The sequence below is a fragment of the Mus musculus genome, chromosome 6, assembly GCF_000001635.26.
Source record: "Mus musculus strain C57BL/6J chromosome 6, GRCm38.p6 C57BL/6J".
Lineage (NCBI taxonomy): Eukaryota > Metazoa > Chordata > Mammalia > Rodentia > Muridae > Mus > Mus musculus.
In genome coordinates this window covers 98,511,803-98,583,891 of record NC_000072.6, presented here as the reverse complement: position 1 = coordinate 98,583,891, position 72,089 = coordinate 98,511,803, and the positions used below count along the sequence as shown (strand labels likewise).

Genomic DNA, 72,089 nt, shown 5'->3' with positions numbered 1-72,089 from the left:
TGAAGAACAAAAACAGCGTGCTTTCAACCAGAGAAGAGGCAGCTGTTGTCACCTCTGCAAAGCTGTGGAAAATTAGGGCACTCTTTGTCAATCAGACTGGGTGAAACCTGGGGCTCAACGACCGCAGCTGAGATAACAATATTAGTTTTATCAAATCATTGGATAATATGCCATTTAGTCTTTAAACATTTTCACCTCTTTTCTAATTATTTTATTATCCAAGGATCACTTCAAATGCTCTATAACATGAGTATTTATGACAGAAAAAAAAAAAAAAAAAAAAAAGGAAAACTGGCCAAAGGGCCCAAATACGAGAATGGTATAGTTAAATTTTATGATGTTGACACATTGGATGTTCTCATAAATGAAGTGTTTAGGAATTTTCAGTGGCTCCACTACACTCTGCCAATCTTATACGTGTATGTGTATGCAAATGTATACACGCATGGTGTGTGTAAGACCCAATATTTATATGTGTCATGAGAAATAATGAGTGTGGATTCAGCACATCTATACATATACAGAAGTTGTTTCCTTTTCTATTTTGCTGTTTTTTTTCTTTTTGTTTGTTTGTTTTGTTTTGGATTTTCTCACTAATTGTGTATTTTCTTTTGCCATCAGAGCTTTAGACATGGTCACCAGGATAATGATATATAAGCAGGATAAGATAATGTCCCTGCATGTCTTATGTTTACATAAGAAAAGCAAAGAGAATTTGAGGACTGTACTGTGACACTTCCTTCCAATGATTGGCCTGCTTACAGTTGGCTCCGCCCACCATAGCCCACACAGCACTAAGTCTGGAAAAGTTCCTACCTGCTCCATCTTAGCATCTAATTTACATGACAGAGGGCACAGTCTCCCAGCAAGCTACTCTGAAGTCCTCCTACCTCCCCAAGGGAAGACTTTTACCTCAGAGACATGGGTGTGCTTCCCAGATAACAGTGCCGTGCTTCACTCCCTTAAGGAAAGTTGTCCTTTTCAGTTTCAGGGCATCATTCCTCAAGGGAACAACCTCTCTGTTGGCTACAACTGACAGGACTTTCTAGGTGAAGGTAAAAGAGAAAGACACGGAGAGAAAAGTGTCCCAGAGAAGGCCTTTTATCTAGTTGTGACATATGTAAACTAAGATTGCAGAGTAATTGTTTCCAGGTGTTCATTGTTTCTTAGTCACACCGTTTGAGACATTCAGTCCTCAGGATTTTACCTTTCTACCTCAAGCTTAAAGCAGAACAGAAATGGGTTATCACTTCTTCCAAAAAGATCACGTTAAAATTATTTTATACCCCATTTCACAGAAAAGACACATTAAAATTTTTTTCACACCCAAAATCTTTAAAATCTTGTGCCTATACCAAATTTCAATAGTGACATAATTTTAAGACATCTATTAAAAACTGCAATTTTGTGTTGGGTTTTTCTAGTCAGTTTTACAGAGATCAGCATACTGGGAATTGGTACAGTTGCAACTGGGACCACTAGAGTGTGTGCACGTGTGAACATGTGTGTATGTGATCATGTGTGTATGTGCATGTGTGAGCACGTGTGTGCTTATGTGAGTATGTGTGTGTGTATAAGTGTATATGTGTGTGCATATGTATGTGTGTGCTTTGAGATAGGGTGATGCTGTGTAGGACAGGCTTCAGCTCTGCCTCAGTTTCTTGAGTGAGTCCCAGGCGCCAACATTTCCACAGCACTTTTTGGCAGCATTAAGAAACTATGGTGCCGAAAGAAAAGCTTCAGGTCTTCTGTTCTAAGGGAGCGAGGGCTGAAAGAGAGGTCATTTAGTCTGCAGCAACAATGCTGCGGGGTGGCCCAAAGGCTCAGCTGAGTCTGGAGTGGACGATGGCAGACTGTTGGAAATGAGGCTCAAGGAAGAGATACTAACAGGAAAGCATAGAGAGCCACATGAGAAGTGAGACTGACAGAGCAGAGAAGAAAAACAATAAAAAGTGGGGACCCAGACTCAAGGATAATAACTCATCTGATTGAAGTCCTAATAAAATAGGACAGATAAGGATGGGTTGACTCTGAGATATCTAAACAATGGCTGAAATAAACACTCAATGGGAGGGGCCATAGGTAGTCAAAAATCATGGTCATTCTGTGAGGGAACTGAAAACAGAACAAAAAGTCTGCCAGGTACTGTCCTAAATTTTGTTCCAAATGTTTAAATGAGAGTCGCAGTGAGCTGGGAGCCAACACTTGGAACTTCTGACCTAAAGATGGAAAAAACATTATGAATCTCACTTAAGTCATTAGTAGTGAGATACCTGCTATCCAAGAGTAGGTAGGCCTCGTGCACAGCTGCATGATAAAAGCCAGCTGTGATACACAACCTGTAGAAGATTCTGTGTGGGAAAGCATTGTAAACATGCTCAGCTATGCGGTGTGCAAACAAATTATTCCCAGGGAGTTCCAAGAGGGCAGCTATTCTATCTGTATGTGTCTGCTTGATTTTTTTCCCCAAGCATGTATTATGTTACATCACCAAATTTTATTACTTCAGTGGCACCCTTTTCTTGCATTTTTTTGCTAGGATTCATCATAAAATTATAAATTTCCTGAGTCTTAAGCAATGGTGCATAGTGTAACCTACACGTCTTAGATAAAAGACTCTAATGTTATACAGTTAAAACAAATTTTAGGAAATCCACATAACTCCAATATTTTAGCAACTATTGTGTAACAACAACAATGATGATAACAACAACAAAACTCCAAAAACAATAACAGAAAAACATCCTGGCAGTTGGGAGTCTTTGACTTCATCTACTAATAAACAAAGTGTAGCCGAAGCCTCAGTTACCTGTTGGCTCACTGTGGATACCTACACCCAACTTCTGTATGTTGAGAAGCAGTTGAATTATTTTACTTTTATTTTAATGGCTGAGATCTCAAACATCACGAAAAAAATCTTGAGGAGATGGCTCATCAAATGAAAGGTACTTGCCCCAAAGCCAGATGACCTGCATTTGGTTCCTGGAACTCAGGCAGAAACCTTATGGTGACTTGCAAATGGAATCCCAACAGTTGGACAGAAAGATTGGGGAAGAGAAGAAGAGAGCATGTCAGGGCTTATGTGCTAGCTAGCCTGGAGTTCTTAGTGCAGCAGAAACAAGCAAGAGAAATCATGCCTTATCAATGGAGAGGGTGAGGACACCCAAAAGTTGTCCTCTGATCTCCACAGTGGAATGTGGGCACGTATACACACATGCACACTATTGCTTTAAATAAAATAAAATAAAATAAATCACTGGAGTTAGGCCTATAGAATTTCAGGAGCATAAAATGGGGCACTTAACAAATTCATATTTCTAACAATATCTCAGCCCAAATTATTAATGTCTAAATTCTCATGGCATAATATTGCTTTGAAAAGCAAAATAATTCTTTACTGCAGGCTGCAGAGCAGAGGCATAATGGCCTCCATATGGCTAACTGCCTCAGAGATCTGGATGGTTCCACTCAGTGTCAGATGAAGCATCTAGAAGGTCTAGGGTCTATAATATCATTAAGTGAAATTATGAATAATTTCTGGGAAATTATTAATGAATAATTTCTTTCACCCCACATATATGCCATTATAGCAAAAACCCTGAAGAAATTTCTAATAAACTATATGAATTCCCTTTTCTTCATCAGTAAAGACAAAAGGTATGTCATCCATATTAGGGGAGTGCAGGACAAACTTGCCGTCAGAGTTTCACAACAGCCAGTGTTAACATACCAAACACTAAGACCTAGCAATGTGATGTATTTTTTTATTCTATAGACCATGAAATTATAGAATCTCCCATAGTTCTGACATATCATCTCTCCTCTTAAATCATTATAATCACCAGACCCATCTCATGCCTCAATCTCTAAATGATAATGGAAGCAGAATCACCGCATAATCAAGGAAGCTCTCAAGATTCATCTTCAGAAAAATATGATGCTCACCCTCACTAAGTAGAATTCTTCATTAATTAACAGTGTCATTGATGGCAGTATGTTACCCACCACCAAGTTTCGGAAAATCTTACTTTATGGCACCATAAAAATCAGGATCTGTGGAAAGTACTCTATGAATAAATAGTCATATTATAGTCAAATAGGAACAATGGCCTGAAGAGACTTTTTTTTTTTCATTCTCCATCCTCCTGGTTCCCAGGAAATGTCTTGTACTCCTGTGAACTGAATGCAAAGATTGGATTTTATACTACCAGCCCTCCACTCAATGGAAGGCCTTTCAAGAAGAACCCTTCTTTTGGATGCCACAAGAATTATAAACACTGCCCACTGTTCTCCCTGCCTTCCTCAGATGCCCTCCACAATGCAGACTATCTGGTCAACTCATTGTCAAAATAGAGCTTCAATGTATCCTAACAATGTCTTATGTGGTTTGTGGGTCTCCATTGACTTACGTGGTAAGGATGAGGCTTACATTGGTAGAAGAGTAGTATATGGTCACATAACATATGTTTGATTAATTTTTAATATTTCAAATATTATATGTGTGAGTGTGTGTATGGTGTCTTCATATACACTCATACATCAAGTACAAGTCCTGTTATCAGTCTTTTACCCTATGACATAATTTGTTCTTTGTAGGTACCATTCTTAACTACTTATACAAGTCTGACTATCACACACACACACACACACACACACACACACACACACACACACTCACACACCATTCTGTATCTTCAATCCCATTCATAACAAAGTGCCATCTTTCAAAGTCAGTGTATAGAAACCTGCTTCCTGCATCATGATACGTTAAATGCTTTTTATACGACGTACCCAGCTGCCTACAGATGTTCATTCAAGTGCTTTGCAAGATGCTCTAATAGACAGAATAAACAAACCACACTGGTACTTTATACACACTACCTTCATTCACCTACATCTACATATATTTTCTTTATAAACTTATATATCTATCCCATATGACAAAGCTTCCTCCTGGCCGCTCAGGGACAGTAACATTTATGGTGGAAGAAATCTGAGTTTTGGCATCAAATTCATTTGTGTCCGTGTACTGAATTTGATAATAATACACATGGTCAAAGCTTCTTCAGTCATCACATACCAAGTTCTTTGCTGTAGGAGGAAGAATGGAGTGCATGTGACAACTTTAGTGCAGTATCTGGCATGCAAAAAGCTCTTCACTGAGAAGTTGGCATGGTTGATGTAACTTACCCTTCAAAAGGGCTAGTTAGGCAACCTAATGAAGCCATTGTAAGCCCAAACCCAGAAGACAACAACTCCTTAATCTAAAAGAAACCACCCTGCCTGGCAGCCAACAGTAGGAAGGGATATTATACAACCAAATGGGTTCACATGACTGTGTCCTGTGCTAAGCTGAGAATGAAATGGCTATTATTATAAAGGAGTATGTTTTATACGTTCTCAGCTACATTGATTTGCTTTTATCTTAATTTATAGCCCAGAAAATGATAGTCATTGAAGATTTGAATTCATGTCTGCCTGACATCAAAGCCACTGTTTTTAATTAAATTGTTACTTACCTGATTTCTAACTTGACAACCTTCAAAAGGAAAGCATGTTGTAGGGAGAAAAAGGTGGAAAAATTAACTCCGGAAAAAAAAATGTGAGGTGATTATGGAACAGTCTTCTGAACAGGTCCACGTAACACAATTTATTCTCTTGGTTATCACACAGTAAACAGCATTTCCTATTAAAGGGAGTGTTGCCTTTATAGTTACATTTATTCTTTAATGTGAATTTATAAACAGTGCACTACGTGGCAAGACTAATTTCGCATCTCAGAAGCAAAACCAAAGGCTACAGATTAGAACATGCAAATGTAAGCCCAAATGGAATTTTGGACAAGGGTGTTCTTTATTGTAAGGGGTCATCCTGTGCATACGGGATGTTGAAGAGTCCCCTTTGTATGAGATGGGACAGCCAACATTGTCTCCAGACATTTGCCAATATTCGCCCGAGGGTCAAAGACCATCCCTTGTGCAAACCACTGCTCTAAACCCTCTAGCTGAGCTCTGCATGTATGCAAAGGTCTGGCGATGACTCTACTTCCCAGACCACACTTTGAAGTAACTTTACAGAGAGATCATTGCATCCGGCCCATGACTATTTCTTGACTCAAATAGTATTTAGGTTTTATAGTCATTTCTTTCTTCTTGGGTCAAATTAGGGCTTGAATTGCAACCTCAAATGATATATGTTAGGTAATATAGCCAAAGCCCATGGGAATCTATGAAGTAAGAAAAAGGAAGTTTCTTAATCCACATTTTGTTCTTCAGCCCCTATCAGTGAGTTGCTTTACTTGCTCTTGTTTTAAATATGTACATGAGGCTGGGGCTGTGGAGTATCCCACACTGCACATTTGAACAAAACATAAAGAAAGAAACAAACTCAATAATTCAACAAATAAAAGCCACTTGGTTGGGATAAATTTTCTTTACCATATGCTGGAAGGCACTGTCTGGTGCCTGCCTGCTGGCACTATTTAGACAGCCTTAAATTTAAGGCCATTTTGTGGTCTCTGCAATGCCATTCTCAAATCTAAATCCCTGAAAGTTTGTCATTTTGCTTCCTCAGTTGGAGACCAGTGTTCAGAGCCCCTCACTTCTGTGACAGGTCACAATTAATACTCAACTATTTCTTGTTGTGATCTGATGAGAAGAATGTGACCAAAACAGATTAGCAGAAGCCAAGAAAACGCAACTCTTCCTTTACATTCTGATAAAGGAAAACTGCTGGAGAGGTGACTATATCCCTGGTAGTCTTTTATTCAACAATCAAACAGTCAGATGATAGCACACCCAGGGCACAGGATTCCCAGTCCACACACTTAGTTAGTGCTCCTACCTGGAAGTTATGCGAGCAATACACCGAGACACCATCATGTAACAGTGCCTTTCCTCTGTCATTGCATTAGTCAAGTGTCAATCAGGAAGTAAGGATTGATGAGATTCCAGGTCACTGGTGTTCATGCCGCCTTGTTCTTTAAATGGGCCACTTCATAGACTCCATAAGACAGCTTCAGCCACAAATACATTCCCTCTTTCCCTTTTGTGTTTTTTCTTTTAAGATCTTCCTAGTTGTCTTTCTAGGCTTTTGACATTTTGTTCTAGTAACGTGAGGGGGATAAGAGTTGTGATTACTGAAAGGTCAATTTTAGTCTACAGTTCTCTCCTGTCTTCAAACAGGAAAGGTGATGAGAAGAGAGTAGGAAGTAGCCTGGTAGGGTACTGGTAGGGAAGGGGTGCCAAAGCAGCTGATCTGAGACTTTCTGCTGGAGGCTTGGAATGCCAAGATAGCTCTAGCTCCTGGTTTGTGTTTTGCCAGTCTCCTAAATGAGCATCTCTACCTGGAAGCTCACAGTGACTATAAAAAGGAGTGACCAAGTGAAAAGGAGGTATCTGGAAGCTTGTGGTTGGGCACAGTAGGGGTTCCCTCTAGACACAAACCACACCCAAACACCTGTTCCACAGAGAGGTCCTTTATTGAATAGGGAAGAAAAGTTAGAAGTGGCCCCTTTCTGACTCAGCAAAAAGGAGGTCAATGTTGGAACAGGCTAGGATGAAGGATGTCCAGTGGGATGTTTTGATTGGATGTGTTAATTAGGTGGACCAAAGGGGGGGTTACTTGCCAGACTTAAATACTTTCATAGCTGGACCTTGGTAGTCAGCTTCAGGAGGAGGAAGTGGCCAGATAAAGGAATAGCCCATGGTGGCCAGCTTTAGAAATGTAGTCTAAAGGTTTTTAGCAAGGCAGAGGGAATTGGGGAGAGGGGGAAAGTCTGCCACAGCCATTCTGCCACACTTGAGCTGGTCAGAGTCCCTTCAGCAAAAGTGGTAAATATTTGTGAGGTGGTGTTGTGTCTATGGGTCTGGTCTGTTCCCTTTATAAAAATAGCCCCCCAAATGTTTATGAATATATTTATGAGTATGCATTTTGTAGATATGATAGTCAATAAAGATCCTGTATATCAAAGATATTTTAGGTAATAGGGACTAGTTTGCTCTCCTGAGTCATAGATGGATGAATATACAGAAGGTTGAAGAACCTGGATGAGGTTAAATGGAGAACCTTAATGTTGGTATATTTACCATAAACTTCTTATTATCAATGCCACTGTAGACATGAGAAGAGCCTAATTTTCTTCCTGTCTTCACTGTCCTTCCCTGGTCCTTGGTTATCCAGAGTCAAAGTCAAAGAGAAAGGTGAAAAGACTCACTAGTGACCTCCCTGATGGTGGTCCTTGTTTTCCTATCTGGTGAGAACAAGAAAAACAACAAACAACAAACAAACAAAACAAAACAAAACAAAACAACCTTGCTTGGCTATAGTATTGTGTAACAGCTTCCATCCTGTAGGAAGTTCCTTAAATAAGAATAGCAATTCAAATAGCTTCAAGAAGTTCCTGAAACTGACCAGATTCACTTCCCCCTCCATGCCAGAGTAAGCTAAGCAATAAAATCTGAGAGTCCCTCTTAGAGGAAGTGAAGCCCCACTGCAAATAAGACTCTTAGAGAAGGCAAGCTACAGAGAAGACTCGGAAACCAGAGGAGTTGCACAGGTGCCTGGAAGAAGATTAGACCAACTGAGCCATTAAGAAATGACATCCTTCCTCCCATTGAGCCACCTGAAAGCTGCACAGTGTGTTTCAGGTTCCTGGCTTTGTGGGCTGTTAACCCATACAGCAGTGGACTTTGGTGATGTAGCTCTTTGAGTCATTTCTGCTCCAGAAAGTAACCCCTCATCCATATTCTTCTAAGGAACTCCAATAAAACTCATGGGTCCACCAAGTTGGACTTTAGTGGTATTAGTACTTTGGTCAGACATGGGTTTCTTACCTAAGCAGAGTAGATGTGTGTTGGGCCTCCAGAGGAGAGACATTTGTCGCACTACAGCAAGTGACTTCATGGATAGCCAAATCGTAGGCAACTGTGTTTTCAGTTGGAAAATGATGTGTCAGATTACAGGAGTCGGTCCCTCTTGATCTGATCACATGGTGAGAAAATGACAGTTGAAGACCTGTCACAGATATGCTTGGGTGTCCTGGAGGATGGAGTGAGAGGCTAGCAACAGGGAAAGTGACAAAGAGGCCTCCAGATGACACTGAGAGGGATGAACAGGGAGGAGGAAGAGGAAACAGGCTGGTAATAATGATCATGGAGGAAGTAGCCACTGGCTGTTCTAATTAGAATCAGGATGACGCATCATCACAGGTAAAGGCCAGTGGTAACTGGTCTGATAAAATTTTTATAGTACAGTTGTTAGGGAAAAGTATCTGCTCAGGACACACAAGACCAAGTTCTCAGCAAATGTGATTATTTGCTCTAGAGGGGCACAGGGCAAGCAATAAGGGACAAAGACAGGAGTTAGAGGATGAGAGAGAGAAGTAGAAAGGGGAACGAGGGAGAGGGGGAAGGGATATTTGGCCCGGAGGACAAAACACTGCCTCTGAATAGAGAATAGACAGAATTAGCACATAAGAAAATGGCAGTTTACAAAGATACAAGGGTAATCCCTGTGGTTGGATGAGGTGTTTAATTTGAATTGGACATGCTAATTATGTGAGCTAAAGAGAACTTTTGATGGCTAGACTTCAATACTTTGATAGCTGGACCTCGGTAGTCAGCCTCAGGAGGAGGAAGGGGCCAAGTAAAGGACTAGACCTTGGTGGCTAGCTTTAGGAATGCAATCTAATGATTTTTAGCAAGGCAGGGGAACTGGGGGAGAAGGGTAAGGCTATCAGAGCCCTGCTCACTGTGCTTGAGCTGGCTAGAGTCCCTCCAGTGGTTGTGATGTGTTTGCCATCATGGGTTTTTGAAACACATATTTGGAGGGCTACCCTTCATGAGTCTTGTCTGAAGTAGACCCCGTGCATCTGAATGTATTTAATAAACTAGCTTAGATATGGCTCATGGATCATTGGTACACTGTGAACTCCTGGGCTAGTTATAGGGCTATCCGAAGCAAAATGCTAGCCATAGGTCTTACCACTTGCTGCAAGCCCTTGAGGTACAAAGGACAGGTGAGGAAAAGTGTGGCAGAGGGAGTTCATTCATTTCAAAAGCAGCCCTTTTGCAGGCTAAGTTTTAATATAGTTTTAAAATTGCTTTACAAATACAACTCTCATTAAAATATAAGAAAACTAAGGAAAAAGGGAAGAATAAAATGAACCCAGGCGAAACAAATTCATTCTTTAAATATATACTTACATGTGGATAAACACAATTTTTTAAACCCTCCCTCCAGGCCTTTTAAACAATTTTGGCATGATGGAATCCTGGAATTAATTGAAGAAATAACCTAAAATGAATGTTGATGTGTTTTAAGAGTTGGAAAAAAATGATACCGGCTGCAATGGATTGGGATTTTAAACCATGACATAATAAAATGCTTTCTTTATCTTGATTATCTTAATGATATACCCTTTCCCAAATATATGCCTATCAATTACATCATGGATATTTTAACCCAATTAGTAGATTATTGAAATTTTTACTTTGTCCTATATGATTTTCTTTAAAAAATAAAACCTTTCTAAATTTTAGTTTGCTTTGAAGATTCTGTCATTCATGACTAAAGTTAGTGATTCTGTAGCCTCACATTGGAGTTAGAGAAAGGTAGATCTTGGAGGTGCATAGGTCAGCCAGTCTCGCCACAAAGGAGAGCATCAAAGTCAGTTAGAGACTGTCATAAAAACTAAGAAAGCAATAGGAGAAAGATATCCCAGTGTCAAATTGTAACCTCCGTATCTGCCCAAGTAGAAGGGGAAACACCTTCACAGCCAAATGCAATATCACACAATCCAAAAAATGTATAGACATATAAATAAATCGAAGGAAGAAAAACTAAAATATTCCTGTGTATATGTGAATTTAGTAACTGAATTAAATGGATAGTCTAGCATTAATCTAAGTATTTTAATTTTAGAAGTCAGACAAGCTTAACAGAAAACTGGACACAAAGGAAGACAGAATTAGGAAGGTAAAGATGGGTCAAGAAAAGAGACATGAATGCAGCAGAAAAGAAAAATAATAGAAGAGTAGAGAAGAGCATAAGGGCGGTGCACAATGCTCTGGTGACCAGAGTTCTATGCTATGACAAAGAGGAATCTTGAAGGAAAAGGAGAAAAGTGATTCACAAAGAAGTTCCTCACTGAATACAATATAGTATCCGTTATGGTTTTGTTAATAAATATCCCCTGAAGGCCCACTTGTCAAAGTCCACCAGGTTGGGACCTAGGGGAGAGGACTTTAGGTTATTGGGGGAGTGCCTTATTATGCACTGTTCCTCTTTGCAGTGTTTGCAGAACCCTTTAGCATTTAAGAGAGGATTCATCTTCACCCATTCCATCTTCCTGCTCTTGTCAATGATGGGACCACTGATCAGACACACCCTCCTGCCATGCCATTCTACCATTGTGGTATCACCCAGGGCCAGGGGAATGGGGCTTACTTGATCTTAGGATATGAATTTCCTCAAGCATGAGCTAAAGACACGATTCTCTTTATTTGTGAAGGTATTTCATTGGAAAACTACAAGGCTGGCAAATATACTAAACCACATATTCTGGAAGTTTACAGAACTCTAGGACGAGTCCAGAAAAACAATATCCAATACAGCATGAGAATCAAGAGTATGAGAGGACAGTTAGGACTCTTGTGACATTGGGGGGTAGGATGGGGTACAAGTACTAAAGACAAAAAAAGCTTAATGAATCTTTGTTGAAACCACTACTTCCTGCATGGCCTCCCACGGCTGCCACTATGTTGGCAACTGTTTCTGCAGAAATTTCACAACATGATTAAACCTGTAAGTCAATTACCTCCTAGAGTTGTGGAATGTTCTTATGAAAAGGAGCCTTAGGAATCATCTTGTAAAATCGTTTTAAATTGAGCTTTGCCAGTTCCCAGGGCTTTGATTTTTTTCTCCATTGAAGACAACGATGATGAGAGAGAAAGGCAGTGTATGAGTGGGCTCGGGGCACGCGCCCCCACTCCACATAGAGTCACCGTGCTTTTGTGCATTTTTCTGTTTGCTCTGACATTTCATTTGAAAATAGTCTTCTTTGGATTAAAAGAAGAGTGACTGTGGAATTTTGAATCTCATTTCTGGACCCCATCCCCCTTATTAGACACAATATAATTGAGGCCTGAAGATACAATGTGACCCTCTCAAGGTTACCCAGCTAATTAATAACAGAACGGGGACCAGACTAAATGTCTTCCGAATTCAAGTTCATGGCCTCTCCTAATACATCATCCTGCTTGTCCTCGTAGGAGAATTTATGCAAAAAGAGCTACTTTTGCAACATAATCATTAAGAACGTGGACTTCCAACCATGCTATTTGAATATTTGTTTTGAACTCTTATGAACCCATTATCTTGCTCTCACTGCAAACTGGACATAATTGAACACCGCGATTCCGCCCACCCTTCTCTCTTTCTGTGATTTTTGCTTCTTCCCTCTGTCCACCTAGTACTTGCTTGAATGATGCAGCCACAACGTTCTCGCCCAGGCATGATTCTCGTCTTCCTAGTTTATGGTTTCAAGTGTAGCCTGGGATCTACTTATCCGTGACTGTTTCTGAAAACCTTCACAGCATGGTCATGGTTACTTACCAGTCTCAGATAGTTAACACACATTAGTGTTTATCCTTATATTGCCTTTACAATCAGCACCTGCTTTTAAAAATAATTAATTTATTTATATACTTTACATCTGGAGCTCCCCTCCCCCCCCCCAATATCCAGTCTTCCCTTTCTTCTCAGAAAAGGGTAGGCCTCCCATGGCTATCAATCTGCCTTGGTATATCAGTTGCAGTAACAGTAGGCACATCTTCTCCTATTTTGGCTAGACAAGGTAGCCCAGTTAGGGTAAAGGAGCCCAGAGACAGGCAGTATAGTCAGAGATAGCCTCTGCTCCTGTTGTTAGGAGTCCCACATGAAGACCAAGCCACACATCTGTTACATTTGTGCAGAGGACCTAGGTCTGTCCCGTGGATGCTCTCTGCTTACTGGTTCAGTCTCTGTGAGCCCCTATGAGCCCAGGTTAGTTGATTCTGTGGGTTTTCTTGCATTGTCCTTGACCTCTCTGGCTCCTTTGATTCTTCTTCCCCATCTTCCACAGGATTCCCTGAGCTCCACCTACTATTTGGCTGTAGGTCTCTGCATCTGTTTCCATCTGTTGTTGGTTGAAACCTCTGATATGACAGTTATAGCACCTGCTTTTTTGTTGTTGTTTTACAAATTAAAGAAGCTTAACAAATAGGTATTTGAGACTGAAATACACAAAGGGATGCAACTTATCACCCCAGCCTTACACTCTATAAAGTGCAAATGGCTATGCTTTGAGGTGATTCGTTTTCTTGGATCTGTATCAGTGATAGTATACACATACAACAGCATGTGAATATAAGTTTTTTTCCTTACATTTTTACAAAGATAGACATATACCTCAACACCTGCTTGCATTCTTCCATCTCCCATTATGTTGGGACTCAGTGATTAGCACCCTCCTTCCACCGGCAATGTAGAAATCCACAGTGGGAATGTTCTCAAATACTCAGAACTATTCTCTAACTAGTTGACATTTGACTTCTTTTTTATATTGCAAGAAGTGATGTAATGAGTGGTCTGCATTGTCCTGTTGATATCAAAATGATGTCGTAGAGCAGCAATGTTCATTTTTCAAAAGTGGTCAGTAATTGTTCTGTTAGTTAGGTTCGCTTATGTACTCTCTGCTCAGGTCTTCCTCACAGGGGTCCCTAGCCTTTCCATTTTCACCAACATCCTCACTTACATCAACATCTTCGGTATAAGTGTGACATGATTTGCATTTATAGCATCAAGATTAAAATGAGTATTCATCAAAACATGAAACTACAAATCACATCATCTTTAGGTTTTTTTGGTATACTTTCCCAATTATACTTCTGTATCTGTTTGTATGGATTTCACATCTATTAAAACAACACCTTCGTGTTATACCAATAGGAAGAGTCCTTCCCCATCACTTGTTTACATTTTGACATTCTATGGCTTCCTTTTGGTATGTGTCTTTTTCATGTTTAAGCGTTAGAACTTATAGTCCTTAAAACGACCTCTAAGTGTTGGGTCCCTTGTAGAAAGGTCTTCTAGTTTCTCTGATAATAGAAATATCCACGTTCTGAGTGAGTACATTAATAATTTCATCTCGGGCAACAAAATGGCCCAGTGGGTCTAAAGGTTCCTGCTCCAAAGCCTGATGGCCCGATTCTACTCTCGGGATTCACAGAGTGGAAGGAGAGGACTCACTCATCCAAGCTGTCCTCTGACATGAACGTTGGCATGTGTGACCCTTCATTTGTAAATACATTTAAAATAAGTTATCTTGTGAATTTCACTTTGATCAAGCTAGAATTTTTCTGTGCTATGAGGTACACTTTCCCATTTTTCTAGATATTACACTAAACTGTTAGAGAGCATTAAGTCTTTTTCTATATTTTTTGTGTAGTGTCACAGATGAAATAATAGGTCACCATGTTTAATGGGTTTGTGCTCTACCCACTGAGATACACAGCCTTTATATTCTAGTTCATTTTTTACTTCTGTATTTTATTGTAACTTAAGAATTTTCTATTTTTATTATTTAGTTGGTGTGATGTATGTGTATATATGTTTTGTGCATGTACAGGTATGTGTGTGCCTGTGTGTGTGTGTGTGTGTGTGTGCATGTGCATCTGCACACACATGTCTTTTGACACAGTCTCTTATCAAGACACAGTCTCTTATTGAACCTAGAACTTACCAATTTTGCAAAACTAACTGGCAAGAGACCCCAGAGATCCTCTCGTTCTCATGTTTCTAGTTCTGGGATTATAGGCATATCACTACCACAGCCTGGCTTTATAAGTGGGTGCTGGAGATTCAAACTAGAGTCTTTAAGCTTGTACAACACATACTTTACTGACTGAGACATCACTGTAGCCCCAATTACATCCTATATTTCTTTTTTTCCCAAACTCAGATGAATAATGTGATTCATTTTTTTTTTTTTTTTTTGGTCTACCTAGCCAGTGTTGGAACAGCTTTCATTTCAAACAGATTCCTCAGACACACTCAATAGATATTTCTAGTTACTTTTCCATTATTCGTAAATATTTTAAGCGCATCATAGAAGTTACTATCAAAAATGCACAAAAGTCATTCAAACTCTGAAAACCAGGTGTAGCATAGAACAACTCACCTGGATTTCTGCAGAAAGAGATTAGGAAACCATCTCCTTTTCTGTGGGTTTGTTTCTCCCTCTGTCATTTTCTCCATGAAATATGCTACAAAACTAGGCTTAAAGTTACATTTGAAAAGGCAAACTTCACTCTTTAGGTGAAGAATAAAATCATAAAGAAAACGATGTGCTGTGATTGGGGAAATTGCTACAGAAGTTAAGAGAGACAATGGTAACTGTAAGTCACTTGGGTCCCTGGACAGCAGCTTCAGCACCCGTATCAATATTTTATGCATGTTTTATTTGCCTATTTATTCCACAGTTCAATAAAAAATTACACGTTGCTATGGAAACATGAGAAATCACAGATACCTGCTCGGCTCAGAGGTGCAGCATTTCACTTTCTTAATGAAACACACACATCATAGGGGCTTAAGCCTTGCGTTTAGTCACAACTTTTGCAAATCCAAATTTGTTGTAAGTGATCGTTACTTTTTGTGTTTACATGGATTCAGCCAAGGCTTTAGACAGATCATATGAAAAAAAAATTGCCATGGAAAAGGATAAATCTAGCACAAGGCAAGTTGAATCGTTGTCTTCCTAGCTGTGGGAAGATATTCTTTTATACTTCTAGAAACTGTGTCTAGGATAAGGCCACCTGTGGGTGACATTAGGGGTCTTCAAAAGTAAAGAGTGATGATTTATCTTCTATTCTACAGGGAACCAGAGGGCAATGTCATAAAATAAAGCCCCATTTGCCTTGACCAGATACATGGGAACTCTATAGTATATTCAGAATCCATTCCAAGGGGACAGAAAATTCCACACCAAGATTTCCCAGAGCCTAGCACCGGGGCAAACATTCCCAAGTGATGTCTGTGTGTGTCAGAGGTGGAGACAACCTTCAAATCTGCTAAACGTGGAATAAAGCGAAGAATAACTTGAATTAAATTCCTGTCCCCACTTGAAATAGACTCTGACTGTGCCTCTGTACCTGGCCCTGATTTTTGCATGAAAATATTCCTTTTGTCCCTATCTGGTGCTAGCCTTCAAAAAGGAATAGGGTTTAAAAAGCAGGAAATAATGTGAGATTTTAAGCAAACAGTTCAATATTCTTTTTAGAATGCTCTCTGTATTCAAAAGCACTTTGATTTATATCTTCGGGAGTCTTTGAAACTGCACCTCTTTTAAAAGACCATCCCTGATTTTGGGTCTTTGTTCCTTTATGAGCTTTGTCCCTGATTTCTAATATAGAGACCAGAGAAGTATGTTGTTAAAGGAAGGAAAAATAATTTTTTTTTACAAAGCCCAGCAAACTGTGTTAAATATGCTTTTGAAAATTAAGTTTAACATAAAGTTCAGAATAACCACCTCCATTCAAAGTATTGTCTGTGCTAAATAACTCTTTCCATAAAAATAGCCTTTGTTTTCCTGTAATGTAATTAAAAGTGAACCCAAAAGGGCAGCCATAAATCAAGGTGCACAAAGACTGAGGAAAATACTATAATTAATATTTAACATAAGTTTTGATTGCTTTTAGAGTAAGCATTAAAAATATCAATTAGAATATATATTCAAAGTTTTCTTCCCTGCCTATTACACAGTGGAAGGGGCTATTTTTAATTCTGGATACTCCAAACCAAATAATACCTAAATCCTAATTAAATAAAAGGCTGCAATTGAATCGCGAGTTTCTGCTGATGTCACACATAATGAGAGTGCTGCCTGCGCCATGAATGAATGGGAGCCAAACCCAGAGAATGAACGGCAGGGTTAGGATTCAATCAGAGGCCAGGTATTGTTATTTGTAATGGGTGTATAAAATGATTATTATTATTTTTAAATACAGACAAGGGGAAAGAAATGTGAATTCAAAAATATCTGAAGCAAAGAGGCAAAAAAAGAGAGAGAGAGATAGATTAGAAAGTATGTCATTAAAGTGAATGTATGGTATGGGAAAATGGAATGCACAAATTTACCAGTGAATAGTTGCTTTCTATATCATATATATATATGTATATATATAAAATACCTAGGTCTAACCTTATCCATATCTGCGTGGGTATACTGTGTGTAGAAAGACTCTAAAGGTAATAACTTTGCAGGCACTTATACTATTAAAAAGGAATTTATCATATAATGAAAGGGTGAAGTGGCATAAATTTAACTCAGCCAATATTCTGCAAAAATAATAATAATAAAGAAAGAAAGTGCTGTGGTTTTCTGCCTCTATCAGAAAATAGCCAAGGACCTCTTTTCAGAAACATTTTCAGAGGCACATTTTTAACCCCTACATATGGCGAATTAAACATGTGAATCCAATATGGCTAATTATTTATTGTTTTGGAGAACTGACCGTATGCTTCATTCCACATAAGGCATGGAAAATAACGTGTCTTCTTCCCTCAGGAGCTTCAAAGGCTAGGAGTCAGGGTCTGGCTTCTCTTCTTCCCTTTCTCCCCATTTCCCATGTGATCTGCATGCTAGGGAATCAGGGCCCAGACTTCTGCAGGCCACTGCTCCTGTCTTATAGCCATTCAGGATAAGGCTGTCTCCAGCATAAGAGGTACACATCTTAGAAAACAATCGTGTGGGTCCATCAAGCACTAAGACCATACTTCTTGAAGTTTTGAGGGAGAATAGGGAGTTTCAAAGCAATTTCTGCCAGTCGGGGCAAGATGAGCATCTGAATGATAATAAGAGAAGTGATGTAACACACAGACATATTCATAGGGGAAAAAAATCCCACTCATTCTGTAGAACCCGAGCTTCCAGGTTATAGTCCTCACCAGGTGACCAAGTAGCTGCTATAATGACTTGGCTTCTGATGTTCATTGACCTGTTGATGCACCCAGAGCACAGACAGAAAGCAGGAAATGAACAAATATTTCTGAATGGTCAAAGGTTCCACTATGATTGAGCAGGGAAATCCACTCTTATGTTTACCAGTTGTAGACAGCATAGATGCCAGACTGGGATCTACTTCTGGGTCACAAGGCCTTAGACGAAGTCCACTATACTTCTCTGCACTGTACATGTTCACAATAATCTATCTATCCTTGTAGAAGCAGCAGTTCTCGACCTTTCCTAATGCTGTGACCCTTTAATACAGTTCCTCGTATTATGATGACCTCCAACCATAAGATTGGTTTTAGTACTTCATATCTTCAGCTTTTCTACTGTTATGAATCATTATGTAAATATCTGTGTTTTCTGATGGTCCTAGGCAACCCAGTGAAAGGGTTGTTTGATGTTCCCCCAAAAGGTCATTTGATCCCCAGGGGTCGCAATCCACAATCCCTGTTGTAGAGTCTATGGGGCGGTGCACAGAGATATTCAGTACATAGTCACTGGTAAATTAGTATTAACTACTTATTGAATGGCAAAGGAAATAAAGTGATATCCCACTGACTTATCTGTACCACTTTTTTGAAAGAAAAAAAAACTTTTGAAATGATTTCAGACATTCCATATTCTTCACAAAGGCTGTGGTGCTCGGTGGTTGTCTACTGTGCACATGGTTCTCATCACTAGAAACCCTCGTTTCATAGAAGTACACCCGGTTACTCTTAACACTTATGTCACCTACCAGTGCAGTATCATATCCAAAGTCGCCCAACATTCTCTGTTTATTGTGTTCTGTTCCTCCTCTAAGATGGCAGGTGGGTTAGCTGCCATGTCCTTCTGTCTGCCAGCCCGAGACAGTTCTTGATAGTCATGAAGATGAGTGACTGGTTATTTTGTAAGATGCCTCTGTGTTAATTTCCTATGGCTGCTGAAATAAATGGTCAGATTTCGTGGCTAAAAGTGGCATATGTGTTTTCTATGACAGCAACAGCTCTTACAGAATGAAAACGAAGATCACAGAATGTATCTTGGAGTTTCTAGAGGCTTCCTCAATTGTCCTTGGCTTGTGGCTATAAGTCTATTCAGTTGAAAAAATATCAATGTGCAGTATAAAATACATAATGCACTTTGAAGGTAGATACATCATAATTTAGTTGTATAACTTTTAATGTGTTTAAATTCAATTGTTTCATTTCCATAGCTAATGAAACAGGAATTAAAAAAATTTTTATTAGCTATTTTCTTCATTTACATTTCAAATGCTATCCTGAAAGTCCCCTATATCCTCCTCCCACCCTGCTCCCCTACCCACTCACTTCCACTTCTTGGCCCTGGTGTTCCCCTGTATTGGGGCATATAAAGTTTGCAAGACCAAGGGGCCTCTTTTCCCAATGATGGCTGACTAGGCCATCTTCTGCTACATATGCAGCTAGAGACATGAGCTCTGAGGGGTACTGGTTAGTTCATATTGTTGTTCCACCTATATGGTTGCAGACCCCTTCAGCTCCTTGGGTACTTTCTCTAGCTCCTCCATTGGGGGCCCAAGCAGGAAATTTAACTGAAATGAAAGATAAAGTCACACCTGGTGCTGTATGATTGTAAACCCTGAACAGAGGAAGTAAAGGCCAGCCTAGGCTACATGCTAAGACCCCGTCTCAAAAGAAAAAAATATCTAATATTATCTACATTTACTTTTACATATTTAAAGTTGATACTTTCCAGTTTCCCTATGACAAAATGTAATTACAAAACACAGTAAAAGAAACCTTATAGAAAACACTAAAAATTATTGGTCCATAGAAAAAATTATATTTATTAAAAATGTTAATATCAGCCATGTTTCTCTAAGACTTGGTTTCATTTATCAGGGATAGATATTCACCACTCTAATAATAAACACTGTTTCAACTACTTTTGAGGAAATAGAAAATATGTTGTAAATATGTATAGAAAAAGGAAGAAAAATGAGCTGCTATAGGTTTAAATATTATATACAATCTTAAGATGTGCATTCTATAAAGAAATATTGTCCTGTGAATTCATACTGATATTTCAAATTCAATCAGGGCTACCAAGTTTTCTGTCTGTCATTACTACCTCTTACCTGTTGGAACTTCTAACATGTTGACTTGCATTCTAGATATACGAGGTATGACAGACCATCACGTAACAACTCATTAGCTTTATGTTAGACTCATTAGCTTTATGTCAACATACCCTAACATTGCTATCCTCAACTGAAATGGCTGCTTTGCACCCTACAGTCATTGTTTGCAGGTCCACTGTCTGTATTGTTATAGCATACAGCTTTACTCATACATTTGAATGTATACATGCTCACTAAAGCCCCTGGGCGCCTCCCTGGTGATTTAATTAGTAGAGGATCTATCTCTTGGCTTTTGTGTGGATGCCTTTGCTGGGCTAGGTTTGTGGCTTTGGCTGATGGGTTCTTGCCTTCTGATTTGGAGCTGATGATGATAGCTTGTTCACTGTGTTTTACTGCAAATACTGTCCACATTTTGTTGTCTAGTTGTTCAGCTATTTGAGGAGATTGAGAAACATCAAGACATGATAAGAACATTGCAGTGGGCATCGCAATCATCCTCTCCTAGATAGGTCTTATTGTATGCATCATTTTATTTAATCTTCACAAGCACGATAACCAGAATTAGTGTGTAGAGAGGCCCTGCAGATGAGAAATAACAATCTAAGATTAAAAGGCCACTTGGCTGTAGGGCTGCCTGACTCTGTAGTCTGTACTCTTAAATACATGCTCCTTTGCTATAATTTCATATTTGGTGTCAATATTTCTTTATCCTTTGAGAGACCACAGCTTTACAAGTTACAAATCATTTTGGCTTAGTGAGGGCATGTGTTAGCACACTGTCCAAGTTGAAGTAACCTTCCTTCCTAACAGTAGCCCTGCATCTGTAATCAGACATATCTAATGCTTTCTTTCAGAACTTTGAAAATCACCATTGAAATTTCCATTGGAGATTTAGAACAAACCAAACCAAACCAAACCAAACCAAAACAAAACAAAACAAAACAAAAAAAAAAACGAAAACCAAACAAACTCCCACATATTACCAGCAAACGGGCTGCTTTCAGCAGCCTTTACTAAATACTAACAATAGGCAGGATCATTTGTGCACAGAGAATAAGACAAATGGTCAGAATTCCTGGATTTCATTCATGGTTCTGTCATCAGCGCACTGTGTGGCCTCCTGAAAGCCTATTTAATCATATGATTATAGACTCCGTCAACACAGACATTAATTCACTCCAGCAGAGTTAGTCTCTGGTATCTAATGTCCCTCGACATCATCTTGAGACAATAGTCAGAGCAAATACGATAGGAGGTACATAGTGGTTTATGTATCAATGGATAAGAGAAGCTTGCATAACTGGGGGATGGAAAATAAGTTCTGACAATAAAGGAATTGTTTCATGCCTTCCTTGAATAGAAAAACACTATTTGTGTTTTCAAAACTCTATTCAGCCCAAAGTACTCCCGCAACAAGTGAATTTTCCTGAGGATCTCAGAATATCTTGGGTGCGTTCTTATTTTCCATGGGGAGACACCCAATTGGTGTAACTTCCGATTTATGATTCTGAAATAATGATGGAAAAGAAAACATGAGGTTGAAGGTCCAGATCCAGATCTAGATATCTATCAATCATAGTCAGTTATCTTTCTACCTACCCATCCATTGTCTGTCTGTCTGTCTGTCTATCTATCTATCTATCTATCTACCTATCTACCTATCTATCACCTACCTACCTACCTACCTATCTATTTTTCCATCTATCATCTATTGCTATTTGGACCATATGGACTTGTCATTGTATTAAGTGTTTTAGTACTAAAGAACCAATAATGCTCAGAAGGCTCATACAAATATGTGGCTTTGATGTGTCCTCATCTTTTATATATTTGGAGTTTATACTGATGCGTAGACATTGTGATGTGTGTGTGTGTGTATGTGTGTGTGTTCGCGTGTGTGTACGCGCGTGCGCACCCGTTCATGCACATGTGTGTGTCTTTCTGTTGAGGAACAAATTTCGAATGATTACTCTAAATTCTTTTAGAGTATTAGGAGGTGCATTAATTTGTTTGGCTTATTTGCATCGTGCTGGGTCTCTTTCTATATATACACAGTTAAGGAACAATGAAGAGAGAACTAAGATTTGCAGTGCCACAGAGAAAGCACAGTGTGCAGGAGCCACAGCCTTCTAACTCTATCTGATTGACCAGCCAACCCTTACTGTCTCTCTTCACTATGAGCTGACATTCCAGAGTGGGCTCTTTCTAGTAGACTGAAAGTTTCAAAGAATTTCTGCATGAAATACATGAAAGAAAAAGAAAAAAAAAACAGTATTAGAATCACTTCACTTCATGAACAGGGCAAACCATGTTAATTCATTATAATTTGAGGCTAATTATGTGTGGATGACACTGGATAACAGTAATTACTTCAGATTGAAATCAGTGTCTTCAAGCTACAAGACAGGAAGGGAGAATACAACCTATGCTAAGAATTCTAACTGAATCATCCGGACCTCCCATGAGACTACTTTCCAGCATTCAGAAGTTTAGATGCTGTTGAATTCAAGTGGGATGGGAGAGCAAGGGTATGGATATTGTCCTCCTGATGGATCCTCCATCAAAACGCTTGCCCCGTCCCTCTGAGTTCTGATACACATTTTGTTTCTTTCTTGACTATAACTCTTGAATAATTGCGGATAAACCAAATTATTATTTAACATTTTTTTTTCTGGGCACTGTTAGAAATACGTAAATGCTAGCTTACATCCTCTAATCTCATTAGATTCAAGAGTAACATGACACAGGAAAACAAACAAACAAACAAACAAAAAACCAAATGGAACCAAAGAATAAAGCATCAGAGAGAGACAGAGCTGTAGTGCAAGGTGACTACTGTTTGTAAGGAGGAATGGGTAAGAAGGAGCTCCCAGGAGGTTGGTGAAAAAGGGTGATAGCATGTGATAATTTCCTGATCTATGTGGGTGTTCCAAATGAAGCATGCTGGCTCTTTGCCATGTATATTGTCTGTCTTCTCCACTGAATTTTGGACATATGTATTGTCTTGTCCACTGAATTCTGGATATACCATTTCTACAAGAGGCATATTCCCACAGAATTCTGTGCATTGGCATATTGTCCTTTATCAACAACATTTGGTTTGGTGGTTTTTAACACACAGAGTTGAACATATATGCGCTAGGCCTGCTCAATGTCAGGATATGCCTCACACCAACAGTAAACAATCTACTGTCTGGACACATGAATGGTGCAGGTGGAATACCTGATAGATTTAATACATGTACACTGAAAAACACAGGGGGCTTATTGGGTAGCAAGTTAGAATGGGATGTTTTGGCTGCAGGCACACCTGACCAAAGCGACCTATTTAGTCTATCTAGAGAAAAGCAAACAAAACAAAACAGAAGAACTTTGACTATTATTCAAGTAATAGTTGACTATTAGTCAACTGGCCTTTCTGAGACCATGTCAATGTTCCCTTTCTTGGTTACCTGGGACTATGCTACCTTCTCTAAGCAATTCAGATGAAAACTATTATGAGTTATGAGAAATCATCATACACACACACACACACACACACACACACACACACATATATATATATATGTATATGTGTGTGTGTGTGTGTGTGTGTACACTCAGGTGCTTTACTGTATGTGTGCCACATGTGTGCATATGCACATAGAGGTGAGAAAACCATGTTAGAAGCCTTGGCAATGGAGTCATAGGTAGTTCTGAGATACCCAATGTGGGTGCTAGGAACTGACCCTGAGTCCTCTGCAAGATGAATATCTACTCTTTACTGCCGAGCCATCTCTCCAGCCTCAAGAGTTTTTGATCACTATAGCATGGAAGGAAAAATACTTTTTCCTATTGTATAGTTACAAGCCCGGGGACAATTAAGGATAATCAGCTAGAGTAGGCAAATTAATTCCACACCTCTTTCACGTGATGGACGTGACATTTTATCAAAAAGTGATGTGTCAATAGTAAGTATTTAGTAAGATGGATAGATTTCAAAGTAACTCAACAACAATTACATGTATTAAGTTATCTTGATTTTAGATTTTGGGTTTGTAAACTTTTTCTACAATGGACCAGACAGTAGATATTTTTGGCATCTTCAGCTTTGTGGCTTCTATTGGACTAATTTGTTGTTAAAGCACCTGTAGAGGATAATTTTAAAAATGGCATGACTATGTTCTAATAAAACTTTATTTACAAACATGTGTAGCCCATGGGCTGTAATTTGCCAACTCGGCTTTTAGGAAATGAGTTTAGGATTTTTCTCAATTAATGTTGCCATGAAAAATTGGTATAGCTATGCTCTTCTGGTCAACAAATTTAGCCCTATAAACTATTTAGAGTTCTGCATGGAGAAGCCCCTGCCCTTGAGGGGTTTGTAATATAATAGGAAAATAAGGCCAGTTTATCCTTAAATTATCATTCAAACCATTATCAAGTGTCTTAAAACTAAGATAAAACAAAATTACATGGAGGCCCAGAGGTGGGAATTAGCTCTACTGAGGACATCTTTCTCTCCCCCCCTCCCCAGTGGCCTGGGGGATGTGGTTTTCCTAGGGCAGCACTTAATTCCATGATGTTCTATGTTACTATGTGACAGGGTGAAGAAGACATAACGGTTCCACCTTGTTTCTTTTTTCTTACTTTGAAAGGTACATGCTTTGCCATGCTTTTCTCCTGGCATCTCACTGTAGCGTTGTAGATTTAAAGATGGAAACACAGAGACAAAGCAGGGGAGCTGGTGGGAAGCAAGGCACTCTACAAAAGAAAGTGTTTGGACACATACATGAAAAAGTTTCCAGAACAGTATACTGCTCAGATTGTTCCTTACTCTTTCCAGCTCCTCATTTCCTTCCACATGGTAAAGATTACCGAGGGAAATGTTCTACTGTGTTTCATTCCCTTTTTTCCCCTACGTGTTTATGTGTGTGTGTGTGTGTGTGTGTGTGTGTGTGTATGTCAAAGATACACATACACACACACACACACACACACACACACACACACACACACACAGAGAGAGATAGATAGAGAGAGAGAGAGAGAGAGAGAGAGAGAGAGAGAGAGAGAGAGGACAACCTTCTTCAAAACCCTAGATTCCAGGTCAGGTTATGAATACGTAGTAGATCCAAAGTGACTGGGTTCAGGTTCGGTGCCCTAGGTTCAGCATCAGCTAATGAATTTAGTCTTATTAATTTTATATACCTGAGCTCCAGGTAAGACCATTGAAAAGAAAGGCACTGTCAAGTTCACCCAGAGGGATGCTACAGGTTGAGCGGGTTAGGATGTTAAGTTCTCATGATGTCTCTTTGATGTTCACCAACGCATAAACAGGGGATCTGCCAGGAGCCATGCAGGGAATTAAAGTGGGTTCAAATCACCAGCTATACGTTCATCTGTTACATTTAATTCCAGGATCCCTGCTGTGATGAAACACTATATTTTTGTATGTCCCTTTTAGTGTATATGCTAAATCATAAGAAGTATTTTGCCTCCATACTTTATTAATAAAATGTGCAGTTGTATTCTCCCACGTCGTGGGTCTCAGGGTTGCACTTCTATTATTTTATCACGACTTCTCTAAGCGACTCTTGGCCTTTTCCTTCATGGAGGAGAGCAATTTTCTCTTTCCTGGAGGATTGTCTTGAAAAAGAGAAAGCCTCTAAATGGATCTAGTCAGTATCTGGAGACATTTGATTTTGTTAATTTTCATAGCAGCTTATTTATTAGCTTCATTTTTTTCCTTGCTGTGAAAAAATACATTTAAGAAAATGAATTTAAGAAAGGAAGCGTTTATTACAGCTCACAATTTGAGAGTAGAGTCTATCATAGCCTAGAAAACATGGCAGCAGAAGAAGGGGGCTGCTGGCCACATTGCATCATACCCAGGAAGCAGGGAGTGATGACAGCTGGTGTTCAGCTCCCTTTGTATTCAGTCTGGAAACAGCCTATGGAATGGTGCCACCCAAATTCAAGGGGACTTTTCCTAACTAAATGAACCCAATCTAAAAACACCCTTTATAGACATGTCCAGAGGCTTGTCTCCTAGGAGACTTTAGATCCTTGTCCATCAATATTAACCATCAAACTTTCCTTGACAGTATTCATCTGACTAGTAGAGTCAATCAGAGCATGGGATTTGTCGGAGCATGGGATTTGTATTTGTTTTCTCTTTTGCACTTCCTAATAAAGTTTCTCTGGCTTGGCATCAACTCTAGCTTGCAATCCACCTGTGTGTTTCTGATAGCATTCCATAAGTCTATAGAAGTAAATGACCTAGTCAATGGATACTTTCCTCATATGATCAGTTTTTTTTTTTTAATACAGAAGCATCATTCTTTCCCATCATAAAGAAGCTGGTGTGTTCCTTTGCCTCATCAGTTTCCAACGTGTGCATCAGGACCCCCTGGAGAGTCAAATGTCCCTTTTACAGGGGTCACATGTCAGATCTCCTGCACATCAGATATTTACATTATGATTTGCAACAGTAACAAAATTACAGTTATGAAGTAGCCACAAAAATGGTTTTATGGTTGGAGGCCACCACAGCATGAGGAACTGCATTAAAGGGTCACAGCGTTAGGAAGGCTGAGAGCCACTGCTTCACCTTATCCACATGAATTCTGCAACAGCTGTAAAAATGAGAACAGGGACATGGCACTGGACAAAAAGAATGGGATGCTGAGCCGACGGAGAGTAGCAGCGGCTGTCTACAAGTTCTTTTCTTTAGGACAGGTACTCAGAGTTGAAACCTTAATGTTCATCCCTTATTATGTTACTTCATCCACTGTCTTACAACACAGCTGTCTTCAGAAGTGCCTACCAAAAATCGTCATTAGGAAATGGCAAACTATTTTAGTCTGGTGTATAATAATCTCAGGCATAAATATAACAGCAATAGTATCAACAGCCACCAACTCTAAAGGCTCATGGAATTTCTGCTGCTGTTCTCAGGCCTTCCGTTTTAACATCTCTTGAGTGCCAAAGACAAGGGAAAAAAATCAGCAGTTAGTCCTCCCTTCACACTTGCCATTTAGGTGAAGAGAGTAGAGGGAAAGGAAGGACCATTCAATGACAATAAATTCCGCAGATTTTAGGGGTGGGGAAACACAGCCCACAGAAACAAAGCCTTTTTGTATTAGCATCCATACAGTGAATGCGTTTGAAGAAAAGGTGAGCACCACGCTGAAGGGCTGAATGCACAGTATGATAGAATGGATCAGAGCACACCATTCCTTCCATAGTCTTTGAACATCATCTTCTCTCTTGGCCATTTTATTAAACATGTGCTTTACCAGAATCCACATGGCTATTTTAAAAGTCCATATGATGCACTAACCATAAAATATTTATTTAGTGAAAAGAAGATTAGGAATGTCATCAAATAGAAGCCCAAGACCTTCACATAAAAGAATTAAATATGCATACTTAGCATCCAATGACCTGCATAGGTGATCATTCTTATGTAAAAATGAGACAAGATATTTTAGGAATAAAAATTACATCACCAGTAGTCCTATGTGTGCGGTTATCCCATTTAGAAATTTTAACTTATGGCCAGAAATGTAAAAGTTTTAAAACCTCATCTAAAGACAAATAGGTTTTTCAAAAACATAAATATTTAGTTGCTGGCACAGAGGCAAAAGTATCAGAGAGCAGAGGAAAGGAAACAGCAACAATTTTAAAGGTAACAATAGGCTCACAGTATAAAAAGGACCAATTCATCTGGTTTAAAAAAAGAAAAGCCAGCACAATGGCACACAGTAAGTTCACCTATTATATAATTACAGGTTTTGTATACAAGTGCAGACAAGCAGACAGAATAAAAACCTCCTCTAGGAAATCCAAAAAACTTGGCAGGTCTGGCCAGGTGGCATGTGATGCTGGTACCAACAACAAAAAGAAGCCGACTCTCACTAGGGCTTGGCCTATTCTGAATTTGGCTTCTCTTTGCTAAACAGCAGTTTGCTGCAAAAACTCTCAGAGACAAAGGGAAAACAAAAAATGCTAGAGAATTAAGGTGTAGGGCTCAGGTAACCTGAGGGGTGGGGGGAGAAAAAGAAAGATAAAGATGTCCATCACGGACTGTGCCAGGCAATGTTCTTGCCTTCAGCTGTGAGGACAACTCACTTAAGGTCTTGTAGAAGGTTCAGAAGGTAGGCATTGCAGAAGCATGGCTCTTTGTTAGAAGGAAGAGGAGGGGCAGACAAAACTACTATTGGAACACAGATATGTGGCTGGGGACAGTCTGCAGAAATCTGAAACTCAGAGTTCTGGTGAGACCTGGTTCATGAAGACTGATGGGCAGATTCTAAAAATAGATAATTACTGTTTTTCCTAGCACTTAATTTGGAGTGGTCTATGTGCGTGTGTGTGTGCATGTGTGCATGTGTGTGTGTGTGTGTGTGTGTGTGTGTGTGTGTGTGTGTGTGTGTTTGGGCCAGAGATCAACATTGGGAATCTTTTCTCAAGAGGCAACTACTTGTTTTTCGAAGCAGAGTCTCTTATTGGCTGGTTGGCCAATGAGCCTCAGGGATCCCCTTTGGGTCATTTCCCAGGACTGGGATGAGTGTGGGCTACTGCGCCCAACTGTTTTGCATGGTCTCTGGGGATCGAACTCAGGCCCTTATGCTTATGTCTCAAGCACTTCATGGAAGGACCAAACTTCCCAGCCTTCATTTCCTCTCATTTTTAATCTTTCGCACATTGTCTTTCCATATAAGTTTGTTTAGTCTTAAACATTTTTTTAAAAGAACAATATAAGAATTCTATGTCTGGGTGTATACTCCAAAAAAGCAGGGACTCTTTTTGTCATGTGATATTTAAAAACTCATGTTCACAGTAGCTTTGCTGACAACAGACAAAAGCTGGGGACAACCCATGTGTCCACTGACTTGACAAATGGCTAGGCAAAATGTCATCTTCTACATGAGGAAGAGTACAGTTCAGCCATGAAAAAGGAAGAGGGGGATTCTACAACATGCCGTGGTTTGATGTGTTTCTCCCACAAGGCTTTATTTGATCTAAACTTAGCCTTGAGTATCACCGTGTGAGAGACAGTAAAACCATTCAGAATGGGGCTAGACAAAGGTGATCCAGTCATATGCTACCATTGAAAGAGAGTAATGCTTATCCCATAGAGTGCTTTAGTCTCCATGAGAGTGTAAAGTCACCCTTTAAACCAGGAATGAAAATTAACTCTGCCCTGGGTCTCCAGCCTGCCAGTCTTCCTTGTAGATATTAGACTCTACCCTTGAGTCAAATCCTTAAAATTAATCAACTTTTAATCTCTCCACTCCCTTCACATTTTTCTCATCCTCTCTTGGCTTTTCCATCTCGTCTTTCTTCTCTTCCTTCCCTATTCCCATCCATCTATCTGTCCCTCCTACCTAAGCACATATACACATCTTATTGTTGTATGTCTCTGGAGAACCCTGGTATGATTTACATCCAACATTGCTTGTTAATCCAGTCTCCAACTGCCCTGTGCTTGTCATTGAACCCTTGACTCAGGGCAGTGGTTTTTTCTCGGTTATATTCAGCCCTATCTAGAGACACTGTGGGTGTTGTGTGGGTAGATCTAGTGTCTAGAGCCCAGACATGTGTTCCACATCCTGTAATGCTCAGCATCCTCAACCTTAAAAATTCACCAAACCTAACCTCTCAACAGTTGCCAAGGTTTAATAAGCCTGACTCAGACTTGGCTCTGGGGAAATACAAACTAAGGCAAGAATTAAATGAAGAAATTGCTAGACTAGGAAAAAAAAATTCAGAAAGTTAAGTTTTGCAGGCAGGAAGTAGCATATAGGAATGCCCATATTTGTAGACAAGGGACATTAGCAAGCCAAGCTATTAGGGCAACTTAAGAAATGCATTTAATGGGTTGTATTATTGAATGGGAACAAAACCCATGGGATTCACCTCTGCTTGATCAATTGCCACATGGAGAAACCAGGATTGATGAAGAGTCTAGTAAGATGGTTGACAACAGTCAGATTCTTCTGGGGGTGTTCCAAGAATAAACTAATGTGCTCCAGGCATCAGCCTCACAACTCACATTTTAGCAAAACAAGGACTGATTGTTTAACAACATTAAGTTCCATGGCAGTCCTAAAAGGTCACCGTTGACAAAAGTGCATGTGTGAATTCCCTGGTTGGCATCTGCATTCTTCCATTTTCCTTCTCCAGAGCCTAATTCATCTTTAAACACCCCAAGAAGTGAGCCTGTGTGGGGGAGACGTGCAGGAAAGTGCTTGTCATTTGAGCATGAGGGCTCCAGAGTTCCCTCTTCAACAGCTGTGTAACTGTTGAGAGCAGTGGAATACATCTGGGATGGTGGCACTGCAAGGCAGACAGGAAGATCCCTGGGACCTGCTAGCCAGCCAGTGTAGCTTGCTCAGATTCAGTGAGAGACCTTGTCTCACAAAATAGTATAAAGAATGTCTGAACGAAGAATAATACCTGCTATCAAACTCAAGGTGTCACACGCATGATACACAAGAACATACACACACAGATGAGCCCGATAGCATCTTTACGTGCTGTCTAGGAAGCACAACCATGCAATTTCCACATGCTAGTCCAGGAGACCTCTCTGCTGTGAAGTCTCTTGTGTCTCCTGAGCTGCTACAACACCCCACAGAGCACTGAGTTCTCTGGGTGTCAGAACTTAACAGACACTGTTGGGTGTGACAGTATCCTCTTCCCGCTCTCTGTTGTTCATTTACAGACAACCTCATTGCAGAGCCTTCCCTGGCGTCTCTGATAATGGGGTTGGATCCAGGGCAGAGAAGTGGGGCCAGCAGTTGGTGAGAAAATAAGTGACAGTCAAGGAGAAGCCTCCAAGAAAATGCTTCTGGCTGCCGTGCTAAGGCTTGGATTGATCTGACGCAGGGAGGCTCTTGGAGAGCTTGGGTATTAATGTGCCTAATTGTACAGCTTCCATGTATGAAGAGGGATCCTGTAGGGTGTACAGTCATCTGAAGCTCATGGGGTAGGATCGACGGGAGTTCAGCCTCGTGCCCTGTACAATATGTCGAGTAGAAGAACATCACAGATTAAAGCTCCATTTGTGTCCCTGAAAACACCAGACACTATTCTGGGACGGTAACAATAGCCTCGTGCCACATGATCCCAAGCCAACATGGTGCTTGCACGGAAGCATATCAGAACCTGTGGCTTTATAGATAACATTTGAAAAAAAATACTTGAAAGAGGAAAAAGTCAAATATTATATTTAGCTTTGAAAGCTCTAAGCTGAGACCCTTGTAATGAAAAAACCATTGGATTTTATTCTAATTTTATCTCTGTTAGGAATCATAGATTTGGAAGCATGACTTCATGGTACTGGGCCTTACTTTCCTCAACTTTAAAATAAGGAAATGTGCAGGAACTGCTCCGAGAGTGGTCCTATTAAACACTCTATTAAAATATCAAGACGCCGTATCATAAGGATACTTGATTTGGGGGTAACACTGGAAGCTGAAAAAGAATGATGGGAAATGAGACAGGAAAGAGACCAGACACCAGTGTCGTGCTCTTATGGGAAGATCTGCTCTGTTCTTTGGGGGTCGTCTGAAGCTGCATGAGAATGATGTAGGAATTTACCCATGAGGCACTGGGGATTCTTTGACAAATCCAACTGCCTTTCTCTGGAAGGGTGTATCTAGGACATCAGCCTACCCACAGTTCTGGGCTGCGTCTGTTACTGCCTTGCTTACCCTGCCCCCCACCCATAACTTCAGAGAAAGGAAAACGGACTGAGCCTCAGCACCCACACACCATGGCTGCCTTGAATCCAGGTGGGCTGAGCAGACCAGGCTTGGTACATCATAAGCGACACATTTATGTTAATTAGCCAGAGCACATTTACATCTTAATTTAGTGAATGGGAGAGTAGCAGGTGCACTAAATGTTTCTGTAAGCCTGGGATGAAAGTGAAGACAGTAAGTAGAAAATATAGTTTGCAAGACTGAACTAGAAAATCCTGTTAAGGAAGTGGGTTGGGAAGAGAGGCTAGACAGAGCCCAAGAGTAAATCAATGGGGAATCCCTGCTTTAGAATTACCCCTGTTTTGTCTCAGAAACAAATATAAAGTCAGAAATCAAGTGTGCCTTTAAATAGGTAGATAACCACAAATAAGTGTAACTTCAGTAGCCTATCAAGATAAATTGTGTTTAAGGCCCAGAATCTCACTCAGGGTATAATTTTTAAAAGGATGGAGCTAATTTAGAGATGCTGCGCATATATGCATAGGTCAAAGCAGGTATACAGTCGGGTCAAGGACTAGAAAACTGAAATTTTAGCAATGCATCCAATTCTACTTACATGGTTCCTCTTTCCTTCCGTTCACCTTCTCTCCGTGTGTGCATGTGTATATGTGTGTGCGTGTGTACTTGTGTTGTATGTAAACAATTATGTGGATGTATGTGCTTGTATATATAATATACATCCACAGGAGGAGGCCAGTGGGGGACATGAAGTATTTTACTTTACCACTCTCTGCTTGGCTGACTTGAGACAGGGTCTCTCACTGAAACAGAAGCCTATTGTTTTGTCTAGGCTGTCTGTCTGGTGAAATCTGTCTCACTACACCCACTCCTTTCAACATGCTGAGGTTGCAGACATACATAGCCACGTCTGACTTTGGATATGTGTACTAAAGATGCAAACTCACGTCCTCATGCCTTTACAGCATTTGGTTCTAACACACACACACACACACACACACACACACACACACACACACACACACACAGAGCTGCCAACACACATAGCCTTCCCGCTTTCAATCTTTCCAACGAGAATTTTCCATGTTCCTCAAAGATCATGTTCCCAAGAAAGGAATCCACTGACTATATGTTTCAAGTCACACCAGACCACAAGTCATAAATTTTTGGTAATGGCACAGATAGACCAAGTTCCCATCCTTTGTCCAATTAGCTGCTACCAAGAGCAGGGTCACAGGGAATGTGACACACTCAGAAGGACTACAATCAGAATAGAGACTCATCAATGAAAGTGAGTGTGAGTTAAGTCTCAAACCTGTTCAGGTAGGAATTCTTCATGACCAATAGAAAACAAAGAATTAAATGTTCATTTTCCAGCTCCCCCGTCTCATTGATACATGCTTGAATAAATTTAAATTTTCCTTGAACCAACTATCATCCACTTACCTGTGAGACCTTCAGTTAGTAAAACAACCTTTGCATGTCTTAGTTTCACCTTCCACAAATGGTAGAAATAATGTGTGTCACTAGGTGAAAGGATCCAAGCTTTGATGACTAAATCAAACCCGACTTGATGCCTGTTGTGATAAGTAAATCTTTATCAGAACATAGCCATTTATATTTCCTAGGTACTATGAGGCAATGGCAGAGTTGAAAACAGGAGACATAGACCTTATGTTCAATGAAGCCTAAAATATTTACTGCTTATCCCTGTACAAATAAAGTCTGTTGACCTATGGCCCAGATTACCATGTAGATTAACTCTGATTGTTCTTCCTGAAGCACATACCCTAGAGATCATTCTTTGTTGTTTTTTTTTCCCCCTAGTATATATTAACTTTCTTTTGCTGTTCTCAGAACACACTCTGGGCTCTAAGACCACACACTATTGGGGGAAAAATAACCTCCAAGTTGAAGATCAAGGAAAAGGCTTTTATACATTTAATATACTCTTGAAACCTTTGCAGGTTTTCAGTTAATCTGTTAAACGTAGCGCTATGTTCATAACTTAATTTGTATATTTTAGCTTTTTACCTTAATGCATGTAATTGGTAGGTACCACATTAACACACAAAGGTGGTTAATGCCATGCATTTTTTAAAAAGCATATTTAGTTTATTATTTCTGCTAAATAATATAATGCACACATCACAGAACTGAGGGGCCTGAAAGGATGTGTGAAGGTGGATTCAGTCATCCCTCGGCGTCTGGGCAGCATTTCACACCAATTATCCTACAAAAATCGTTGCGTTTTATTCATTAAAATCACCAGATAATGGGATTCTACAGACTCCCTTGGTAATATGCACCAGGGTCTTATAATTCTTTTATCAGGGCATTTTCCCTCAGTAGAACCCAAATTCTTCCTGCTGATAGGTCTTTTCATCTTGCTCTCAAAGGCTGGAGCTGCCCCACCTGAGGGCGTGCTGCACAAAGTCCCTGAAATACTCAGGCTCCTTCCTTCCTTCATGTGAGGGAGGGAGATGGCCAAGAAGCCACCAGGGCCTTGAAGGCAGCTTTCCTGCAACCAGGGCCCCTTCTGAGGAGCAGGAAGGTCAAAGTGACTTTGTAGGAGCCTTTTGCTCAAGAGGTAAAACAGCAAGGCTTTGGGGACAAAAGGGACATACTTTCTCTGTCTTGTACACACGGGCTATTCATTTTTCTAACCATGAAACAAAAAGGGTCCCACTGCTAAAGTGTTTTTGTATAATGTCACTTTCTGTACTAGGAGATGACCATTTGTTTGGGTTTTTCTGTAAGATTTCTTTTCAATGTTTGAAATGCAGGTGTGTGTGTGTGTGTGTGTGTGTGTGTGTGTGTATGTGTGTGTGTGTGTGTGTGTTTACAGTCATCATCCAGTTTCATTCCTCAAGAGCTATCCAGTTTGTTTTATGAGAGAAAATCTCTTGCTGAGGCCTGGAGGTCTCTGAGTAGGCCACGCTGGCTGGCTAGTAAGTCCTAGGGGTTCTCCTGTCTCTTCCTCCCAACAACTGGGATTTTAAAGTGCACATTACCAAGAGGAGCTTTTTGCTTGGGTCCTGAGGATTGAATTTAGGATCTTATACTTATAAGACAGGCCTTTATCAACTAAACTCTGTCCCCTGCTCCTAGGACTATGTTTTCCTATAACCTATATCTTTGACACCAACAGAAACAAGGATGTCACAGCAGTGAAACAGAAAGATCAACAGCTACGGAGTAAGAGGTATTTGATAGTGTCATCAAGAAATCAGAAAGCTTTTTAGAAAAAAAATGTGTATCGTGGAGGAGCAGACTAAAACTATAATCTAATATACTTTATTTGCAAAAGCAAATGAAGGAAAGTGATGTAGATGAATATAAGTTCAATGTTATGAAAATATATGATAATATAATTGATGACACATCTAACTCTGAATTTTTCTGTGTTCTTGTGAAAGGTATTTTTTTCATAGATATTTTACTGTCTCGAAAAATAAAAAAAATAGATATTTAAAATGCAATATATTCTGATTACAGTGTCCCCTTCTTTAACTCCCTCCAGTCCCTCCTCCCACTTGAATCCGTACCCTTTCTGTCTCTTGTTAGAAAAAAGACATGGATCCATCTAAGGAATAAAAATAAAATAAAAATACAAATAACATTATGTACATATACACATGTCCACGTACATGCAAAGGACCTGAAAGGTAGAAAGAAAAAGATAAGCCTGACACAGTATTATGGGACAGAGCACAACGAATCTCCGGAGCTGCCATTGCGTTTGGCTTCTGTTGGCCAGCTATTGCTGGGCCTAGGTTTTGCCCTTGACTGTGGTTTGTTTCCTCAGTGAGACTCCCTTGGAATTTGCATTCCAAGGTCATTCATGGGAGATAGCTTCTGAGTTAGGGATGACTGCACGTGTCCACTTGTCTCAGCTCTAGGACCCCATTTGGTGCAGACCACCCCAGACCCTGTGCACTCTGCCTCAGTCTCTGTGAGGTACTCTGTGCTGTGGTGAGTTTAGAAGGCCTTGTTTCCTTGGTGTCCTCCCTTGACTCTGGCTCTTAGTCTCTTCCCACCTCCTCTGCCGCAGAGTCCCTTAAGCTCCCAGGGAAGGGACTTGATGGATACATCTCAAGGTCTCTTACTCTCTGCATATTGTTTGGCTGCAGTTTTCCGTGTTTATTCCCATCTGCCCCAGGAGGAAGCCTCTCTGAGGATGGCTGAGCAAGTTTTTTTTTTTTTTTCCTTAATGAAAGGTACAGAAATAACTAATTTGTTCAAAACCCTCCATTGACATGATTAACTACAGCCCAAGGGACTTGTCTTTCATCATCACCTTACTGTCCTCACCCAGGCTCCTTTAACTAACATGCTGTGTCAGAACCTCCCAAGAGACCGACAAAGTCTAGGACTCCCATGAAACTTGGGGACAAGAGTGTTACCTAAAGAACCTGTGTGCTTCCCTAAAAGCAGAGAAGGCAGTGAAGACATCAAGGTACCCAGAGAGTTGTTAAAGAGACAAACTGGTGGCATGATTTGAGAAAATTGATTCCTATAGACCTGAGGTGCACAAAGTCCCTTCCAGATGGATGAGAAGGCAGCAAAGCACTTGAGGGTATGGACTGGACTATCATAAAGCAAAGGACCAGCCAACCCACTAATAGCAACTAATGAATTATTGTGTAAGCTAAACCTGCCGTTGCTATCTCTGAAGACACAAATGATTGTAAAATTTTCACTATAGTTCTAGAACTGTAAGTTAAGGTTTCAAAGCGTGAGTCTGTATAACTTCAAGCAATGCTTCCCTCCTGCTTAAAAATGGGTATGTTGGTTCAAGTACAGGAATGAATGCTGATCCAAGTTATCATGTGTCAATTTCTGGCCTACTGGTCCCACCTGAGATGGCTTCTTATCATTGTCAACTTGACCGGATAGATTTAAAATCCCATGGAAACTCACTTCTGGGTGATTTCACGAGCACTTCCAAAAAGGTTTCACTGAGTTAAGCAGACTCAGCCTGAATGTGTGTGGCATTGTCCCCAAAGCTCCATCCCATTCAATCAAAACAAGAGATCATGAGAACCAGCATCCATCTCTGCTTCCTGACTGTGGATGCAATGTGCCCAGCCACCCATGCACCTGCTGCCATACCTTCTCCACCATGGTGAACTGTATCCTCAAACTGTGAGGCCGAATAAATCGTTCCCTTCCTATATTGATTCTATTTTATTGAAGCAATGGGATATGTAACTCCTACTCTACCCAAAATGAATCAGGCCGTGTTATGTGCCCAAGACACATGCCTTTATTGACTTTCTCAAGAAGTTTTACAGAATAGATTACAAACAACCCTTATGGAATTTTGAAGCTCATGTAGTGTCCTTTAAAATTTTAATTTTTCAATGCCATCAGCATTTACGCTATTTCCTAGCGCTTAAGATGACTTTTTTTTAGGTTGGATGGATTCAACTCTCAAATTTGATTAATGAAATGTGTTATATGCAGAAAGGCTACTGAGTTTTAATTTAGTTTCCTATCACAGGCTCACCCAAACACTGTGAGAGACACCTTTAATCATGCTAATTTCAAGCAGGTTCATGATGTCCTGGAGATCTGTATATTTCAAGTTGAATTAATCTTCATTTCTCCCCAGCCCCAGCCCTGACTTAAGCCTTCCCCTCCTCCTAGGTCCTTTCTGTTCTGTTAATGGCACTGCCACTCCCTACCCCCCTCACAACTTTACAGTCATTGCTGTCACATTTCATTTCCTGCTTAATATTTAACCGAATGACAGGCACCACTGAGGCAGGAGAATAAGGTGGAGAGTGGGGTCTAGAAGGCCTCAGCAAAACCTCACAAAATTAGCATATGAAAAGATCAGATAGGCAAAGGGAAGGCTTGGAAACCAAGCAGGCCAAGGCCATTATACTACTGGCCACTGGTGCAGGTGCAGAGCATTGGTGTATAGCGCCTGGAGGCTCCCTGTGACTCCTGACAATACTATAAGACACACAGGCATCCCTGGGTAGAGAGGTCAGATGTTCATAGGACATGTGACACTGGACATTTGACCCCAGACATGTAGCAGAGAAAGCACATACAGAAAAGCCCCTACTATGCAAAGAACTAAGAATTCTCTATCTAGAGTGATCTAAAAGCCCCACGGTGGTGTTGTGCGTGGGCTGTTGAGTTACTGAATTCCCTCCCCCTTGCTTTAGCCCACGTTCCCATCTTGGAAATATACCTCTTCTTAATAAATCTTCTCTGTTCTCTGGTTATTGCACCTGCTCCACTTGTTCCAGAACATAAGAACTTGGAATCCTTTTAAGAGGGAACCCCAAAAGTCCCAAAGAACAGCTAAACTTGTCTTAAACCCATTATTTTTTTTAAATATTTTTTATTATTACGTATTTTCCTCAATTACATTTAGAATGCTATCCCAAAAATCCCCCATACCCTCCCCCCCACTTCCCTACCCACCCATTCCCATTTTTTGGCCCTGGCATTCCCCTGTACTAGGGCATATAAAGTTTGCGTGTCCAATGGGCCTCTCTTTCCAGTGATGGCTGACTAGGCCATCTTTTGATACATATGCAGCTAGAGTCAAGAGCTGCGGGGTACTGGTTAGTTCATAATGTTGTTGCACCTACAGGGTTGCAGATCTCTTTAGCTTCTTGGATACTTTCTCTAGCTCCTCCATTGGGGGCCCTGTGATCTATCCAATAGCTGACTGTGAGCATCCACTTCTGTGTTTGCTAGGCCCCGGCCTAGTCTCACAAGAGAGAGCTATATCAGGGTCCTTTCAGCCAACACTTGCTAGTGTATGCAATGGTGTCATCGTTTGGAGGCTAATTATGGGATGGATCTCTGGATATGGCAGTCTCTAGATGGTCCATCCTGAGGAATACCGAATGGCTGAGAAGCACCTGAAAAAATGATCAGCATCCTTAATCATCAGAGAAATGCAAATCAAAACAACCCTGAGATTCCATCTCACACCAGTCAGAATGGCTAAGATAAAAAATTCAGGTGACAGCAGATGCTGGCGAGGATGTGGAGAAAGAGGAACACTCCTCCATTGTTGGTGGGATTGCAAGCTTGTACAACCACTCTGGAAATCAGTCTGGTGGTTCCTCAGAAAATTGGACATAGTACTACCGGAGGATCCCGAAATACCTCTCCTGGGCATATATCCAGAAGATGTCCCAACCGGTAAGAAGGACACATGCTCCACTATGTTCATAGCAGCCTTATTTATAATAGCCAGAAGCTGGAAAGAACCCAGATGCCCCTCAACAGAGGAATGGATATAGAAAATGTGGCACATTAAACCCATTCTTAATGTCACGGGTTTGTGGATGCGCTCCCATACTCTTAACCTCACCAGTGTGTAGACACACTCACCTTTTCTTTTCTTTTTTCTTTTTTTTTTCTGAGACAGGGTTTCTCTGTGTAGCTCTGGCTATCCTGGAACTCACTCTGTAGACCAGACTGGCCTCAAACTCAGAAATCTGCTTGCCTCTGCCTCCAAGTGCTGGGATTAAAGGCACGTGCCACCACTGCCCGCCTACACTCACCAGTGTGTGGGCACACTCCTTGTGCACCAATCAGCTTCCAAGAGAGAGCTCTATCATAGGAAAGCCTAATGCTTAGATTACTCAAAGCTTTCTTCCTAAAAGAATCAATCCCATGAACTGGAGATAGAGAAGTTTTATGAATAAAGTTATGATATTTATTTGGAATTCATCTGGAGAAATAGTGAGGCATCTGACAACAGGCCATCTGTGTATGCAGCACATGCCTTGCCCTGTTCCTCTACAGGTGGATAATACTGAATCCCAAACCTGGAGTCTGAATTCAAGGTTGTAAATGAGAGAGTGTGGATTTCTGTTATATAACCCAGGGAGGGAGAGCTGGCGAGTTACTCGGCCCCTTTAAGCACATTTTCCTCATTTCCATCAGTTACTTCAGAATGTAGTCGCTGTAAAGTGACGTTCTAGTAGGTGCTTTCACACCTTTGGGCCCTTTTATAACCAAGGCTTTACCAATATCAGAGGCATCCTAAACAAATATATAGTTTGCATATGAATTTCTTTGATGCAAAAATGTTCAAATTGGTGAGATTTAAGGGCCCCTGATAAATATTAGTTGACTACATACACTAATGTTGAGTAAGCAAAACAACAACAACAAAAACTAACTAGAATCCATGAAAAGAATAAATAAGAAGCATTGGCTTGAGAAAGTATGAGTAACAGAGTAAGTGACTGAGGAGTAAGTGCCAGCTCTGTGCTGAAGATGGGAGAAGAGCTCCCTTTACATTTAACTCTGAGCTCTGAGCTGCACATAGAAGTCTGTAGTGGATCTAGCTTGTAGAGAGCCATGAATGTGTCCCTCCCACTCTGATTCAATTAAAGAAATTACACTTAAGAAGATATTGAAGGGGCTGGTGAGATGGCTCAGTGGGTAAGAGCACCCGACTGCTCTTCCGAAGGTCCGAAGTTCAAATCCCAGCAACCACATGGTGGCTCACAACCACCCGTAATGAGATCTGATGCCCTCTTCTGGTGCGTCTGAAGACAGCTACAGTGTACTTACATATAATAAAAAAAAAAAAATATATTGAAAATTTAGAAAGTTATCTAGAGATGCGATGACTACGTGAATAAGGGTAGCAGTTCTGAACCGCTACTTCCTTTAAGCCCACATGAGCCTCACCGTGATGGACACAATACTTTGGTTCGTAGGGATAGCTTTGGAAGACACCGGAAATGCTGGATAGCTAAATCTATAGTATTGATAATGGAGTCGCTAACGTTCTCTCATTAAGCAGATCTTGGTGGGGAGGGGCCACCAAACCGTCACCAGAGATTCCACGATCAGTCTGGATCTTGTCTCCAAGCTGCACATGATGCTGGTGGGTGCAAGAGCACATGGTGGACAGTGGGCTGAGGGTAAGGGTTCAGTGATGCTGCCTTTCTGAGTTGACTCAGGCCGAGGTGCATCGTCTTAGTGATGTAGCTGGGGCTTTTGTTTGGCTGGTCATGCTTCATTTACACATGCCTCTGTACAAAACCCCTCACCTCTGCACCAATAACCTGACTAGGTCACTGAGCCTGATTTAGATGAAACTATTTCTTACGGGTGCCTTGTCTTGAGTGGATAAATGTCTCCCCAGGAAAAAAATGACACAACAATTACAGTTAAGGAAATATAAATAAATGGACTTCTCTCTTGTTTTTAAAGTACAAGATTCATGAAGCTGTATGAGAGTCAACTTGTCTACACATCCAGCTAGAGACCGGGAGGAGAGTCAGAAGTTAGAGAGGGCTTATAATTATGAAAAAAAAAAAAAAAAACCAGGACCCTCTGAATGGGAGGTTAAAGGGATACTTGGGATTAGGGTGGGCTGCTTCTTCAGCAGTGAAATAAATTGGCTTAAACACAAAAAGAGGTATGCTTTAAACAAAGCAAGGTGGATATATTTGTTGTATAATTTCAGGTATAGAGAGTAAAAAAATGAGATTAAAATAGATTGGAAACTGTTCACAACAACAAAAACAACAACAAAAAGCAAAATACACAAAAGCATCCACCCCATCAAGTGGGTTAAAGACAAGGAAATGGCTATGTAATAGTTTCTTTTTTACAGGAACAATAAGACAACCATCACCTTGGGGTTGTTTAGAGTCACTCCAAGTGCAGGCAAGAGGCAGGCAGGCAAGCAAGCCAGCAGAGCTGACTGCATAGAGGAGTTTCTGACCCTTTGCACAGGCCATCAGGAAAGCTTCCTGGTGCAGCAGAGCACTGACCAACACTCCAAGGATAGGGGCAGACCTTGTGGTGGCCATGTGACACACATGAACAGACCCACTCCACCCACACTCTAACCACTCATTTCACTTCTAACCGGGGACATAGTGACTGCCTCCTGCCTGTATTCTCTCTTCTCCACTCACCTCAGCCATGCGCTTCCGACAGATTGTTAAAACAAAAGAAGTCTGCCTGAAGTCCCCAAGCAAGACAGAGTGCCAGACTGAGAGCAAGCCACATTTACAAGTAAAAAATAAATTCTACCTGTGTTCAATAAATTACATATTGCATACAGCAAGAATTACATTATTGTTGCCATAATAATAAATGGCAGTTATTAGAATTACAGCGATAACATATGCAATTGTTAATGGACTTATAATGTAGCGTGCCATTGGGAAATAAAAACTAACTATATTTTTTCCTGTTACCAAACAAATGCAGCTATAATCTATACAGTAATTTGAAACTGGGTAGTTATAAGTAGAAGTTCATACCCATATTTGCTATGCAGACGTAGGCTTCTGTCACATAATTTCCCACCAAAATTAAATAAGAGAAAGCCGTCACACAGAGACTGATTGGATTATTTTTGACTGACTAATCTGGCTGTCGAGTTCTTCAATTAAAAAAAAAGTTGAAATTGACCCCCAAAAGTCAGAGAGTTTCATATGATAATTGAGTCAATTAAAAAATTTAATTTTTAGATTTTTCCCCTAAAGACATTGATTTAAATGGTCAAGTAAGTTGAGTCAAATTAGTTTGCAAGTACTGACATAGCTATGGTATTTACTCATGCCTGGGTAATAGAATGGGTAATATTCATAACTTCATAAAATAGTAACAATAGCATAATAGCTTAAACTGAATGCCTGTCTTAATAGAAGCTCACAAAGGTGAGACTAACAAAGATTTCCATTCCCGTTGTAAGCTGGAGAGGTACAGAGAGATGCGCCCAACTCAATTGGAATATAGACTACCGTATAATGTCAGGTGATTAAGATCACAATGATGAATTATTTCCCAGAATTCTGTGGGTTGCATGGGTTTATGTGGACACTACTTTCGCTCCCTTGATGGGGGCCCAAAATCATGCAATTCTTCAGTTAGGAGCTCTACCAAGAACAGGACATCCAAGATGACCTTCCATCACCAAAGGCTTCTTTTCCTGTGGTCCCTCATCTTTAGGAGTCAAGCTTGATTTTCTCACAAGGCCAGTGATTTATAAGAGAAGGCATTTCAGCAAGACAAGCCACGTACACACAAGCACCCACTCAGACCAACTGCACTATGCATGCTGCATTGCCTCTTATAGACACAAGCCCAGGGACAAGGTGAGAGGAATCTTCCCAAAGGCAAGGAAAACGGGATTCTAAGCAAGGCATGCTACCTCCGTGTGGTCTGCTGTGGAGCAAGAGTAAAACTCACAGCACTTTAGTGTGTTTGCTTCTCGTCAGGCCAGACTGACTCTCCAGTACCATATTTATACTGTCTTTGAAAAGGACAAGATTTACTCCTTCAGGGTTATTCTGAAAGGAAAGAAGGAAAAATGGTTTGCTATTTGTAACAGCTTTAAAAATACCAATTAAATTTATTACCCACTTGAAATGCCAGTCATTTTTCTCTAAGAAGGAGTTACGAAACAAATACAGTTTTGTTAGTGTGTATGTGTGTGCGCATGCATGTGCAAGTACGTATGTAGAGGCCAGAGTACAACTTGGATATCATTCCTGTCACTGTCCCGCACCCTTTTGTTTTTCTTCTGTTTGGGGGAACAGATTGTTCATGGGTCTGGTGCTCTTCACATAGCCTAGGCTGGCCAGCCAGCAAGCTTTTGTCTCTGCCTTCCCAGTGCTGAGAACGCAGGCCACCAAGCTCAGCTTTTAAAATGTACGTTCTAGGGATCAAACTCAGGTTCTTGTGCTTGCAAGGTGACCTTTCCTGACTTCCTTATCTCTCTAGCTCAGCTTTGGAGTTTTGATAAGCCTTTATATCTAACAACATCAAAGTTTAAAATGGCTACAAGTGATGTCCTCTCCTGTGAAACAGAGCAAGCCCTGGGAGGCAGGGTTCAGTGTTGGATGGCCTTCACGGATATTTGAGAAACTGAGTATCAAAAGTGGAGAAGTACTTGCTGAGGATCTCAGGGGTGTGAAAGCATAGATAGAAGGTTTCTGATCTAGAAGAACTCACAGTCTGTGGGAAACTCGTGTGCAGAACACTCAGCACCTTCACAGGGGGCTTCTCCACCTACTGACTGTTTCGAGAAGGAGGATCCCCTGTATACTTGTTCATTTGAAAAGTTCCATTTCGTGCCACAAAGCAGTTTTCTTCCTTCTTAGTCTCAAAATGCATTTATAGCTCCCCAAACTATCTTAGAACACCAAAGACTTATTGCCATATAGACAACAGCTGTCAATATTTCCTGCATTGGAAATTAACACCCGTTTCAGTCACATGACCGTGCAAACAAGCATTGTGTTAGCTGTTAGAACAGGCATCCCCGGCCTCGTACTGCCTCTGGATAGTACACTCTATACTCCAGAAGGGAATGTAAGTGAAAAAAATCCCATAGATTGGCTCTTATTTATCATTATGAAAATAGATGTGACCCAGTAGGCCCCAGGAAACCCTCAGAGACACTCAGAGCCTCCAAGACCACCCGTTAAGAACTACTGTTTAGACCATTTGCCCTTGAAAAATAAGATATAACTCTGTCAGAAAATTTCAAATATATATATATATATATATATATATATATATATATATATATATACACATATATTTCACACACATATATATTTTTTTCCTTCAAATTCATTGCTAGACAGCCAGGAAGTAAATACAATTTACTGATGTCAAAGCACAAACCCAGAGAAGTTAGTGTGGCAAAGTTGAAGCCAGAGGGTGAGAGTTCGTCTTTTGCAATCAGCAGATTTTGCTTTAACAGATGAGTAAGGTTGAAGCAGCCAGAGGAGGCTCTGGTTGGGCAAAAGGGATTAATTTGATAAAGCTATGTCCTCGGTCCTATCCCAGAATCTCTAAGGAAAGGGAGAATGAGGAAAAATACCTGGCCCCTGGGCGAGGATGGGATAAAATTTTCTCTCAAAATGGTTTTGGAGAGAAGGGGGGGGGGCGTTTCCCCTGAGAAGTCTTAACCATGGGCCTGGCCTCTTAAGGGCCTTTAAATTTTCATTCTTACTATAAAGTTGTCCCAGGTTGGTGGTGCTTCTGGGCATCTGGTGAATTAGGAATGCAAAGCTTACCTGGAGGAGTAGATCTTTAACTCAGACTTCGAGGAATGCCCCCGCATGTGTCATTAAGAATATACTCACAGCTTCGGAAAAGACTCAAAGAATAAATAAGGAAATGAACTGCTGAATCAAATGGGCAAAAACTAGAGGCTTCTCTCTCTATTTTTTTTAACGTATGAAATAAAAATGCTTACATACTTTTACAAATAAAAGAAGATTTGAAACTATATCAAAGGAGCAGTCAGATCTAAAAGAAGAAAAGAAAAAAAAGAGAAAGAAAGAAAGGAAGAAAGAAAGAAAGAAAGCAAAAGGAAAAAAAGGAGCAAGTAGAACTTCTAAGTCAGACGATCCAATAGCATGTGTAGAAATGGTAATATTTGATGTAATGCAGAACTTATGATCATGAGCTGATTGGCACCCTCGCACACTGCAGGGATGAGTGTAAATTGGTGAGACCACTTTGGAAAACCGTTTGGCAGTGCTCACTGAAGCTCAGCCGCCTGTGCCCCATGACAAAGCAATCCTTTTAGATAAGAACTCAATAAAAATGCTCAGCGTATGCTCACCCAAATAAATGTGCAAGAGAATTTATAGCAGCAGTATTTATAATGGTTATAAATATGTGCTCATTTTATGAAAATTCATCTAGCTATAAATTTAGGATTTCTGCATCTTTATGTATGTTGTACTTCAATAAAAATTTACACACACATCTCCTTTGTGCATAAAAGTTTCTTAAGATCTAAGGCAAAAGATAAGCCTCATAAATCAGGGCAGATACAACTCTTCAATAGATTTATTGTGCAAAACAGAAAAAAAAGTCAACAAAGGGGCCAAGGAATAGATTAGATACCTTTTAAAGAAAAATTAATTAACAAGAAAGGAAATATAATGAAACCACTAAAATATGTCGGGGAGAGAACAACAGATGCAAGGTATGGAAAAGAGGTGAACTAAGATGGAAGATTAAGTTGCAGTATCCATCCCTCCCCAGTCCCAACAGTAAAGAGAAAGCATGGGAAGCAATGTTTGATGTTAACAGCAGTAAAATATTTAGAACTGTTGCAAAAACGTCAATCCATATAGTCAGGAATGAAATAGCTTTTGAAGACATATATGTGTGCATAGAGAGATAGATGGGTAGAGACCCTCACATACAGAAAAGTTAGAACATGGCAAAGATAAAGAAGAGGTCTTTAAAAAAAAAAACCCAGAAAATCGAAAGAGGAGAGTTTTTTACAAAACACAATTTTTATAGTTTCAGTGGGAGCTGGAAGAACACAATACTGTGCTTAAAGATCGTAGAAAAGCTATTATAAAGGAAAGTATGGCTTAAGTTGACCAAGAGCTATGTAGAATCAAAGCACGGCATACCCTGTGCTGTTTGTCCAGATGAGATTCCAAGGGTACCATGTCACAGTGATCCACTATATAAAAGAACACAGTAGACTAGTGTATCCATCATGGTTTAGTTGCTGTGACAAAATATCAGAGCAAAACAACCTCGGGTAGGAAGGGTTTATTTTGGCTCCTGGTTTCAGAGGGATTAGTCTGTGGCTGCCTTCATTGCTGGGGAGCTGTCCTCATGCAGAAAGTTTCAGCAGTGAGAATGTGGGGAAGAGTAGACTGGTCTCCTGATAGCAGCCAAGAACTAGAAAGGAAAAATTACCAGTGAACCGTCTGGCTTTCTCCTCCCCTTTTAATCTCCTTTGAATGTCGTTGACCTGGGTAGTGCTCCCCATGTTCAGAGTGCCTCTCTCCCCAGTGTTCTCTCCTGTCTCTCTCTGTAAACACCATCACAGACATGTGTAGATTAACCATCACAATCAAGCTGCTTGTGAGCTTTAAACACCCAGTCAATGAAATTCTTCTGCTAAGGAATTGTACACAGACAGAATGGTTCAAACATATAATAAGCACAGCCTAAAAGCGAATGCTCCTTTCTCGGTCCCAGAAATGGGATGACTGTATAGACATGCGCAGAAATAGCGTAGGAACAACTCACCTGGCTAAGAGCTTGGTAAGTGCAGGTGTGAATCTGACTTCAGACTTCCAATACCCCATTCAAAGCTGAGAACATCCAATCCAAGTGCTGGGAGCTGGAGCAGAAGCTCCCTGGTGCTCTCTGACCAGATACTCTACACCAATCAGCAAGTCCCAAGTTGAGTTAGAGAATCTCAGTTGTTCTCAGGTGATGAACAATTAAAGAAACACTTTACCTCTACCTCCAGCCTCTAGCCTTGACACGATGCACACATGTGAGTCTGCATACCTGGGCACACACCTACACAAACACATGAAGATTTGCAAGATGATACTTGGGAAATACTTAAATAGAAAGATGGGTAGATGTATAGATACATGACAAAATGTGCTTCCTCCAACATACAGAATACATTTCTCCCAGTCTGATTAATTCCATGATACAGAGGGAAACACTATAATATTCCGAATCTTCACCTCTTCAGCCTGGTTAGTGTTTCCTAGACTAAAAGAAACACAGGGCACACAGCTTTAAGTGTGCAGCACACAGGGCAGCTATCTGTTGGAACATTCTGGGTGCTGTGGGGAAGTGTCCAGGGGATCAGAGGATGAAATATGTTCTTGGGGGTGAAGGTCAGGATCCTTCTCTTTCTCAGAGTGAAATGTGACAACAAGTGCCAGGGCAGTTCTGAATATCCTTTACCCAAGCCCCAGAAATTATTTATCTTCTCTGGACGCCAACAAAAAAAAAAATGTATGGCATACTTTAAAAAGTGTGTCACTATTTCCTAAGAGAAATGACCGCCTCTCAAGAATCGGACTAAAAAGCACGGGCAATTGAAAGCCTGGTTTATCCCTGTGGACTATTAGTCACCCTATAAAAGTTAATTTAAAACAAATTAATCCATAAATCTCAACATTGTCTGCAAATACTTACCACTATAAAAACCTAATTTAAACCCTTTCCCCTCTATTCTAAATTAGGGTTGCACTGCATTTTCGAACTGTCTTCCTGGCTCAGAATAAATTACTAGTTATTTCCTCTCTTATTGATGTCGGTGGAAGTTCTGAGAGTGATATTGGGTCCAGCCTCACCAACTCTCAGTGCTCCAAGGGAGAAGAATGTACAATATTTTATATAAGACTTTACGTATACACTTATATGTGTTAGAGAACTTTAATTCTCAACATAGCTCCTTGGTTTCTTTCTTCTGAAAGTTATCACTTTGCTCAAACTTAGAGGAGAGAAGAAAATGAAATCAGAGAGGGTGTTTTTTGATAGAGACTGTTGTTGTGATAGCATCTTTTCTTTTCTTTTCTTTTCTTTTCTTTTCTTTTCTTTTCTTTTCTTTTCTTTTCTTTTCTTTTCTCTTCTTTTCTTTCTTTCTTTTTTTTTTTTTTTTTTTTTTACCAGAGTCATCAATACTGGAGTCTTAAAGAGAAAACCAAGAAAGTCTCATGTCACCGAGCAGGCTGAAGAGGGCAAGTGAAACCCTGAGGCAGCCAAGATCTCTGCTGGAAATCCAAAACATCAATTCTATGTATTCAGGGAACAATCTGCAGAACATTGGGAGATGATGCAGTTAAAATATCGTCTTCATAGAGATGAGGTCATGACTATAAACACAATCTTTTAAAGCATGAATGAATAGTCTTCCTCTTGAAGGGCAGTTGCTTGCAAGGGGATGTTACTGTCTTTGAGAGCTTCAAATTTTTGGAAATTCAAGTTGTGTATAGAAGAAAATATCACTCCTTCTTAAACTGAGCAGTCTCTGTCCTGTGTTTTATTTTACTTTTTGAATGCTTATCCCCCAAGTCAGAAAAAGAACCAGTGTCATGACTAAATTAATTAAATCCAAATCCACCCCCACCTCCATTGTGGACAGCCAATGAGAGCAGACAAGAGAGAATTTAGTACTCGGAGACATTTCAAGGAAAGGTGTTCAACGACTGTCATTTTCATAATCTAAAAAAAGGTGCGTAGAGTGTTGTTAATTACCCAGCTCCCCGCCACTCCCCTGATGTTAAATGGCACTGTTCCATTAGCTGTAATTATTCCATTTGTAATAAATAAGCATTAACCATTTTCAAATGTACACTCACAAATCATTTTTAGAGGATGAGTTTCATGCATTTAAAATCATATATTTCACAACAGCCCAGATGACAAAATCCATGCGAGGGGCTAAATTCAAATTAGAAGAGCATTTAAAAAATTAAAATGAAATATATTTGGGAATTGAAATTATTACAGCCTTTGAAACCTTTCAGGAGGGGATGCATGCAAAAGAGTGGTAGTGACTACAACCAGGGAAGGAAAATGTAGATGCGCAGCCGAATGCATCCTTCAAAAGACCCAGTTTTCTATATAGAACTCGGCACTCTGCGCTGTGTAAAAAATAGACACTGATGGTTCAAGAGCAGATGGACAGCTGCCCAAGTGCTGTGGCCTTTCTTCTGGAGAAGTGGGATGAACCCAACACTTTTCTTCAATTTATAGATACAGATGTGGGTGGGAGTGGTGGGCAGATGTGGAGGAGAGCAGAAATGGGAAGTGGAGATAGATTTACAAACACCCCCCCCAACTCCGTCTCTCTCTCTCTCTCTCTCTCTCTCTCTCTCTCTCTCTCTCTCTCTCTCTCACACACACACACACACACACACAGTTGTTACCTGGAGATTCCTTTAGGGTGTGAAAGATGAGCTACCTCCAACACTTCTTATAGGTTCACTCCCCTTGCTTAAACTCAAAATATATTGATTAAAAGTACAATGGAGAGTCTTAGAAGCACATAATTATGATGCATTCTTCTTTCTTAATGCAGAATATAAGGTAATGAAATTTGCAAATGTTGTAAAATGTTAATTAGAAGATTATGAAGCTACTGTGAAAATATAGGTATCCATAGATGGGTAGAGAATGTTGATGTGTGACACAAACCCACAAAATAAATTTTCAAGGCAAAAATGTATCAGTGTTTACATTATTATCATCAGCACCATCACCTTCAACTCTGGGTATTAAGTCCTGTCTTTACATAGTCTAGAAAAATGCTTGGTGACTCAGTATCCCATAGCCCAAGGTGCAATGTACCTTTAGTAATATACGCAGGGAGTCAAAATTCTGGTTGCTCCTGACACTGGATGAAAAGTGGGTTTCTACACATCAATTCAAGGGATTTTGAATTCATTCAAGGTGTGGCTTTCCTGTTTGACTCTGCTCTCGATAACAGAGCACAAATTATTCTGGCAGATCTCATTTTATAATATTTTAAGATATATGGGAGAATTGTATGTACATGAATGCAGGTGCTTATGAGAGTGTTGGTGCTATTGGTGCTATAATTATAGTTTCTTGCAAGCTACGAGACATGATGCTAGGGACCAAATTCACAGCCTCTAAAAGGGCAGTGTATGACTTAACCACTGAGCTATCTCTCTAGCCCCTTAAATGATTTTATGAAAACTAAATGATATTATTAGCAGGAAATTCTACTTACTAAATACATCTAATATAAATTTAAATTTATTTATATAATACATATAAAGTGATATACATTCTCAACTTAACATAAATCTGTTAGTAATAACAACATGCATGGTCAGCCCATTTACTGCTATGAAGGAGGCACAACACAGCATAGTGTGCAGATTGTGAGAGGGCAGAGCTGTACTGCCCAGTACAATTGCCACTGATAAGCCAATTAAATTCAACAAAATTTAAAGTCCAGTGTCCTAATCAGGGTCACTATTGCTGTGATGAAACACCATGATCAAAGCAACTTGGAGAGGAAAGGGTTTATTTCAGCTTACACTTCCATCACTGAGATAAGTCAGGGTAAGAGCTTAAAGAGGGTAGGAACTTAGCAGCGGATGTTGTTGCAGAGACCACGGAAGATTGCTGCTTACTGGCTTGCCTACCAAGGCTTGCTCAGCCTATCTTTTAATAGAATCCAGTACCACCTGCCAAGTGATGCCCCCACCCACAATGGGATGGGCCCTCTCCCATCAATTATTAATTTAAAAAATGCTCTACAGCTTGCATACAGCCCTTCTTTCAGATGACTACATCAAGTTGTCATAAAATTAACCAGAACGTCTAGCTTCCTAATTGGACAAGCCATGCTTCAAGTGCTCAGTAGCTTCACAGACCTGGTAGCTATGGAACTTGACATCTCCCAAGTAGAACCCTTCCATCACTGGAAAACAAGTCTATTGGACAGCATGTTCTAGAGGCACTTTATAAAGTCAACAGAGAGAAATTGACTTCTAGTCAACCAAAGAGACTAGAGAGTGGCTTTCATTCCTCAAATTTTCTCCAACAACTAAGGCTTTCAAGTTTTATGATCAACATATTGTCTGCAAGGAATAGCTACATTCCTGAGAGGTTGAAGCACAATTTCTGCTCTCAGAGGCACTTGGGAAGGGAGAAGCTTAGCTTACCTTGGGTGCATAGTTGTTGACAGGCTGGGAAGGATTGAGTTGTCTTTCTTGGAATGAAATGGAATGAAATTGAATGGTGCTTGCAATAATCTCATTTATCTCTCATCCTGTTCTCCGACAGAAGTTCCTACCCTCTTATCTCTGAGCTTCAAGGAAACTGTTTAGGTCTCATATTCTATTGTAAATATTCAACCAAAAGGATTTCTTTAGAAGGTTTTATTTCTTCATATGAAACTGTGTATCCTGTCTGTAACTGCTTCAGCCATTTCTTAATTGATTCCAAACAAGGAAACCAGAATTCCTGGGCATAGTGGCCAGACAGAAGTCCCTTAGGTTTGGATAATTTTATGAATACTGACAGATTAAAAGAGATCCCATGATGCATGGATAATATATCCACCCTTTCGGGCATCCCATTATCTTCATCTTTGCAGTAGAATCAAAATAGTCTATTATTGTAGAGACACTCGCCCTGTCTAGAAAGGCTGATGTCTTTTCACAATCAGCAATAGGAAGGTAGCTAACATGCTAGGGAGTGGGAGGGGGCAACCTACTGTTCTGTTTGCCATTCAGAACCTAAGGAATGTCATTACATGGAATTATCCCCACCTCTCTCCCCCTGGGAGCAACAGTATTACTCTTTGATCACTTCACCCCAGAACTGCCTTGGTGGCCATTTCAGACTTTGACTTTATTTGATGAACTGTGATCGCTCGCCCGCTTTTATTTCAGTAAGGCCATATCACTAAACTGATTCACACTGCTTGAGGGCTGGCTTGGGGGAAATCACAAGATGAAGAAGGAACTTAGCCAATTGCAAGGTAGGCGTGGAACTTTTTTTTTTTCTGAGCTACTAAGCTATGTGAAAACAGAAGTTGTTCATAGTTCAATTTGGGCATCATTGGAACCTCTGCAATTAGGAGAACTCCAGTAGCTATTTAGAGAAACAGGCAAAATCTAGGTCACAAATAGTAATTATTCTGATTTTTTTTCCATTTCAAATGCATCGATTATTTTCACTCATGGGCTATCTTTCCAATCCTGGGATGTTTTGTGAGAGTCTTGCTTCTTGTTGTTTCCAGCTCCCTTGTAAGGAATGTGGCAAAGAGAGGAACTGATGGCGAGTGATCTCCATTCTCCTTAAACAACTGGCACAGGAGTCTCAATACCTCAAACACTTAGAAAGCAAAAGGCAAGTGTTCTGGCAGAGCCACAGATTTGAGGAGACAGCCTTGACAGACAGAGCAATTTGAAGCCTGACAATGTGTGGGGTGGTAGTGGAATGGGGCGGAGACCTCTGTTTTAAGCACAGTGATGTATGGCTCTTCAACTGAACAAAATTACCCCCTATGGCTTGCCCTGTATCTTACATCCCGGGTCTTCTCTGGGACACAGAGCTCTCACAGGGGAAGGTTTGCTATGGGAAGTCATAAGACTGGGGGATTTTCTAATAAGCCCTTGGGAAACAAATTCTCATACAAGAACAACCTGAGGAAAAGCTTTTCACATACCCTAAATATAGAAATGGCCTTGGAAGTCGATTGCCAATGGAGGCCCAAAGGGCTAACCTCTAGACAGATTTGAAAGGCACCAGGAGGTACCTTCTTCACCTCTCACCTCTGCTTGCCCTCTTTCCCCACTTCTCACAGGCGTTCCTCAGGAGTCAGGAGCCCCCCTGAATTCTTGTCAATCATGTGTGATGGCTGAGTGATTGGCAGGCTCTGAATGAAACTCATTCACTCTCAAGTGTTACCCTGAGCTCTCATTTGCATATAAACCTTTCTTTCTTTCTTGATATGGAATTGCCTGCTTTTTATTTTTCCTTAAAAAGATCTTTTTTTTTTTTAAAGCAAAAACAGGAGAGATGCTCTCTTGTGTTTTTAATGGGAAAAGCTCTGCGTGTCTTCTAGGTTTCACTTGTGGAAAGCAAGCCAAAGGGCAAGGGGGAAAGATGGAGAATGAAGGGATGGGAGCAAAACAGGAGGGACAGCTAGAGAAAGGAGAAAGGAAGCTCATATTGTGTTTTGGCCTAGAGTTGAAGTTTCCCTGTTGGAACTCCTTTAAGAGATATATACTGGGTGTGCTCAAGGCTGAAAAATGTGCCCTTCTGGCCACGATTTCTTCTGGCACCTAAAACATAACTCTGCCTTCTCCTCTCAATACCAGTGACGGGGAACCTGGCAGCTCTCCTGCCAAAATTTTAACTCAACCGATTCCATTCCACGAATGCATGCTGTTTTGTTCTGACATTTATGGTGTGGATTTTGCCTATGCTTACAGATTCGAATGGCTTACAGTAATCTCCTGTATAGCATTTCATCGTCCCAGCCTCTGTCTCTCACAAAATAAGCAATTTGAATCTCCCCATAGCAGCATAGATTGTCACAGAACATGTGACCATTGTCCCTCAAGGAGCAGCAAACTGTGATTGCTTTACTGTACCTCCCTCAGATTTGTGCCAGCCAGGAACCTGAATCCAGGCAGCCCTGCCTTGAAATTGCATGTGGGAAGGTGTGTACTCACAGACATTTCTCAAGGTGGATTACTGGTGGACAACTCCCCTTGCATATTTAGCAGACAAGATGGATTCACAATGTCTCCTATGGGCTCTGGGGACCAGAGGACAGTTAGCAACCACCTTTGTCTTAATTGTCTTCAATAGTCATGGCTGTGTGCAGTAACAGTTCACAGCCACCATGGTCCCATTCATGCAGGCTCCCTCCCTCTCATAACATTAACTGCTCCTTAATTAGAGTTTGTCTGTCATTAGTAAGGTGGCCTGAGTTATAGGCATGAAGCACAAACGCTCCAAGACGGGCGTCCCCAGACATTCTCCTTCCCAGAGACAGCCCATCTGAGAAACGTTGTTTAACATTTGCATGGGTGGAACCATCATGGAAAGTTCACAAAAGTAATTATTATGCAACTGCAAAATATCTCTCCCACTTCTAGTTCTGTGATGGCATTAAAATTGAAAATGTTTTATATCCAGATACTATTAATGATGATGATGATGGCTAAATACATATCTTTAAACAACAGACTTTGCAGAGCAAACCAGCCAAGGCTGGCTGAGGGAACAGCAGATTGAGAGCTCCCACCTCACTACTTTCCAGTATGCGATGGCAGGTGGAGTGACTGGCACTGCAGAGATGAATACCCCCCACCCCCAACCCCCACGCCTTTTGGGGCAGCCGTCACTGGCAATCCTGCAAAGTTGAAGTTGTTGAAGTTAGATGTTCTTACTGTGACGGTGGACTCCATCCTTAGAGAGCAACCAGTAGCTCCTGGTAGCAGGGAGAGGGGAGGTGGCAGCCAGCAAATGTTCCCAGCTCAATGGCAATTGCGATCCCCAGCGAGCTTCACAGAAGTGCACTTTGCTGACTAGAGAGGAAGGGGACAAGACACAGGGAGAGGAGAGCAGGTTAGTTAGCACTGGAACTCAAGGTGTTGAATGGCACTAGCAGGCTTGGCCCCTGTCACAGTTGCAACGTGAACATTTCAATTCAAGCTATCTCAGGTCAAAGAGATGGCTCAGCAGCTAAGAGCTTGCCTTGCTTAAGGACCTTAGTTTGATGTCTAGAACCCACATTAAAAAAGCCAGGCATGGTGGAAGGAACTTGTCACCTCAATACTATGGTGGGGGTGGGGGTGGGGTGGGGGTGGAGAAGTGTGGACCATTGGATTCACTTACCAGCCTGCCTGTTTGGTGAGCCCCAGGTCATTGAAACATTCTTTGTCAAAACACAACTGGACAGAACCTGAGGAGTAGCAGCTGAGTGTGGCTTCTGACCTCCAAAGGGATACACACAGATCTGTATGCATAGATATACTTTCACACGCAAGAAAGAACACTTACACTCACAAACACTACACATTAAAAAAAAAACACACACACACACACAACAACACAAATCCATTCTGATTCTCTCCGGGGGAAGCTTTTTGGTCTAAGCGTGAATTTGGCATGTAGATTGTGGTTATATGGAGTTGAACCTGGTCTTCAAAAGAAGACATCTGTGACATACTCTAGCCAACTTCTGGGAAACACTGTTTCCAGAATCTCTACGTTTCCAAAGGATTTCTGTTTGCAAGCTTAGCAAAATTTTCATGTAAAATTTCCCAATAATTCATATTTTAGAATCAATGCCAGACACCCTGGATGAGCTGGAGAAAACCCATCTAGACATTAATGGCTAACCCTGTCTCTTGCCCAGTAAGACACAAATATTAACACACAAGCAGCCTCTTTGATTATCATTAGCTTTACCAGGCTTCATTATCATCATTAGCTTTGGCTACTGGTAGCAAAACAACACATCCTGGAGACTCTCCACAAGTCTGTGTCAGACTCAAGCTCATCTCCCGCCCTAGCAGTCTGGGTACTCAAAACTAACTGTGAGCTCTGTCGTAGGTGACTTCTCCTTTACCTGAATAGAACTCGGCTTGGCCAGCCAGGTCAATCTATTATCCTTAAAATGAACTAACAAAACTACGCATGTGCTCGGCAGTGGGGGAATGACTTCTTCATAAGGAACAGATTAAAAAGGGTCCAAGTGTCTGCTTATATGTGCGAAGCCTGTTCTCTGAGATGAATGCAGTTTCGTGTTATCGTAGAACATGCATGAAGATACAATGACAGAATTACAATTTCTGGAGGGGACTTGGGGAAAAAGAGACAGTCCCATTCAGTCAGAAGGCGAGGTGTGTTGAATGCTGAGAAGTCTCGGAATCCCCTCCACCCAAGCTCTGTTCTCTAGCACTGAGACAAGAGAGACGGACACACCCTCTCTGAGCTCCATTTGCTCTGTGGAAATAAAGATTAGCTCAGTAAATCACACGCACGCATCACGTAACAAGTGTCATTATTACCATTGCCATAAGATGCTTGTAGAAAAGTAGTCCAGGGAAGAGACCCCCCCCCCCCAGTTCCATGACAAGCATGCGTCCATATAGTAAACTTGATGTCAGAATCCAGGGCTTCCCTCTCAAAGACTGACATGGAGAAATAATAAAAACAAAAACCAAAAAGCAAAAAATAAAAACCAAACCAAGCCAAAAGCAATCACGAGAACTCTTGCTACATTGCCCCCGATACAGCAAATGTTGAGAAGACTGGCTATTACATTACAATGGCTGAGGGTAATCTGGTGACATTAAACATGAAGATAATTCAGTCTTTTTAATTGGCAATATTTTTATTATGATATCTGGCTGGGAGCAAAATGGGAAAAATAAAGAGTTTGGATCGTTTTCTTTTAGACTTGCATCTAAGCGATGCGAAGGGAAGCAGGTACCAAAGTTGATGCTTCTTTAGGGTTATGAACAAGAAGGTTTTTTTTCTGCCTGGTAAACTCACGGGGTGAAATCTCATCCCTTGATCTTCAAAGTGTGACAAAGAGCTATTGATTGAGAGCATATTGTCATTTAAATTACAATTAGGGATGGGTGAAAGGTGGTTATTCAACAATTCAAACCTTTCTTTGAATGCTGTCAAGGACGACATAACCTTAACCCAAACACACTTCGGAAACTCCGAAGTTTCAGCGCGTCTAAAATCAATGCGCTCTTCTTAAAGGAAAAGCATCGTGTCATTACACTTGACGTCGCATTCAGTGGTGAAGTTCTTTCAGTGAGCACTGCTCTCGGTCACACAAAAAAGCCCGTGTCTTTACATGACTCTAACACTGCGTGTGAACTGTGAGATGGAATAAAGATGTCCCACCTCCCTCCCTAGCGCAGTTCCTGGTACATACATCTTTAAAAATTAAGTGCTGCAGAGATGATATATGTTTCCATTTAGAACATTTTAAGGAGGACACTGTTCCTCTGACTGTTAAAATCACTCAGAACTTTAATGTCTTTTATTGCCTGCAAAACAATCTTCAGTCCTGAAGGCGTTAGGCTTTGGGTATTTTTACCCAGCACAATGAGACGTCTGTGCACGTGTGTGCATGTGTGTGCCGTTATCACTGATCCTTGCGTCTTGCCAGATGATACTTCATAAATAATTTGCTTTGATGTGGCAAGCACATGTGTACTCATGTGTACAAGCAAATATGCTGTGCCTCCACTGGCAAAACACTCCAATCCATTCTGACATTTTTGGTCCAGCCATGTTCCCTGCAGTTTTCCTGAGAAAGCAGACAGCAGACACTGTGGCTCAGATCTGCTCTACGGAATAGCATTTTGAATTTGTTTTGCTAACCGTCTTCTCTCTGTCTCTCTACCATGCATGTATCCATACCTATGTTTCATTCCAGGAATGGCGTGCATTTGACAGGATGACATATTATGTCAGATCAGAGTCTGGCAGTCTCGTCCTCAGGGCCACCACGATACTGGCAGCAGAAAGTCGTTGAAAGATCCAAGGTCAGCCCGCGCTCTATGGCCTCCCATCTCTTTGTCATGTATGAGGCGTGCATTCAGATGCACACTTGGGTAGTCTGACACAGGAGGTCATAGTACAAACTCAGGTGTACACCATGTTAGGGGTGCACTGCCCAGGCAGGTGGAGGGCCCCTTGGTGGGTGGAAATCTACCTGCAAACTTCTGCTGCAGCTCTCAGTTCTCTTCGTGACATTTCTTTCTGACCCATGAAGACATACTATTCAAGTACGGTGTCCAGTGGAGCCACAGTCTGTCGCCACATCTGCTAAGCAAATAGTAACATCCAATGCTACATTTTATCTGGGAGCCGAGGAGGGAAAAAAAAATCACAGGATAACACCTTTAGAACTAGGAAGTGTGTGTGTGTGTGTGTGTGTGTGTGTGTGTGTGTTGTGTGTGTGAATCGAAGTTTCATGGTCAGATAACAGGATCTCATCAAAATTTCCTAAGGATCCAGGGTAAGGCTGAGGAGAAGAAAGGGGCACTGCACAAACAGCAATACATGACACCCAAACTTTAAAGGTTCCTCCTTCTGTGAGCAGGGAAAAACTAATTAACGGTTCCATTGCGACTAGCTTACATTTACTAATAAAAACTATTTGAATGGCAAAACAGAAATTTGAAGCCAGAGTAGGTTTTACTAGTATTCGGGCAGATATGGCATCCAAATGTTTAGAAAAGGAACTCGGAGAGATTCATGGCATCTGGGGGGAAGTGATGCTCTACTGCCGCCTTGTGGACGGTCTCAAAGTAGTGAGTCTTTTTTTTTTTTTTCTTTTTTTCCCCTGAACCAGCCCCTAATTTATGAGCCTTGTCAATAAGAGAACCAGACACACATGCATGTGGAGCAGATTAAATATTAATAGAGTTTAGTCAGGAAAAATTATTTTAACCAAAGGAGATCTATAAAGAGTCTGCAAATGATTTTGCACTATATTTCAAGAAATTCTCGATACACACACGTGTGTACACACCCACACCCACAGCCACGCAAGCCAGGCACAAAGCATGGCAGACTTAAATACTAAACTAGAAGTTAGTCGGAATAATGCCGTCTTAGTTGTTTAAAAAAAAAAAAAACCCCGGGGAGTTCTGTTCACGTTTTGTGAAATTTTGTCATTATGTTTCAAGAAAATTGGGGGAAATCTGTTAATTGTCATAGAATTAAATGCAGCACCAGAAAAGAAAAGGATGAGTTAAAAAAAATAAAAATAAAAATAAAAAAACTGGACATATTCTGGGGTTCTGTCCAGCATTTCAACTTCAAGTGTTTATTTAAACATAACTTGAGTTTATAAACTTGTTTCCCAGGGAGATTTATAGTGCTTTTTGATTTGGCTGCATTAGAAGAGCCCGGCTTGACTTCCCTGCTACAATGTGTTCCTATAAACCACCTTCCCGCAGGCTGGTGTGGACTGTGTCTCTGCACTGCATCCATCTGTGGTCACAGACAACTGCCCATGGAGATGCTCTGTGCAGGCTGGCCACAGAGGTCAGTCAAATGGATGTGGGGATTCTTTCAGCATCCCAGCCCCAGGACTTGTTGATATCCCAGCAGCACACGTTCAGTGACATCCCTCTTCCTATTATTCAGCTGTTGGACGAATGGTGGAAATGTCTCAACAATCCATTAATAAAAAAGATGATTTTACTCTTAGAGTAGAAAAAAAAAATCTTATTTAAGATGGAAGAGAAAACCAAATTTAGGGTTTTAATTAAAGGCCTTAAAAAAAAAACACCCTGAATTCAGCGAGAAGACAAATAATCTGAGATTTAATTCAGTTTTCAATGATTTTTTTTTTACAGTCCCTATTAAGTCATTACTTTTTTTCCATGCAGGGGAAACATTTTCAGTTGAACTGTATGAAAGTCAGATACCACAGTAATCTAAATATCACTCTGTAGTCCTGTATTTTAATCATTAGTCTTTCTTCCCTTATTTTGGTTTGACGGAAGAAAAGCATATACAGAACGAATCTGCAAATGAAATGATCCAAAGCCACACTCTTGACAAACAGTAATCGGTGCTCTATTGGCAGCACACGGGTTAGTTAATTCTGTGATTCTTTTCTCTTCCAGTGGAATGTGACAAACATTCAAGCCATGTCACTTCATCCTTCGGTCCCATTGTTGAAGAAGTAGGGAAGACTATATGATCATCCTAAAATGTATTGTTTCCCCGTTGTTGTAGTGAAGGGGATGCTGTATGCTTGCACTGACCTGAGAGGATCCTAATTGCCCATCCTTCCAGGGGCAGGGAGGACCTCACTCTCATGCACGCTGTGTTTCTGAAACTCCTTGTATTCTCATTATAGTGTATGCCTTGGTTGTATTGTCATCTCTTATTTCACACACAAGAAAGTAGAGCCTCAGAGAGGTTAACTGAACCAGCCAGGATCACACAGCTTTTCAATGTGTACTTAGTTCCAGGGAACCAAAGTATAGCTCACTATCTCTCCATAGTTGGCAATGCTGGGCCAAATATTATTCAAAATATTCAAATACTTAACAAATGAGAAATGTGTCTATTGGTCAAGTGTATTTTCTGTGATTGATTAGTGAGTTAAAGACTCTTGTATAATCATGTCACACCCAGGACATTGATAGTCCACTGGAACTGAATGCATGATGACAGACACAGCTCTTAAACATATGATGGCGTACAAGACTCACCTGCTTGTGACTGAGCAGCTTGGAAATCTAGAGAAACTCCAACAGCTCTGCTCACGTCTCTTTCTGGGAACACTCAGAATTACGTATGCATCACCGTAGCTTTCTTCTTTAGGTAGGCAGGTGCACCGAGGAGCTTAGCATGAAGCAGCTGATGTCCCTAACTCACCATGGCGACTGCCATTGCACCAGGCCAAGGGAATACAGGCAAACAGGTAATAACGACACAGGCAAACTAAACTGAAATCTTCACAGCCCCAGGCACCCTGCTCAGGAATGCTGAGGGATACTTGAGTATTATCTGAGTCTTTGAGAATAGAAGCCTCTGAGCAGGGGATATTCATATGCAAAGACAAGCTTGGGTATTTCAGAGCAGAAAGATGTGTGTGTGTGTGTGTGTGTGTGTGTGTGTGTGTGTGTGTGTGTGTGTGTGTATGTTCAGGGTAGGAAAAAGGTAACAGCTTTTAAAAGCACTAACCCCAAAGCAGGAGGAATGTGCCCTGAGAGGGAATGTTGTGATAGACTCTGTGTTCCGTAGAGAGTTTGATCACAAGTGTGAGTAACCTTAATTCAGGGTGGAATTGGGAAATGAGAAATTCTTTCCCTTCTCTCTGTCCTTCTCCCCTCCCTAGCTCTCTCCTGCCCTTTCCTTTTTCTTCTTTTTTTCTCTTCCTACCTCCATCCCTTACTTCCTTCATTTCTTTCCTCCCTTCCTCCATTCCTCCTTTCTTTCCTTCTTCCTTTCTCTTCTATGTACTTCCCTTTCTGTCTTTCTTCCTCCTTCTACCTCTTCCTCCTGTCCTCATTTCTCCTTCCTCATCCTCTCTTAACCTCCTTCCTCCTCCCTCTTTCCTTTCTCCTTTCTTTTGTTCTATTCTTCCTTTGTCATCTTTTTTTTTTTTTTCTGTGAAGCAACTAGAAGTTTGGACTCTACTCTGCCATGCTGTCAAGTTTGATGTAGATGTCATCCCATTGTGGGATGCTCTACACTGAACTCTCTTCCATATGGATGATCACCTCAAGGGAAACTCCAACTATGGGCAAAAATGTTATATAGATGGTGAAGTAAGGCCTTTTAGGGCCAGCACCTTCCCATGTTTCAAATAAAGAGGCTATGGCAAGAAGCGTGTGCTAAGCACCATGAGAACACTCCAAGCCTGGACTCTCCCACCTAAGCCATATGCCTGTAGGTGATCCAGGGAACATGGAAGCTGTTGGCTCAAGGTTTAAATATGGTCCATCTTCACCTAATACTCAGAGTCTAAGACACTCCATTGACATTAGAATTGATGTCTGGATGAGCCAACACACAACCTCCTTCAGTAATAATTCTTCTGAATTTAAATTTAATTTAAAGTGTAAGATGTACCGTAATAAGTTTAGGGTTCTTTTTCTTACCCAAGGAGCACATACTTGGTCCATGTCTGAGAATGCACAATGAATCAAACAGTGAAAAAAGAACTCCAAAAAACCTGTAATTGATCCACACACATGCATTTAGAAAGGCAGAACCGCCTCCGAAGCAAGGATACTTTGGGGTATTCCGAGGAATGCTGTCCTCAAATCCCTCTCGTTCACTTTTGCTCGGTCTGTGTTTCTTCTTCTGTTAATGCAGGCCAGGAGGAGTCATACCAAGACAGTAACAAGAAAATGTCAGAGACGCATTCGCTGTTCTTTCCCCCAAACGCTTCCATTGCGTGGGCCTCTAATATCTGTAGCTCTCGCTGTGTCGTCATTGCTTCGCTGGAATGTTTGTGTTATTAGAACCACATTAGGCAGTAAGCAAAAACACGTGCCCAGAAGCCTCCTTAGGAGATCTGTGCATGTTTTCCTGGAGTGGGAACAAAAGAGTAATGGGCAGCAGCATCCAGCAACTTAGCCTCATCTCTATCCTATTAGGATCCTATCCTCAGGAGAGCACTCTGGATTTGAAAGCTATTTGCAAACTGCTTTTTTTGCTTCCCCCCTCCCCCACGTAATTTCTCACAAAGCAGTTGCAGCATACAGGAGGTGGGGAAAACATAGAAAGTCTCGACTTGAATGGGTTCTTTATTTTTCTCCCTCCAAAATGACTGCTGAGTGACAAGAATACTGAGCGAGGTTGTGATTTGTGCTTTTTCGTTTAGTAATGGAGGAGATTTTTCCATTTGGAGCTTTTAGCTTGTGGGAACGACTTTGAAATTGATGATGTACCTTGATTAGCTGGGATTATCGTAATGTGCTGAAACAAAGTCTTGTCACAGGGTTTTTCCCCTCCTGATACAGTAAACTGCATGTCATCTTGACTGAAGAACATAAATACAGTCCACTGACATGTAACTTCATTATATGCCTAAGCTCAATAGTGTTTGAAGGCCTCTTACTAGAGAGACTTCATAAGTTTGTGATACTTAGGTTAGAACATTTATTCATTCACTTATTGAACATTTTATCAGTCAAGCATTATGTGAGAACTCATGAACGCAAGAATCTACTTTTACTGTGTTGGGTGACATCATGAAATCCAAGATTAAAGAACATTTAAAATTAGGCATATACTCATCAAAGAGTTCATGAATACATATGAAAAACAGGTTGAAAATCATGTTTGGGGCCAGCATCATATAGTTGTTCCCAGATAAGAGGTATCAGTTGCTATGTAGATGGAGAAAGGCTGTCTAGATCAAGTAAGATAAGAGAACTCTGGAAAGCCTGAGTGTGGAGAGGAAGGATTCACAGGAGGATATTTAGAGCAATAGTCATAAGCAAAAGTCTTCATGGCCTGAGTGGCCCTAACTCCAAATTGTTGTAAGAGATTTCCTAGTGGTCCTTGAAACTAAGGCCAAGACTTAGCACCTGACCTCAGAGGAAGCACTTGCCAAATTTTAAGTGGGACAGTATGATGCTTAATTTCATGTTGACTTGATGTATCATGCTGCACTCAAGTTAAACACTGTTTCTAGAGATGTTTGAGAACATTTTTTCTAGTGGACACTGGTAGAGGACACTAGTGTAAATAAGCTGACGAACTCTGTGATGCACGGTGCCTCCTGTGTGCTGGACCTCATCAGATCAGATGAAGAACACAAAACAGCCAGTGAGGGATGCAAGGAGGGCTTGTTTACAAATGTGATTGCTCCCAGAACCTGAGTTCAACCATGTTAAACTATTTAAAAACCAAACCAAACCAACCAAACAAAGCCTGCCCCGATGGTACACACTGTTCTAATACTGAGAGGCAGAGACAGATGGACATACACACACACACACACACACACACACACACAAATCACCAAGGAAAGAGGAATTCTTCACTTTCTCCCCACTTTACTGTTTGAGCTGGACCATCTCAACTCATCTCTTACCTACAGAGTTGGTGTCAATATCATTAGCTTCCTCAGTTCTGGAATGCAGAGACTTACATTGAAGTACAGGTCCAGGTTGCTTGAGTCTCAAGCAAGAGAGCATGGGTTTTCTCAGCCTCCCTCACCTTGTTAGTAAACTTACCACAATAAATCTCTCTGAACTTAAACACACACTCATATCCTCTATGGCTGCTGGAGAGACCCAATTTATCAGTTTTATATGATCGTCTCATCTTTTGCAAAAAAAAAAAAAAAAAAGGACTTCAGTGTGTGAATAGTTTATAGATAGGGCATTTCACTCCAGGAAGCCCAGCCTTCCTTCTCATTTGACCTGAGATGAGAACAAGGACTTCAGAAGCAATGGCCTTCAGTTATCAGATCAACAAATAGGTCTATTTGACAATTGATTTCATAAAAAAAAGTTTATGGGAATGGGCAGTTAGGGGACTTTTTTTTAACGACCTTAGAGGTTGCCCAAGTGACCTCATTTTTTCCTGATTCAAGAACATGCTTAAGATTAAACTTGTGTGAGTTATTTTGCAAACAGTCTGAACTAAAGCCGATGGGTCACCAAACCCATTTCCAGACTTTAAAATTAGTTCCCCTAAATTATCTTCTTTAATTATGTTCCTCCATCCTATAGCCTACTCCCATAAGACCTTGGTCATATGACATGTGAAATTATTGAATGACTAACTTCCTACTTTCACCTTCTAAGAGCACGTGCCATGCAGCATATGTAATTACGGGAGAGCTTCTAAGCCCCCAGCACGTTTGTGCCCAGAAGCATGGGAACGTTCCTCGTAATTCAACAATTCTGGTCTTCCTTAGGAGAAAGCAAACCATCCGGAGCTGGGGGGTGAAGTGATTCGAAGTTCCGAGTTTCCAGGTTAGCTAGTGTTCAGGGTGCTGAATCCTCTTCCCTTTGGCCTTTAGGCAGTGCCAGGTCAGTTCAGATCCACCTCTGCCATCATGATTGTGTCTCCTACGCATGAGCTCCTCCCACGGCTAGAATGAATGTGCATCGCCCTTCCACTTGCCCTTTGACACACATTTCTTTTTCACTTCTAACAAGCCCGTGTCCATGTCACTCCAAATATTTTTCAACGTGGTGGAGATAGAAATTAATTCTCAAAAAAAATCCTCTTTCATATGGGCGTTTTAGGTCTATAAAAATGTGCGCTAAATAATATTCCAAAGTCATGTTTCCTACTGTAAAACTGCTGATGGATTACAAGGCTCCAGAACTCCAAAGGAATGGTTGGTCCCAACTGTCTTCCCTAAGCAGCTACACTTTATGTGACTGAGTTAGGGAAGGCTGAGGAGTCCACCTTTTCTCCACAATTGATCTGAATGTGGCATATGTCTAATTGGATTTGCTACATACTAGAGAATGCAGCCCTGTTAGGCTACCCATCACTCTAAACACAATATGTAAGGCAAAGGCAAGATCATCAGTTACCTGTTTGCTCCTATCATGGCCTTCTCTGTTCCTTGCAATCAGCAGAATGCCTAGGAGCCCACTGGTGCTTTTGGACTACAGAAGGAAACTTTCATCCCACGGTCATCACACCTACGAAGATGAGGGAAACAGGGGTCAACCTTCCATATTTTAAAAATTTGTTTTCTATGATCAACAGGTCTTTTATGGAGCTAAAATTCAATTAACTTTCTTTCTTTCTTTCTTTCTTTCTTTCTTTCTTTCTTTCTTTCTTTCTTTCTTTCTTTCTTTCCTTCTTCCCTCTCTTTCTTTCCTTAACATTAAACATTTTGGTAGCTTAAAAGGGTTTAGTCAATTCTAGGACATGGATAGTAGGATGTCAGCAATGCCTCCAATCTAATGTCATTAAGTGTTCAACAATGACGCTAAAATAAGTAGCTTTTCGGAAGTTATGTCTTTGAAGTTTCATTAATTAGTCATATCATTGGGAATGTATGGCTAAAGTAAATTACAGTGTTTAAAATCTCTACTCTTTCAATGTGAAAAATGAAAGGACCCTGCTACCTTGTCTTTATACTAATGAAGATATTATTAATTGGTTTAGCAAAAACATAGATCTAACCATAATGTGCAACAGTTATTAAAGATAATTAACTACAGATCATTGGTTTGAAACATCTAGTCCAAAATGATTTCTGAAGGGCACATTATTCTATGAGATAAAATAATTAAATTTCTAACTGCGGCATGAGACAACTGTGGCATATCCAGCGGTTTAATTTCTTTTGTTCTATTCTCAGGGTACCCTGACTGTTTTAGGTTGTGAAAAGCTCTGGTATTTCACCGTGAGCCCTGTTCAGCATGTTCCACATAGATCTTTCATGTCTACGGGAAAGAAAGGACTCTGAATGACACTTAGACCTAATAAAAAGCCCCCATACATTCAGCTGCTTTTTAGTAGAGAGAGTGGGGTGTGGGAAATCAAACAAACAGAAAACCAAACAAGCGACTTTAATGAAATACCTTTCAGACATATCCCTCATGGAGCTGATTGCAGACAAGCAGAGAGTCTCCCATCTGCAAAATAAATAAGAGGAAAATATAAGTCCGAACAATTGCCAAGCACTCCTGGATTAGTGCATAATGTAATTGTGTGCACACGCATAAAATTAAACAATGGCTGTGAAAGCTATGGAGGCAGCTGAGCAGGAGGTGTTCCTTAAAAGCCAAGGGATTGGGGGTAAAACACTCTGGCTAAGTTGCTAGATAGTCTTGTTTGGTGTTTACGACTTGCATTCCATTCAATTAAAAAGAAGTCCGTAGGATTCCGAGGGCCCTGATAGGTTTAGGGATGCTAAACAAAAATTATCATGATAATGTTTAACATTGACCATTACATTAAGAGGTTCACTGGTTATGAAGCTAGATATCTGTCAATGTCAGTGTCAGATGTCCAGATTTGAAAACATTCATTATGAATACACCCAGGAATTGGCTTTGTATAAAGCCCAGGGCAAGACATAATACTGATGTCTTTAAGAGGTAATTCCGTCTTATATTAAGTTTAAATTTGTGGGAAGCCTGGAAAAGGCCATGTGTTTGGAATCCCAGTGCAGGAGTAGGACATAAAAGATTACTTTTAGAAATATTAATATCTTGTTTTAATCCAGCAAGTATGCACTTGCTAAAACAGGCCTTTTTAAAAATTCCATAAAAATAATGGGTTTTCTTTCTAGAAATGAAGTTGAAAAACACAGCTAATGAGGAATTTCTGAACGTGCTGAGAAAGAATAAACCACAATGTTTAAAACATGCCTTAACTTTCTTCCTTCCCCTCCCTTCTCTCTCTCTCTCTCTCTCTCTCTCTCTCTCTCTCTCTCTCTCTCTCTCTCTCTCCTTTCTGTTTTTGTTTTGGGTCTAACACATATTAAATGAAGAAATCCTTGAAAAAAATAAGCAAGGAGAGCTATTACAGCCTCCTTAGCATAGAACAAATGCTTGAAGACATATACTAAGATTAAAAAGAACAAAAGAGAGGCTGGCTATTGGGACTCACAGCCTGACATTCCTGCACTTGGGGGGGGGGGGAGTCTGAGTTTTGAAGCACTGAAGATTCAAAGTCAGCCTGGATAACATAGTAAGAACCTGCATCCCACCCCGACACCCAGCCCAAATATTCTTTGGTTAGCACTTGGGGATCCAGCCTCGGTATTCTTGTACAGCATCCTCAGTACCAGAAAAGTTCTGAACCTTTCTCAGTCGCAATATACACCGAACTCTTAAATGCTCAACCTCCCTGCAACACTCACTCACAGGGATTCTCCATTCTCACACTTAGGGAGTGTACATTTGGTTCAATTTCAGTACCCTACAAGTCCCTTTAAGGCATTCCAGGGAGGATGTCACATTCTCCCCACTTCCAATGCTTTTGTTAGATGGCTACACTGTAGTGTGTATGTTTCCTTACTCTTTTAGGGGCATTATTTTAGGTGTATAGGATAAAAGACAAAACAGGTGTCTGTGCCTAGAAAGCCAGGGCTGGCGAAACCCGAGGAGCTTGCTCTTTCGTGTTATAGTGTGACTGAGACAATAATCCTGCTCCTAGGTGAGGAGACCAAGCCCAGGGAACTATGGGTTTCCTCAAGGTACGCAGCTACCGAGAGTAAAGCAGAGACTTGATCTTGTATTTTTTCTTCTTCTTTCTTTTCAAAACCAAGAGTTCTTTTTTTTTATTGTGTTGCTATGACATTTGTGTGTGTTTGAGTTCAGGTGTGCATGGATGTGCATATGTGTGCATACAGGAGTGTGCTGTACATGTGTGCCTGTGTCTTGGTGGAGATCTACCTTGGAAGTCTTCTTAGTTCTCTTCTTCTGTTGCTCTCCATCTTGCTTTTTGAGGGAGGGACTCTGACTTTTTTCCCCACCTACTTTTTCTATGATGCTAGCTGGCCAGCAAGCCCCACGGACTGTCCACCTCCCAAGTCCTGAAATTACAAATATATACCACCATACTTGGCTTTTATACATGGCTCTGGAGATGGAACTAAGTCCTCACTACAGACTGAGCTCTCCCAAGTGCCATTTTTTAAATATATATATTTGCACGTTGTCTAGCTGAAATTACCAAATGTAACTAAAAGTTCCCCAGCTTGCAGCCAGCAAGCTGCCTTTAGCATACAAATGTATTTGTTTGTCTGCCCAGAGTTTAATTTAAAAATATATAAACAGTTGCCAACATTTCAAATTCAGAAAATTCTGTATAATAATTTAAGTTCTGTCTCCTGAGGAAACAAAGAATCCTATAGCGTTGGCCTGCAGAGTTCCCCTTGGCTGAATGAGGAGTCAGTTGCTTCTATCTCTTTTCATGTCCCCCTGACAGGAAGCAAGAGTCAGTCTTGAGCTACTTGTTGTTGATGGATTTGGAGGGTAGGGTTGCTGGCATCTTATTTTGTCACTTTCTGGTTTTGAGGCTCCTATACTTGGTTCTTTTCCAGCTTAAAAAAATAACTTGGTCCCTGTGATCAAGAAAGTACTTCGGGATAATGCTAATAGGTTGTCGTTGCCTTTGTATGAGTCTTTGGGACCTGAATGTACACACACATTCCCAGAGACACCCTGGACTCACCACAATTCAGTTCTGGGTATTTCCCATTCAGAGTAGCTGGCTGCTGTCCCCACCCCCAGTGTGGCTGCAGCTCTGTGTCTTTTCTATTGCACAAGGGCCAGAAGGCAACTTTGAACTAGTGCCTCACATAATGATGTGGTCAGGGGACCAGCATTCCTCTTTATCTTTTCATAGGAAAGACACCCCAAGTGATTGAGAAAGTGGCTCAATGGTTCATGTCATTCCCCAAATGTGGGTCCTTTCCCCTTCACTAGCTTTTAATCTCGGCAGCCTCAGGACTGTGTGATGGATGCTTACATTCCCAGATCGAATGTTCCACGAGGCACATTACCAGCCAGCAAGGGATGCGTGTTAGTGAGAAAGAAGGCAGCTTCACTTCCAGCACACTCCTGCAAATCTGAAAGCAGAGGTGTCTACCTTGGCATTAGTAACAAGGCTATGTAGGCAGCCCAAGCACAGTGGCTTCTCCAGCCTTCTCTTGCTCTGTTGGCTGTTCCCGGAGCCTGCTTTCCTCCGTGGCCCTGCAAGTGAGTGAAGGGGAGGTGATGGATGTGCTGGGATCAGATGGAGAGGTGGAGCCATCTGCCCCAACTCCCAAGTTATTTTTGGCGCAGTAGCTGCAGCTTTGGTTTGCGCCTTTTAACAGTTCATTTAACTGAGGAGGAAGGAGTAGATGCTGAGCTGGCGGGGACCCGGGGTTGGGGAAGGTTTGTTCCCTCTTTTCTGACTGTGCTCTTCACACACTCTTTCTCAAAGGCACTTATTCATTTATTTATTCCCCAAATCTTCCGTTGTCCTTACTTTTTCCATCAAAGGATTTTTCTCTCTTGTGGATGGCTACGGAGTCAGGTCTTGCCAGCATTGAGTTCAGGATATTTACCACCCACTACTGCTTACTCATGTTATTTTGAATGATCAAGACACAGTGTCTTCTGGGTTATTCTTGTTGCATTTGAGCGATGTCCAAAAATCCTGGGTTTTCTTCCCAAATCTCCAACACCACAAGTAGTCCCTGTGAATAGCTTTGCTACAGTCTTCTTCTTCTTCTTCTTCTTCTTCTTCTTCTTCTTCTTCTTCTTCTTCTTCTTCTTCTTCTTTTCTTCTTCTTTTCTTCTTCTTTTCTTCTTCTTCTTCTTCTTCTTCTTCTTCTTCTTCTTCTTCTTCTTCTTCTTCTTCTTCTTCTTCTTCTTCTTCTTCTTCTTCTTCTTCTTCTCCTTCACCTTTAAACATTGTTTGACAATTTTCTTTCCTTCAATATATTGTGGGAGGAGGAGTGGGTGGGTGGAGTCTTTCATTCTTGAGTTGCATTAAAATTCGTCTTTATTCTCCAACTTTCGCTTTTCTTCCCTACCCTTTTCTCCACCCTTGCACTCTGTGCTCTGTCCCTTTAAAACCATAACCCTGGAATGAGGTTTAAAATAGAGATGTAGGGAAGATAATGCAGCATTGGTCTGTTGCAGACATGGAAGAGGACTCTGGGAGAAGAGAGTGTTCAGTGGCACGGGTGATAGATGGGAGGGGGAGCCCTGAGACTTAGGGCTTCTGTCAATCACACTGAAGTAATTATGATACCACATGGAAACATGCAACTCTGCAAGCTAACTAAAAAGAAAGAACTGATTTTCCCGAAGAGACAGAAGTCCCCTTTGCACCATGTGAGTCAGCTTCTCTTCTTGGCTCCTGGGGAGTCACATGACTTCAGCCCACACTGCTTGTTGCCTTCCTTTTCAACAATGCAGTTGGATCCCTACAGAGAGATTCGCTTCACTGTTTTCCTGGGTTCATGACACAACTGTATGTTAATCTCTCTCCCAGCTACCTTCTGTTTACATTGTCTTAATGACATTTCCCCTTAAAACCTAAATAGCAAGAACAATAAAGAAAAGGGCTTTCAATTTGAAAGAGCAAATGCATATCTAGATAGAAAGTAAAAAAACAAACAAACAAAAAAAAACCAACAAAAAACTTGCTTAGAAGTTATTTGTTGCTATGATAGTCATGGACTATGGAAAGATATATTTAAAAAAGTCAGCGCTGGAAAAAGAAAACACTAATAAAAAGAGCTCCTAAGAGCAGAGTGATATTACCACAAAGGAAAAAGTATGCCTTAATCAATTCACACACACACACACACACACACACACACACACACACACACACACACACACACACACACACACCATTACCCAGGTCACTTTCTCAGGTGTAATTTCATCCATTCAGCTCAAATGTAGCCTTAGGGCCCTGCTCAGCTCATGTCCCTGAGCAGGAAAAGACATCACAGTTTGTAGATCTGGACCAGGAAGGAGAGATGAAATCTCTGTGGTTACAGGTACTTACATTTTTATTTGTGAAGGTCAGTGGTCTGTAGATGATGAGTCACTTTCCATGAGGGCTCAAAGGCACTTTTTTCCCATTATTATTAGTTATGTTATTTATTTACAATGTAAATGTTATCCCTCTTCCAGGTTCCACCTCTATGAGCCCCCAACCCCATATCCCTTCCCTTTGCCTCTGAGAGGGTGCTCCCCCACCCTCATCCACTCTACCTCACCCCTCTAGGGTACCCCTTCTCTGGGTCATCAAGCTTCCACAGGACCAAGCACATCCCCTCCCACTGAGGCCAGACAAGGCAGTCCTCCGCTAACATATATATCGAGGGCCATGGACAAGCCCGTGTATGCTCCAAAGGTACTTTTAATGTACCTGTTCCGTCCATTGGAAGCTCTGGAAGGAAGCTGTTGTGTGGTTGACCAGTGAGAGGCCCATGGCTTTGACTATCTCAAGTCAGGAAGAGCAGAGCCACAGGGTTCAAATGTGAACACCAATGCTGGCAAGGACAGTATGACCCAAGGGAGACACAAGGATTCCCCTATGTTCACTTTCCAATAAACTATCAATAACAAAGCATCCGTAGGATGACTGAGCATCAAGGAAGTTGATGGCTCTCAGAATGGATGGTGGGAAAAATCATCCTGTACCTGGATGGGTACCATGGATGAGGAAAGTGGGCCAGGGACATGATGCTGACACACCGTGAGCCTGCTTGAGACAAAGAGGAGTAGTTTTGCTTTTCTCTACAGGCAGCTGTTCCTTTCAGCTCTACTCAGTATATTTTTGCCCCAGTAGGGGGAAAAAAAAAAAAAACCCTCAGACCTGGGATTGCCAGATTTTCCGGGAAGCTGGAAATCCGGGCTTTTATGTGAAACCTCCCAATTTTTACTTTTTGGCAATTAATTCAAACTTAAAGCATGGCGAAAGCCAAAGAAAACACATCTGCAGCCACACAGGCCCC

General features: G+C 40.9%; 2 long non-coding RNA genes across 3 annotated transcripts; one reads left to right on the top strand and one right to left on the bottom strand.

Annotated features, from left to right (window-relative positions):
- Positions 1-31,787: 31,787 nt before the first annotated feature.
- 4930595L18Rik lies at positions 31,788-52,511 on the top strand. Of its 2 annotated transcripts, none has more exons than XR_869302.2 (3): positions 31,788-31,939; positions 35,019-35,072; positions 52,407-52,511. It is a non-coding gene; the product is annotated as an RIKEN cDNA 4930595L18 gene (long non-coding RNA). The 2 variants fall into 2 exon arrangements; XR_869301.2 differs by lacking the exon at positions 52,407-52,511 and adding an exon at positions 48,296-48,655.
- A 9,439-nt stretch (positions 52,512-61,950) lies between these two features.
- Positions 61,951-66,252, bottom strand: Gm32783. Its single transcript, XR_377905.2, has 3 exons — positions 66,193-66,252; positions 65,191-65,301; positions 61,951-62,215 (listed from the first exon to the last, which is right to left on the bottom strand). It is a non-coding gene; the product is annotated as a predicted gene, 32783 (long non-coding RNA).
- Positions 66,253-72,089: the final 5,837 nt, after the last annotated feature.